This window comes from Molossus molossus, unplaced genomic scaffold (genome assembly GCF_014108415.1).
Source record: "Molossus molossus isolate mMolMol1 unplaced genomic scaffold, mMolMol1.p scaffold_m16_p_12, whole genome shotgun sequence".
Lineage (NCBI taxonomy): Eukaryota > Metazoa > Chordata > Mammalia > Chiroptera > Molossidae > Molossus > Molossus molossus.
In genome coordinates this window covers 15,952,354-16,024,442 of record NW_023425347.1, presented here as the reverse complement: position 1 = coordinate 16,024,442, position 72,089 = coordinate 15,952,354, and the positions used below count along the sequence as shown (strand labels likewise).

The 72,089-nt window shown below is 38.0% G+C and overlaps 1 protein-coding gene across 3 annotated transcripts; it reads right to left on the bottom strand.

Annotated features, from left to right (window-relative positions):
* Positions 1 to 16,994: 16,994 nt before the first annotated feature.
* Positions 16,995 to 65,696, bottom strand: BLOC1S5 (biogenesis of lysosomal organelles complex 1 subunit 5). Of its 3 annotated transcripts, XM_036256618.1 has the most exons (5): positions 65,568 to 65,696; positions 59,060 to 59,142; positions 39,746 to 39,875; positions 29,602 to 29,660; positions 16,995 to 17,428 (listed from the first exon to the last, which is right to left on the bottom strand). In XM_036256618.1, exons 1-5 carry the CDS (start codon positions 65,680 to 65,682, stop codon positions 17,249 to 17,251), a joined length of 567 nt encoding a protein of 188 aa, XP_036112511.1. In that variant the 5' UTR covers positions 65,683 to 65,696; the 3' UTR covers positions 16,995 to 17,248. The 3 variants fall into 3 exon arrangements, with proteins under 3 accessions (XP_036112511.1, XP_036112513.1, XP_036112512.1); XM_036256620.1 differs by lacking the exons at positions 59,060 to 59,142; positions 65,568 to 65,696 and adding an exon at positions 57,864 to 57,972; XM_036256619.1 differs by lacking the exons at positions 59,060 to 59,142; positions 65,568 to 65,696 and adding an exon at positions 53,008 to 53,110.
* Positions 65,697 to 72,089: the final 6,393 nt, after the last annotated feature.

The following is a 72,089-nucleotide window of genomic DNA, read 5'->3' as shown; positions in this document are numbered from 1 at the left end:
TCCAGTCCCAGGGCAAGCCTGGAGGCAGCAACCTCACAGCCAACTTAGTCACCTCACACAACGTCCCACACGCAGAGAACCAAGGACAAATGTTATGGAACCACTGCATTGGGGTACCTTTATCCAGTGATGGGTTTAAAGAACTATCATTGTCACCTAAGTACATGTAAAAACGTGTCTCTGTGTGATGGTGGTGGGGAGGGGTGCTCCTTTCTCTCATCTACTTCTTATTCTTTTTTTTTTTTATGCTCACTCAAGGACATTTTTTTGGTTTTTGTTCAGATAGAGTGGGAGGGAGAGAAAGGAGGAGAGAAAGAGAGAAACATCGACGTGAAAGGGACACATTGAGTGGTTGCCATCCACACGACCCAACCAGGGCTGCGGACAAACTGCAACCGAGGTACATGCCCTTAGCGGGAACCGAACCGGGGTCTCTCTGGACTGCAGGCTGACGCTCTAACCACTGAGCAACCAGCCAGGGCTCTACTCCTTATTCTTAACAAATCATATTTAAAACTTGAAAATCTCTTCAACACCAGATAAGAGAGAAACAGTGAAACTTCATTTGGAAGTGAGATGAGAACTTTGCTTTGAGACAACAGAAAGGTGACAATAGAAAGGAAGTAGACTGGGGACAGAGGATTTGACCTAAACTGTAGACGCCTCCCTTCAGAACTAAGCAATTTTGTTTCCTGTTCTACCTGGCATCGTGACTACCAGAGCTTCGGCAAGAAGGGCATGTTCCAGGTCCCACAAGTTAAAACTATTGGTACATGTCTCAAAAAAATCATTATGCCCTGGCTAGTTTGGCTCAGCAGGTAGAGCATTAGCTGGTGGACCAAAGGGTCATGGGTTTGATCCCCAGTCAAGGGCACGTGTCTGGGTTGCAGGTTCAATCTCTGGCCCTGGTCAGGTCATGTGAGAGGCAACCAATCAATGTGTCTCTCTCCCTACAACTGGTACTATAATACTTTGAGAAGGACAGTCTTTGTGGGCTACGAGTCTGATCACTATGTTCAACACTTTTTCCATCTGGAAATTCATTGCAAGTTCTAAACAGATAACTTACTTTTTCTAAAGAAAAAATTAGGAATAATTGTTTTTTTCAAAGGGATAAGATTTCAAGTTTCTACTTTCACCATATATAGTTTACCTTAAAAGCTTTCCCGAGACAACTAGCAAATATCATAAACTAGGTGATGATGGACAAGAAACCTGATGATGTAGACTACAAATAATGAAACATTCATCTAGTATTTACCTTCGTATTCAATCACTGTAAAACAAATGTAAACAGCAAGGACAATTCAATCAATTTGATTGATTCCTCAATCAAACTCAGGATGAGCCCTATAATAGGGAGAGAACTTTCCTTTTCAGATACATAGCACGTGTTCTGAGCATGGGGCATAAAACATGCTCCTTGTTCCTGAACAATTCAGTCTTCTGGGAAAGGAAAATCCATAAAACCCCACTGTATTTCCTCTCTAATTATATAAAAGCAAAACATTTATCTAGACAAAGATATCTTTTTCAATTTTCCTAATTTATAGTGATTAGTGTTCTCGAAAGAAAAAATCAGTCACTTGGGGCAACAGTATATCCACACATATACATACACATAAGAGAGCCTATTGGCTACATCTGCGGCGGTGCCAGTAGTTGTCATATGCAATGTAAACAGTACACAGACATATCTATATATGGATGTTAAAAATTCCCACTCTCTTAAATTCCAAACTAAGAGCTTCATTTCTATCCCTGCTCTGTCTAGACTAGGACTTGCTATTTTCAGCTACATTCTCAAAAATCCATGTGCAGGGTAGTAATTTCCTCTATCAATCATATATCTGAATCTATAGAGGAACCTTCCTGTAACATTTCATCATACCACTCACTCTAATAGTCTCACTACAAAAAAAGCACAAATTATTGAAGTTGGAAATGCTGTGAAAATTGCCCAAGTGATGTGTTTAAGTTCCTGCACAAATTTGGTGACAGAAGCATGACTGAAACCTATCTTTTGACTCTCAAACCAGTGCACTCGATAATTTCCAGTCTTATCTACTACTGTTTTCAACATCAAAGAAGTCTATTCATTATCATTTGAGTTTGCCAGTATTTCCACCTGTGTTTTGGATAAACAGGGCAGAAAGTAAGCTTTATTTAATTTTTTAGTATTCCTAGTATCTGTCCAGGAATATAAAGTGGGTGGAATACAGGTGCTCCATAAATGCTTATTGAACTACACTGAAGCTTTGGCCAGGTATCTCCATTGTTTAGCGTGTTGCCCCGATACACCAAGGTTGAGGGTTCAATTCCCGGTCAAGGCATATACAACAATCAACCAATGATTGCATGGATGGGTGGAACAACAACAAAATCAGTGCTTCTCTATCTCCCTTTCTCCCTCTCTCTAAAATCAGTAAGTAAAATTTTTAAAAAATGCTTATTGAACTAAACTGAATCAGGTATTTTGCCATCCTTTATCAGTCTCTAAATCCTACTCAGTTAAAGTTTTGTTTTTATTATAAAAAATTCTTGGATCATAACTCAAAGATAGTTCCTACTGGAATTCACTTAATCATAGTATGCCTGCTTTATATATGATGGCTTTTAATATCTTTTTTTTTTCTTTTTAATCCTCACCCGAGGACATTTTTTGCATTTATCTTCAGATAGAGCAGCAGGCAGAGAGGGAGGAAGAGAGAAAAACATCGACGTGAGAGAGACACATTGAGTGGTTGCCACGCACAGAACCGCAACGGGGGCCAAGGACAAACTGCAACCGAGGTACGTGCCCTTAGCGGGAACTGAAAAGGGGTCTCTCCAGTCCACAGGCTGATGCTCTAACTGCTGGGCCAAACTGGCCATGGCTAATATCTTATTTAATATCATGGTCTTGGGTTTTTTATTTTATTATTAAATGTGCACAACTCGATTATAAATTCCTTTAAGATGGAGTGCTGCTATTGACTATGTTTCTCTCAGAATAGAATTCAGACACAGCACAATGTCCCAATGAATACATTTATTAAGTTCTACTTTGGCTTCCATACTAAGTGGGAAAAAATACCGACAACTAGCTCTTTAATTTCTATTATTTTCTTCTACCAATGACCATTGGTAGAACATCATATTTTTGTCTCTAAAGATTAATTTAGTAATTATAACTCTACCTTAATTTGGAGGAAAGGATAAAAAGCTTTTCAAAATCCATTTAAACTTTTACTGGGAATGCTGTTTCTTTATTTAATTTTGGTTACACAAGTTGTAACCCAGTGAATTGTACACTATTCTCTACTTCAATATAAAGTCTGAAACATCACCAGGGGGTTTTACTGTTAACAAAACCTTGAGATGTGAAAAAAGTTAGAAAAAATTACAATCCTCCTAACCCTACAGGTACACTATTTATGCTTTCCTACATTTTGCTATTTTTGTTCAGTGATTCAACTTAAATTCATTGCCTCTTACACACCTTTGTTCAAAGATGCTACGTAGCCATCTACACAGACTGCTTAGAGAGGAAAAAAAAAAAAAAAAAATCTGTTATCACAGTGACACCTGCTGGTTTTTAACTAAAGATTTTAGAATCTAAGTAAAGAACAGATTCTTTGGTGTCAATATTTTTCTTAGTAAAATTAAATATTTATGCTTTCCATTTTAAAAAAAATTATTTATTTGATGTATAATTAATTTTTAAATAAATGTAATACACAACTGACCAGATTAAAAATTTTTGGTGACAATGATTTCATTGTAATTTTATTATTTTCTTTAAAAAGATATATTTCTTAAAAAGCTGCTTAAGCATTTCAGCACATTTTTTATCTTTTAAAAAATTGGTTTATCTTGTGACTTTACAAATTCTACTTTAAGGGAATGCATTATATTAAATTTTAAAAACATTTGCAGAAAGAAGTGTAATTTTAGCAATAACGGCAATTCCTTATGTCATAATTAGATCTATGTACTAACAGAGAAACGTTTAAACATAATCTCGGTGATCCCATACATTGACACTTTTCTCTCCCCATTTCACTGAGATATAACTGACATAAATATTGTGTTAGTTTAAGGTGTACATGATGGTTTGATATATATATTGTGAAATTATCAGACAGTAAGTTAATATCCATCACCTCACAGTTACAATTTTTTCTTGTGATGAGGACTTTTAAGATCTACTGTCTTAACATTCAAATATACAATACAGCATTCTTAACTAGAATCACCAGGATGGACATTACATCCCTAGAATTTATTGATCTTTACATCTGGAAGTTTGTGCCTTTTGACTCCTTCACTCATTTTGCCCTGGCAACCATCAATCTGCTTGCTGTTTCTATGAGTTCAGTGTTGCTGTTGAGATTCTACATATGAGATCGTGCAGTATTTTTTTCTCTGACTTATTTCACTTAGCATAATGCCTTCAATATCCATCCATGTTGTCACAAATGGTAGGGTTTCCTTTTCTATAGCTGAATAATGTTCCATTGTATATATACCACATTTTCTTTTTCTTTTTCTTTATTAAATGTATTGCAGTGACACTGGTTAATATTACATATGTTTCAAGTGTACATTTCTTTGTTGTCTATATGTTATTACATTGTGTGCTCACCACCCAAAGTCTAGTCTGCCTCCCTCACTACATATTTGACCCCCTTTACCATCTTCTTCCTCCTTTCCCACCTCCCTTCTCCCCGGTAACCATCCTCCTGTTGTCTGCATCTATAAATGTTTTTATTTGTTTGTTCATTTTGTTGCTGTTTTATATCCCACATATGGTGAAATCATATGGTTCTTGTCCTTTTCCATATGACTAATTTTGCTTAGCATGATACTCTCAAGATCCATCCATATTGTCATAAATGGCAGTATTTCATCTTTTCTTATGGTTGAGTGGTATTCCACTATATATATGTACATCTTCTTTATCCAATCATCCATCAAGGACACTCAGGTTGTTTTGGCCAGCATGTATAATGAATGTACAATGCTGCAAAGAAAACAGGGATATATATATGTTTATCTTTACAAATAAATGCTAATTTTTCAAGTAGATACCCAGAAGAGGGATTGCTGGGTCGTATAGTAGCTCTATTCTTATTTTTTTGAGGAACCTCCATACTGTTTTCCATGGTGCTATAATAAATTTACATTCCCACCAGCAGTGTATGGGGGTTCTTTTTCTCCACATCCTTTCCAACACTGATTTCTTGTCTTATTAATAATGGCCATTCTAACAGGTGTGGTTTTGATTTGCTATTCTATTATAGCTAGTTAAGTTGAGCATCTTTTCATATATCTATTGGTCATTTGTATAGCTTCTCGGGAAAAGTGTCAGGTCCTCTGTCCATTTTTTAATTGGATGGTTTTGTTGTTTGGTTGTATGAGTTGTTTATATGTTTGGAAATGAGCCCCTTATCACAGGTATTGTTGCAAATATCTTCTCCCATTTGGTTGGTTGTCTTTTTATTTGTTGATGGTTTCTTTTGCTGTGCAGAAGCTTTTTAGTTTGATGGAGTCTCAGTCATTTACTTTGGCTTTTACTTCCCTTGCCTTTGGGGTTAAGTTCATAAAATCCTCTGGGACCAAGGTCCATAAGTTTAATGTTTTTGTCTATGTATTTTATTGTTTCAGGTCTTATATTTAAGACTCTAATACATTTTGAGTTAATTTTTCTGTATGGTGTAAAACAGCAGTCTAATTTTACTCTTCTGTATGTGTGTTTCTAATTCTCCCAGCACTATTTTTTTTTTTTTTTTTTTTAATCCTCACCCGAGGACATTTTTCCATTTTTTTTTTTGTTCAGATAGAGAGGGAGGGAGAGAGAGGAAGGGAGAGAGAGAGAGAAACATCGATGTGAAAGGGACACATCGAGTGGCTGCCACCCGCACGACCAACCAGGGCCGGGGACAAACTGCAACCAAGGTACGCGCCCTTAGCGGGAACTGAACCCGGGTCTCTCTGGACCGCAGGCCGACGCTCCAACCGCTGAGCCAAACCGGCCAGGGCTCTCCCAGCACTATTTATTGAAGAGGCTTTTCTTCTCCATTGTCTGTTTTTGGATCCTTTGTCAAAAATTAGTTGCCCATATACATGTGGGTTTATTTCTGGGCTCTCAATCCTGTTCCATCAGTCTGTGTTTTTTTCTGCCAGTGCCATACTGTTATGATTATTATAGCTTTGTAGTATAATATGAAGTCAGGGTGTGTGATACCTCTAGCTTTGTTCTTCCTCAGAATTGCTTTGGCTATTCAAGATCTTTGTGATTCTATACAAATTTGATATTTTTTTCTATTTCTTTGAAAAAGGCCACTGGGATTTTTATGAGAATTGCATTACATCTTTATATGGCTTTAGGTAATATGGTCATTTTAACTGAGGATTCTTTCCATCAATGAACACAGAATATCTTTCCACTTTTTTGTGTCTTCTTCAATTTCAAGTATGTCTTGTAGTTTTCAGTGTACAGGTCCTTTACATCTTTTGTTAAGTTTATTCCTACATACCACATACCAGTTTTCCTTTATCCATTCATCCATCCATGGTCATTTAGGTTGTTTCCATGTCCTGGCTACTGTGAATAACACTGCAATGAACATAGTATAGACTACTCTTCCAGATAGTGAATTTGTTTCCTTTGGATATATACCCAGAAATGAAGTTGCTGGATCATATGATAGGTCTCCTTAAATTTTTTGAGAAATCTCTGTATTGTTTTCCATAGTGGTTGCACAAATGTATATTCCCATCAACAGTACACAAGGGTTCCTTTTTCTCCACACCCTTGCCAACATTTCTCTTTTTTGATAACAGCCATTCTAATAAGTGTAAAGAGATATCATTGTGATATTGATTTGTCATCATTCCCTGATGATTAGTGATGTTGAACACCTGTTAGTCATTTTGTATGCCTTCTTTGGAAAAATGTCTCTTCAGTTCCTTTACCCATTTTTTAATCTTTATTGTTGAGAGTATTACAATGCCCCCCCACCCCACCCCACCCAATGCCCCTCTCCACCACGGTTCCCATTCTGCCCCAGGCCTTCACCACCTTATTGTCTGTGTCCTTGGGCAATGCATAGATGCATATAAATTCTTTAGTTAATCTCTTCCCATCCCCATTCTCCCGTTCCCTCTGAGGTTTGTCTGTTCTGTTTCCATGCCTCTGCTTCTATTTTATACATCAGTTTATTATGTTCATTAGATTCCACATATAAGTGAGATCATGTGATATTTGTCTTTCTCTGACTGGCTTATTTCACTTAGCATAACAAATATTCCAAAATTTTATATGGAACCAAAAAGGACCCCAAATAGCCACAGCAATCTTGAGACAGAAGAACCAAGATGGAGAGATCACAATACCAGATCCATCAAGTTATACTACAAAGCCACTGTAATCAAAACAGCCTGGTGCTGGCACAAGAACAGGCATATAGATCAATGGAACAGACCAAAGCAGAAATCGATGCAAGCCATTGTGCTCAATTAATATTTGACAAAGGAGGCAAGAGCATACAACGAAGTAAAGACAATCTCTCTTCAATAAATGGTGTTGGGAAAACTGGAGAGGTACTTGCAAAAAAATGAAACTAGACCACCTACTTACACTATTAACAAGAATAAACTCAAAATGGATAAAACACTTAAATGTTAAGTTGTGAAACCATACAAATCCTAGAAGAAAACATAGGGAGCAAAATCTCAGACATCTCACATAGCAGAATTTTCATCGATACATCACCTAAAGCAGGGGTTCTCAACCTTCCTAATGCCACAACCCTTTAATACAGTTCCTCATGTTGTGGTGACCCCCAACCATAAAATTATTTTCATTGCTATTTCATAACTGTAATTTTGCTACTGTTATGAATCGCCATCAGAAATATGTGTTTTCCAATGGTCTTAGGTGACCCCTGTGAAAGGGTCATTCGACCCCCAAAGGGGTCACAACCCACAGGTTGAGAACCGCTGACCTAGGGCAGGAGAAACAAAGAAAAAAATAAACAAATGAGACTCCATCAAACTAAAAATATCTGTATAGCAAAAGAAACCAGCATCAAAATGAAAAGGGAACCCATTGTATTGGAGAACATATTGCCACTGATACATCTGATAAGGAGTTAACTTCTAAAATATATAAAGTACTCATACAACTCAACAAAAGATGATCCAATCACATTGTTTTTTCTTCTTTTTTTTTTTACTATTGTTATACAAGTTCTTTATATTTTTGGATACTAACACTTTCTTAGATATATGATTTGCAAATATTTTCTCATTCTGTAGATTGCCTTTTCACTTTTGTTGGTTTCCTTTGCTATGCAAAAACTTTTTTGTTTGATGTAGTCCCACTTATTTTTTTGCTTTTGTTATCATTGTCAAGACCGATGTCAAGAAGCTTACCTGCTAAGTTTTCTTCTAGGTATTTTATGATTTCAAGTCTTACATTCATTTTGAGTTAGCTTTGTATATGGTGTAAGATAGAGATCCAGAGTCAATCTTTTCTGTGTTGGCTGTCCAGTTTTCCCAAACCATTTATTAAAAAAACCATCCTTTCTCCATTGTATTTTCTTTGTACTTTTGTAGTAAATTAATTGATCATATATGGGTGGATTTATTTCTGGACTCTGTTCAATTGGTCTGTGTCTATTTTTATGCCAGCTTTGGTGTTTTGATTACTATAGCTTTGTAATTTTGCTTGAAATTAAGAAGTGTGATGCTTCCAATTTTGTTCTTTTTTCTCAAGAATGTTTTAGCTATTCAGGGTCCTTTGTGGTTCTGTACAAATTTCAGGATTGTTCTAAAATGCCACTGGAATCCTCATAGGGATTGACTTGAATCTGTTGATACTTTGGGTATTATGGACATTTTAACAAAATTAATTCTTTTAATCCATGGGCATAAAATATCTTCTATTTATTTGTTTCTTCTTCAATTCTTTCATCAGTGTCTTGTAGTTCTCATGTACAAGTCTTTCGCCTCATTGGTTACATCAATTCCTAGGTATTTTATTCTTTTTGATGCAATTGTAAGTGGAATTGTTAACTTCTCTTTCTCATAGTTTATTGTTAGTGTATCAAAACCCAATATATTTTTGTATATTGATTTTGTATTCTGCAACTTTACTGAATTTATTAGTTCTAACAGTCTTTTGGTAAAGTCTATATAGAAGTAAAACTGTCTTTATTTGCAGATGACATCAATTTCTCTTATAATCAAATTTTCCACTCAAAAATAGTGATAATGTTTCTATGGAGGCTAACTTGTCTATGCCCACCTGGTCTCAACCAACTCGATACCAGATATCTGTATTCAATTCAATTTTTTAAAAGTACAGTACTGCCTGGGTTGGCTGTGGAATAGATTCACAGGCCATAGGGGCCTGATGCATCGGAAGAGGATGGATCTTCTTCACTCTCTCCCGCTTACTTTAAGAAAATGCTGGACCAGTTCAATCTGGTGAGGGTTGACTGTTCTCAGTGACCTGGAACCACACACTGGTCTCTCCTTGGGTGGAACTCATATTCTATCCTGTTGCACAGCCTTACCACCTAGTAAATTGTGAAACAGTAGTAAATGCCTTTAATAATTCAGGATATTTAAGAAGACTGAAATTTCACACATTGACTTAATGTTTGGAGTACCTGAAGCATTCTTATAAAAAACTATGTAATTGTAAAGAAAAATTTGGGAATGCATCTATATTATGGATTTTCATGATATCATTGATGGAATTTTTTAAATCATAAAAGTATCATTTATTCCATTTATCTGATGTGTTGTTGCTGGCCCAACATTAAGTAAGCAAAACACTGAAGTCCCTGTATTCCTACCACTGTACTCTTTCTTTAAAAGAATAAAATGAGTACATCTTGGTTTTAAGGATAAGATAAGATTAAATTACATATAGGGCTCTTTATTTTTTTTGTTAATGTTCACCTGAGGATACTTTTTCCATTGATTTTTAGAGAGAGTGGAAGAAAGGGAAAAAGGGAGAAAGGCGGGGGGGGGGGGGAGAAACACTGATGTGAGAGAGACACATCAATTGGTTGCCTCCTGAATGCACCCCAATCGGGGCCGGAGATCGAACCTGCAACCCAGGTCAGTGCCCTTGACTGGGAATTGAACTCGTGATCCTTCAGGGTGTAGGCCAATGCTCTAACCACTGAGCAATACCAACCAGGGCTAAATTACATGCAAGACTCTTTTTTTTTTTTTTACCCTCACCCGAGGGCATTTTTCCATTTCTTGTTCAGGTAGAGTGGGAGGGAGAGAGAGGAACAGAGAGAGAGAGAGAGAAACATCGATGTGAAGGGACACATCGAGTGGTTGCCACCCGCACAACCGACCAGGGCCGGGGACAAACTGCAACCGAGGTACGTGCCCTTAGCGGGAACCGAACCCGGGTCTCTCAGGACCGCAGGCCAACACTCTAACCGCTGAGCCAAACCGGCCAGGGCACATGCAAGACTCTTAAATGTATACTGTAAACTGCAAGCAGTAAGCTGTGTTATGCAAATGGAAGTATTGTGTTTATTTATTTTAAATGGATTTTGACTATTTCTTCAGAGGTGACTGAATTTTTGTGAGGATCAAATATTAGTATATTTATTAACGTCTTGGTTGTGGAGTGCATCATATTTGAAAATCTAAGTTACTTTTCTCTTGTTTATAAAACATAAATATGAAAATATCAGAGAAAATACGGCTTTGCTAATATTGGCAGACAAGCCACAAAAAAACCAGTTTTCTGCAGTTAAGATTAAAAATTAGAATAACAAGAGCCAAGTGTAAGTAATATGACTGATTTCGATCTTCTTTTCACTGTATGACCATAAGTTTCACTAAATCAATATAATATTAAGATTCACATTTTATTAGAGTTAAAATTAATGAAATAATGATAACACCTTTGGGAAGAATGAAGAATAACCTACTAGAAATGTTTCCTATAGTGGTAGTTTCAAATATTTTGACTAATTTAATGTTTAAAATATTTTTCTGGTATTTTTCATCCTGAGATAAAGACATATAGTTCCAAATGGCAAAAAAGAGCCCCCTGGGTACAGTTTCTGAAAAAGCAGCCATTATGCTAATTCCAAAGCAATAAATCCCTCCGCCTTTTAGTTTGCAATGACAATCAGAGTCCAATACATCAAAAAACATGCACAGGGTGTGGAGAAAGTACTCTTATGAAGAACAATGCAAAAATTATAATACAAAAGTAAACTATTTCGCATACTCACATCTGTAAACCCACTTTGCCCACCCTGCATACGAGAAAACAGTTTAGAAAGTCAATGGACATATTCAAGCAGAAAGCCTACAGTTACAGGAGCAAAGAAGAGAGAATTCATGATGTGCTGGGAGGTGTTTGGGATTCTTCCAGATGTGCATGTACCACAGATCTAGTACCTCTTTTACCTACACATCCATAATGAAGACCTGGCATTTTCAGAAACCACAACAGTATTCTAAAAAGGTCAAAAAGGAAACCAAAACAAAATATTCAGATGAGTTACAGAGTTATACAGGTTTAGAGCAAGACTACAGAGATCTTATTTGCTTTCATTAGCTTACAAGTAGTAAAAAGAAGGAATCCATAGAAATAATAGAAACAATCAAATTAATTCACAGATAGTAATAAGAAACAATCAACCCCGGTCGGTTTGGCTCAGCAGTTAGAGCGTTGGCCTGCGGTCCAGAGAGACCTGGGTTCAGTTCTCGATAAGGGCAGGTACTTCGGTTGCAGTTTGTCCCCAGCCCTGGTTGGGTCGTGCGGATAAGGGCAGGTACTTTGGTTGCCGTTTGTCCCCAGCCCTGGTTGGGTCGTGCGGATAAGGGCAGGTACTTTGGTTGCAGTTTGTCCCCAGCCCTGGTTGGGTCGTGCGGGTGGCAACCACTCGATGTGTCTGTCCCTTTCATGTCGATGTTTTTCTCTCTCTCTCTCCCCCTCGCACTCTATCTGAACAAAATATCGAAAAACGTCCTCGGGTGAGGATAAAAAAAAAAAGAAAAGAAAAGAAACAATCAAATAGAAACTATCTGACACAATATTTGAAAGAAAAGGTATAATCTTTTATAATAGAATATGGACATATTCTTTGGGGGACATTTTAATAAAATCAACATATACTTGTCTAACATGCCATTTCTATACAGAGAAATGTCACTAGCTACTGAACACCAAAAAGCTAGGATAAAAATTAAAACCAAATAAAGACAGACCAGGAAAAAAGTGAAATTCTATAGGGTAATTTAACTCTGGAACATGTAATTGTTCTAAAGACCCCTCTCCCTCCCTGCAGCCAGAAGGACCCCAGTTTTAAGGAGCCATGCCTATAGGGGAGAAGAATCATGGTCTGAGGCTGTATTAGTCTGCTCTGGCTATCATAGTAAAATACCACAGATGGCAGTGCATAAACAAAAAATATTTATTTTGTCACAGTTCTGGAAGGAAGAAGTCCCAAGATCAAGGTGTCAAAAAAGTCCATTTCTAGTGAGGCTTCTTTTCTTGGCCACCTTTTTGCTGTGCCATGTGACCTTTTCCCTGAGTGTATGTACAGTGTGCTCCGTTGTCTCTTCCTTGTCTTATAAGAACACTAGTGCTATCAGATCAGGGCCCCAGACCTCATTTAACCTTAATTACCTCCTTACAGGCCCTATATCCAAATGTAGGCACACTGGGGTTAGGGCTTTGACATGTAAATTTTGAGGGACACAATTCAGTTCCCCATTGGACACCACTTTCAGTGAGTGAACTAGGAAAACACCTCAAGTTTCTCTTCTTGAAGTAGAGCTGTGAAGGGGAAAACAGTCTCTTCTAGGAATGCACACTCACATACATTAAGGGTGAAATTCACACTACTTGTGAGTGTGAGCATGCATGTACTCAAGAACAGGGCAGGGAGAGGCAGGAAACCCGAGCTGAACACCGACTTTGAAGGGGTCCAGGGTTAGCAGTGCCACAAGAAACCACCAGTGGTGCTAGAAAAAGAAATCTCTGTAGAAACATACTTTGAACAAAAATTCCCCCAAAATCAAGTTAAGAGGAATATCAACTCACAATCAAAATCACTGATCACATCAGAAAACAAACATGACCTCATTTCAGAAAAAAACAGCGAACAACAAACTATAGAGTCAGAGCCACAAAAAAAGTACATTTAATACGTTTAAAGAAAAGAATAAGAGGGAATAATGGAACTATCCCAAATGACCAGGAGAGTTTGAGAGAGAACCAAACAATAATTCTGGAAATAAAAAAAATATATAACCGTAATTAAAAATTTGATAGGTTAAATAGGTTAGAGACAGAATTAGTGAACTAAACAATTTACATAGATGGTCAGAATTGCACACACAGACAAAGAGAGAAAATATGAATCAGAGATCTGGAGAACAGAGTGAGGCGGTAAAACATACATCTAATTTGATTCCCTAAAGGAGAGAGTAGATAGAATGGGGGAAGTACACTATTCAAAGAGATAAAAATTGAGAATTTTTGGAATTTATGAAAGATACTAATTCTCAGATTCAAGAAGCTCAATGAATCTGAACAGGATTATAAATAGAATCCATAGCTGGACACACGGTAGTATAATGACATTTGATTGTAGACCACTGGAGATAAAAATCTTAAACATAACCTGAGAGAAAAGACAGATAAGCTACAAAGGAGTACCTTCTCTGATCACACTGACAATTGTCATTTCAGAAGCAACAATGGCAGCAATCTGACAGTGGGAAAATCGTACATACTGGAGAAAAACAAGAAACTGTCAATCCACCCAGTTAACTCTCAAGGCTAATAAAATGGTAAACTTGTAGGTAAATCTAAACAAGTACTGACTTCATAATTATTTCTGGAGTTAAACTAAGAGAAAATAAATTCTAGACACTAATTTATAAGTTGAGGGGGAAATCAGATTTTGTTCAAAAGTCTCTTTTTTAGAAAGAGAGTGAAGTTTTTATGCTAACTATGTAAATTAAATTTTGCTAAGCACTAAAAGATAAAAATTGAGTTTTTTACCTTCTAAACTAGTAGGAAAAAAGCAAAAGAAAAAACAATACACAACTTAATCAATCTTAAAGAAGGCAAAAAAAACACAACTTACAAGGGCAGTAAGGTAACAGAAAAAGTGGGACAAAAATCACAATAAGATGGGACACATAAACCCTAATATATTAGTAAGTTCAATAAATGTAGATTAATGAAACTCTCAGTAAAAGATAATCCGATGGAAAGAAAAGAAAACTACAGTTTTTAAGAGGCGCATCTAAAACATAACAGAAAGGTCCAACAGAAGGATAAAGAAACATTTACCATATAAATCTAACCAGCTGGTATGGCCTATATATATTTGAAAGCATCGCTTTTAAAGCAATGTAAAATGAAATAAAAACATTATTAGAAATAGAGGTCATGACTATAAATATAAGACAATTCTAAACTTGGAAGATAATTCTAAGCTTCAAAATATACAAAACAAACATAGACAGAATTATAGGGAGAAATTAAAAAATAAAAAATTACAACACATCTTAGAATCTGAGAGATTAAGTAGAAGGAAAAACAAGAGTAAAATGGAGCCAATTTGAACAACACAATTAATAATTAGTATCTCTATGAGATGGACACACTGGAAAATATGCAGACTTTCAAGCACAAAAGGAACATTTACAAAACTATTATTTTAGGTGATAAGAAAAATCTCAATGAATTTCACCATATAATTTCTTATGGACCTATTCTCTGAGCACAATCCAATTAAAACAGCAATCAGTAATGAGAACAGAATTTAAAAATCTACATGTTAGGAAATGAAACAAAAACCACATGTATGTAAGTCAAAAAAGAATCATGAAAAATAGAAAACACTTAGAACTTAAAAATAAATACTTCTATAGCACTTAAACATTATTCAAACAAGATAATCTTGTGAGCTACACAGAGCCCAAGAGCAAAAATGTAAATTATGGAATTACTATATAAAAAGTTTACATATATATGTGTGTATACACACACACATATACAAAACATATCGAAAGTGATTTGGAAACTGGGAAATATAGGTGAAAGTGTTCACTACTAAAAGATTAAAAGGAAGGCAAACCAGTCATTTCTTTTAGAAGTTATACTGAATAGCTAAAGAAAGAAATTAGTATCTTAAATGTTTAAGGGTCAAAAGGCCCAATAATTCTTTTTGGTTTAAGAAGTCCCTGAGATCCTTACATAATACATACAAGCTCATGTGGTAAAGTATTTAGTATTCCTATGAGATGGACAAATAATATCAGAATCCTTGTTGCCCCAGTCGAACAGCCACAGTCAAGAGCACATTCCTGCTCACACACAGTCCCGATTTCTTGGTTACAGCATCTGTTCAATGGTGTGCTGGCAATTAACAGCAGTCCAAAAACTGCCTACAGCACAAAGGGAATTTTCATTTAAGGCTCCCCTCACTTTTCATGTGTGGGATATTTTTGGAAGTATGTGTTTTTTTTCCACCCACTGAAAGAGAATTAAGAAAATTCCAACATGCCTTAGTGTCAGCAAGTGCTCTTTTTAGTCCAGGTACCAGAGGATGATTGATGAACCTGTCAAGCCTACAGTAGCGGACAGAGAAAGTTGGCAGAAGTTCAGTGTTATTGAAAGAAATCTCAAATACTTATTTCATCTCCTCTATTAACTTTAATCACATTTTCAACATGCAGCCAAGAATGCAGCTTTGACAGTAAGCCATAAATTTACACAAGCAAGCATTGTCACTTTCTGTACTAGCAAGGCTGAGATACATGAGAGTTGGGTATTTTCTTTCTTGTGCCTTTCTTTATTGAAGAGCAATAAAAAATATTTGAAAGATTTATCCATACCTCAAATTAATTTGCCATAAATCTCTTGAGATATTGCATTTAATTTTGCTTCATTTATGGCAAATAAAAAAATCAACTTTGTTCCTCAATTATTAGACCGCCAAATGCAGATTTTTAAAGATCACAGTGATGACAGAGTTGGTACATATTTCATCCTAATACACCTGCTTATGAGAACAGACGTTAAACATTAAAAAGGATTTACATTTAACATGGATTATTTGCCATGTGGGCAAATACACTTCTGATATATTCAGAACCAGAATCTTTATATGGTCCCAGAGGGACTCTGCAGATTTTGCTGATTACTCATTAAATAGTTGAAACATATATGAACATTACTTATCTTACAAAGCTCACCCACAGCAAAACAGGCACAAAAATGAGGTAAATACTATGGGCAAGATTATGGTTCTTGAAAAGGCTAAAAGTCAACTATATTTTTGGTAAGCTTTTCCTTCTAAGCATGTTTTAAAAGCTGAAAATATTAAGTGCTGGAAGGCGACAAAACTTAACAAGTGTATCTTGTCATCAGCAAAACATGGCATTATGCTGCCCTGCAAAATCTGTAACCTTTCACGCAGTTCAAAGACCAACATGGCCATCTTTGTCATAGTAGAGACTGTTATACTCCCATCTCTTTGAAGTGTGCTCTCTGTTCCAAGAACGGCTGTTTCTGTCTACATTACTTATGGAATAATACTTTACACATTCTTCCAATAGCCAAGGAGGCTAAAAGAGGCAGCTATTATATCTGCTTTGAAAGCCACAATAATAAACTAATATTATCCCTGTATAAGAATGTATTAAATTATTTTTCTAAGAAGTATATACTTATATTCCCTGAGATAATCAATAAAAAGGAAAACCAATTCTGATGAACAAAAAGTAAATTTATCCCATTTTACCGCCTACTCTTGCCCATTCAAATAATCATATATAGGTACTTAAACTGGAAAGATATAGCACTCTTCTTCTACTAAACATTTCAGTAAGACTCCAGTCACCCAGCCAGTGTGGCTCAGTGTTGTCCCATACACCAAGAGGTCACTGGTTCCATTCCTGGTCAGGGCATGTGCCCAGGGTGCAGGCTCGATCCCCAGTAAAGGGCGTGTAGGAGGCAGCGGATCAATATTTCTCTCTCTCTCTCTCCCTTGTCCCTTCCTCTCTCTCTAAAAAAAGAAAAAAATATTAATAAAAAAGACTCCAGCAGAAGTTTCTTTCTTCTGATATTAGTGCCACTGAATATATTGCTAAGCTTGAAGCAGAGGCTAAATGGTTTGGTGGGAATAGTTAATTCTTTGGGTGAAGTCAATTTTTTCTCATTAGTTTGTCATTGTTGTGGTTCAAGTTCTTAAAAGGTTGAAAATTTTGCTAGGTCCTTCTCCATCTCAGCATATTGTTCTTTAAGCCTCTCCACAGCTTTTCTGTGCTCTTCGTCCACTTCAGCCTGTTTGTTGTGTTGTTCTTTCATGAACTCTTCCCACTGGATTGTATGCTGGTTTTCACTAGCTATTAAATGGTCATTATACATCTGAGAAAAGAAAATTAGAAAGTCATGTGACATTTTCCCGACAATTACTTTTCTATGCAGAAGAAACAAACAACTTAAACACTTGATATTTAGTTACTGTAGCAATCAGCTTGCAAATCACAATGATAAAATTACATTATAGTTTTAATGTTCAATAAAAACATGACATATTAGAAACATCTTAGGCTAAGGTTCTGCTTACTATGACTGAACTTGGGTATTCACATTTCTAAAATTTCAAAAATGTCTAGTATTGTTAAATGACAAAATCAAACACAATTCAAGTAAATTTTCATACCTCTATTTCTCCTCAAATTCCATTTAACTGAATATAATTTTAAAATCATTTAAAGAATATATGCCAAAAGTGATTATTATAAGAAATTAAAATGCATATCTTACATAAAGTATTTTTTAGATGCATTAAAAAGAATCATACATTATTAGTCACTGGAAGAGAACTCAAGAAATCTCTTCTGGTTCAGTTCCATTTCTTAAAGCAAACAGACACCAAAAGCGTCTATTGTCAAATATCTACGTTCTTCTGGAGATGCTCCTTAATATTTCTATTATGAAGATAAAAAATTGTTTTCTTTTGAGTACCACAACAATAAAAATGAAACAATGTATAAGTAAAATAGACATGAGTTTAGTATAATTTCAATTATCTTTAAATATGTACAACAATGAGCTAAAGAGAAAAAGAGTGTATGAAAAATAACTTTGTATCTCTGACTCACATATTCTACAATCATCTTTAGAAGTTTTGATACAAGTTATGTCATATTCAACAAACAAGCAAAATGTGCTAGATGTAAACCATAAAAACCTACAAAGTACCAATGTTATTACTAATTCCAGCACTCTAATGTAAACAAGACACCTGGTGTACTTACATATTGCTGGAAGATAGTTACTAGGAAAAAGATAAAACTGGGTTTCCATGTGGCCCGTATGTCCTTGCTACTCTATTTTCTCTCCTATCTGGGACAGGATGAGAAGCAGGAAGAACAGCTGGATGAGCCATCATGCTCTAAGTATTTATAAAATGCATATTTCTGCTAGTTGTTTTGTGTCTCTATCTACTTCTAAAAAACCTTCTAATAAGATTATAGTATTCTCATTTTACAGATGAAGAAATAAAGGCTTAAGGACATTTAATTTACTTCTCCATGGTCGCTCAGCTATAAAGTTGTACAGAGTTCACTAAAACTTAAGTCTCTCTAACACCTATGCCTTTTCTATCACAAAGTGCAAATCTGATCTTTCCAGAGGAAGTTTTACATAAGCACCTAAAGTCTCTTTCACTACACCAAATGAAAATGGCTATTTATTGCAAGAGCTTTTTCTGCCAATCCTATGTGAAGCTCCTTGGTACAGAGGCTTTTCAAGTGAAAAGAGGTTGAGGGCCTGAAGTCTGAGTTACAGTAAAATATCCCCCTAAAATATGTCCCACAGATCTTTGGAATCTAAATAGGCATTACAGTGGTGAGAAGAGAGGGTAAGGAGGGTTTTGCAGACCCAATAAATTTGGGAAGCAGGTTAAGCAAAATTTAAAACATTTCTTTTTAACTTTTTAGCCTCATGGACTGTCATTCTCCAAAAGATGAATAAAATATGAAGAGTTCACTAAACTTTTTTCATGGAACTTTTGCACAAACTCTTATATTCTAAAAGAAAAGCTATCAGATTAAAAAAAGAAAAATGCAAATAAACTTCCTCAAATGGTATCTTGCTTTAGCTGTAAATGAATATTTAATAAATACATCCAAGCTCAGAGGTTGTTTAAAAGATTATTATTTTCTTTCTAATCAAAACACCATCATGGACTTGGCTGACCCCGTGATTCGGACCACAAGCTTGGTTCCACTTCCTACCAGGCAGCACATTATCCAGTGCAGCTCAGTGGAGAAAAATGAAGACTTGGGAGGCATATAAATCTTGCTTCAAATTCTGGTTCACTGTATGATCCTGAACAAGTTAAAGTTTCTTTAACTTTAAAATGAGGTAAACAATACTTTATATTCAAAAATAGTATTTGTGAAAACCAGAGGTAATACATGTCAAGTTTCTAGCTCAGTGCCTGTGGTGCTTAATAAAAAGTCAATATTATTATACAAAATCATAAGCAAAGAATCTGGAAGGCATCACACTACTTTTTGTCCTCTCCAATTTAAGTTTTTTATTCTTTAACTTTAGTTATTTAATTTTATCAATACATTCTTGTAATAATTCAAACAACAGAAGTAACTCAAATAACAGTTATAGCTTCCTGCTCCCATTTCCATAGTCAATTCAATGCCCTTTGATGATTCCACTATGTACTATTTTGATGTAAGATGTTGCCATAGTTATCTTCAAACATATTCATACAAGTCTAACAGAAAGTGACAGTACCCCTCCCCACACACATACACACCAAATCCTTTCTAAGTACAATCTTTTTTTCCTAGTATTATTTATAGTCTGACGGGTACCCATAGACTTTTTCCGATGTTTATACAAACATTATTTCTTTAATAACAACAAAATGAAAGCCACATTACACATGACGGTCTGCAGCTTTCTTTTTCAATAATATACTTGGTGCTAGTGGCATTCCAACAGCAGGAGGATGGGAGAGCTCTTCCCTGGGTGCAAGCAATCAGGGGGTACACTCTCTGTATAGAATTTGAATCAATGACACAAACAGCTGAAAGACTTTTTATTACCACTAGGCATTGGCAATACTGCAATGTCAGTGATAAAATACTGCAAAACCAAAAATCTTTCTTTGGTGTAAGTTCTAAACAATTGCTGAGGTTACTGTTGAATTTTAACAATATATGTTACAAATTAACATATTGTCATTCTTTAATCTTTAATAAACTTTGTATTCTACACTGGAGTTAATTCGGAGGACTCCCAGTTACATAGCCAGTCCTGGTCAAAGGTGAAATCAGCCACACACGCTCATTTCAAAAGTAAATTCCCAGTAGCTCAGAATCATTTCAGCTTTCTTTGGATGCTCAGCCCCTCCAACCTCTGTCTGGGTAACTAAATATTCTTGCATTTAAACAGAAGTAGCAGAGAGACTGCTGAAATAAAACCTGAATTAGTTCAAATCTATCATTCTACATTACCATTTTTTTTGTACTTAAATTTGTATATGTTTGTGTTTGTATTTATTTTTTTATACAGTGGAGATATTGGCAGCCACTAGAATAGTTTTCAAAGAAACAAAGACAGTATTGCAATTTCTGGACTTTATTGTAAAATGTGATTTTTTTATGAATCTCTTCTAGACTTCATGTGAAAAAATTTTTCCAAATTTATAATAAGTATTTTCATCAACTATGAGTCAAGATAGATTGATAAATCCGATATACTATTACAAATTTTTTTTTCTTTATTGATTTTGAGAGAGAGAGGAAGGGAGAGGGAGAGATAAAAACATTGATTAGAGAGAACACTGACTAGCCGCCCCCTGCATTACCCCCACACTGGGGATCTGGCCCACAACCTGGGGATGTGCTCTGACTGGGAATCCAACTGGTGACCTCTTGGTACATGGGTCCGCGCTCACCTACTGAGCCACACTGGCCGGGCCCAGTATACTATTTTAAGTTGAATGTGCAAAGGTCAAATATGATGAAGTCATTAGTAAATATGCTTAGGTTAAGAATCAAACGCAAACTATAATGTTATCATTACTTAACAGACCCAGTATGTAGGTAGATAATGTTTTTTACCCTCCTTTTTTTCAAAAACTATATTAATGTACCTAAAATTATTATTGTCTTACTTTTTCCTTTTGGTGTTATAGTATTTATAAATTTTTTTTTCCTGGTATGATTATGTACATTAAGTTAAAAAACACTATCTGCATTTTTTCTCATCATCATTATTTTTTAAAATAATTTTTTCTTTATTGATTTTAGAGAGCGAGGAAGGGAAAGGGAGAGAGATACAAATGTCGGAGAGAGAGAGAACATTGATTGGTGACCTCCAGCATGCCCCCACTGGGGATTGGGTCGACAACCTGGGCATTTGCCCTGACCAAGAATCCAACCAGCGACCTCTTGGTGCATGGGTCAACACTCAACCACTGACCCATACTGGCCAGGCATCATTATTCAACATCAGGATTATTATTATACATAATCTTGTCTCGGGGGCGGGGGGTTTAAAAATAATCTATTCTAGGTGTCAAATATGATAGCTACATTGGCCCTATGGACTTCTTTCCAGGGTCACACAGTGAGAAAGGGGAAGAATGAAGAGCAACAATATAACTTTCTGCTCTTTTTTGCTATATAATATTGTTTAAATTAAACACTATGAGTTTCAAAGGATTGGCAATATTTTTTAAATGGCAAAACCTAGTATTTCATATTCCAATTTCAAAAGCAATTAAGAGTTTTTAAAAAAGCACAATGTGAACCACTTAGAGATTTATATGTGGGATTTTAAAAACAAAAGTACAACTAACTTTGGTCTTTTTTCTTTGCTTCCTCTAGCAAGCTATCATATAAAATCATGTGGTATTAAAAATTAAGTCACATAAGGACCAGTTAACTTTATTGGTAAATTCTACCAAACATTTAAAGAAGAATTAACACTAATACTTTTCAAACTATTCTAAAAACAATTAAAGAAGATGAAAGACTTAACTCATTGTATGAGGCTAGCCCTGTGCTAATACCAACTGATACAAAAAAATACCTCAACAAAAACTAGCAAACTGAATTCAACAGCATATTAAAAGGATCACAGGCCATAATCAAGTAGGATTTGTTCCTGGAATGCAAGGATGGTTCAACACATGAGACTCAATCAATAAAATACACCATACATCAAGAGAATGAAGAAAAACACCTAATCATCTCAATTGACGCTGAAAACACATCTGACAAAATTCAACACCCTGACATGATAAAAACAACCCACAAACTAGTAATAGTAAGAAACTAGCTTAACAAAATAAAGCTAGTTAACATCATCTGATGGTAAAAAACTGAAAGCTTCTCTCTAATGACAGGAACAAGACAAGAATTCTGCTTTTTCAACTTCTATTCAACATAGTATTGGGAGTCCTAGCCAGAGCTATTAGGTAGGAAAATAAAAGGCATCCAAAATGGAAAGGAAGAATTAAAATTATCTGTACTCATAGACAACATGATCTATATGTTAAAAATCTTAAGATTCCACAAAAAACTGCTAGAAATACTAAACAAATTGGGCAAATTTGCAGGATATAAAACCAACTGCAATTCTATACCCTAACACAGAACATGCCAAAAATAAAAAAAAAATTAAAAAACAATTCCATTTATAGTAACAGTTAAAGAGAATAAAATGCTTAGGAATAAATTTAACCAAGGAAGCAAAAGATTTGTACACTGAAAACATTGTTGAAAGAAACTAAAGACACACTTTAATGGAAAGACAACTCATGTTGACTGGAAGATTTAATTTTGTTAAGAGGTCAACACTATCCAGTGATTTACAGATTTGATGAAATCCTTATTAAAATCCCAATTATGTTATTTGCAGAAACAGAAGAATCCATCCAAAAATCTATGTGAAATTTCACGTGATATAGTCAAAACAAAAACAATTCTTGAAAAAGAACAAAGTTGGATGTCTCATACTATGTTAACCATGTGTTCTTATATCTGGGGCCTTGCTGACCCTGGAGAGAATGCCCCTCCCAGATCTAGCCTATTCCTAGAAATAGTAAACAACTCTCCTGTGAGCATACCTTTTATATGTAAGCCAAACAATCCAAAGCCCATGCCCTAACTACCTTCTTTATTGGACTTGTACATTCTGGGCCATTATCTACCTGCCCTAATCACCCTGGACAAGGTATCAAACAACTATGGGCAGCCCCTATGCCCCAGACCTTGATGAAATAATTCAAACTAGACAATCCTAAGTCTGATTACCCTGCTTCAAGTGTTACTTCCTGTGGAAACAATAATAAAAACTCTTGCCATGTTTTTTCCTTTCACTCTGCCTGACAAACCCATGCGCTTTCCTACATGGTCCAGTGTGCATGGCATGCCCTCTCCTCTTGGGAACTATGAATAACAAATCATCTTTCCATGGACATCATCCCCAATCTGTTGGTCTCGCCATATTTAAATAATAGTAAAACCTACATTTAAAAAACACGTTTCCTAATTTTAAAACAAAGCACAATGCTACTGTAATCAAAACAGAGTGTGATACTGGCATAAAGATAGCTATTTAGATCAATGGAAAAGAACAGAAAGTTCAGAAATAAACCCTTGTATACGTGGTCAAATGATTTTTGATAAGGTGCCAAGACTACTCAATAGGGAAAGGACAATCTTTTCAATAAATGGTACTGGGAAAACTGGATATCAACATGCAAGAAAATAAAACTAGATCCTTGCCTTGCATCATGTACAAAAATTATCTCAAATTGAGTCAAAGACCTAAATGTAAGATCTAAAACTATAACATTCTTAGAAGAAAACAGGGAAACTTCACGACTTTGGATTTCACAATGATTTCTTGGCTATGAAATCAAAAGCGCAGGCAACTAGAGTAAAAATAAAAATTTTTTACTTCATTAAAATTAAAATTTTTTTGTGCATCAAATGACATTATCAACAGAGTGAAAAGACAATCCACAGAATAGGAGAAAATATGTGAAAATCATATATCTAATAAGGAATTAATATTCAAAATACATGAAGAACTCCTACAGCTCAACAATAATAAAACAAAACTGATTTAAAAATGGGCAAAGGACTTGAATGGACGTTTCTGCAAAGAAGATATATAAGTGTCCAAAAAGTGCAAGAAAAGATGCTCAGTATCACTAACCATTTCCCTAATGCAAATCAAAACCACAATGGGATATCCATTAGAATAGCTACTATGAAAAACAAACAAACAGAAAATAACAAGCATTAGCAAGGATGTGGAGAAAATGGAACCCACTGCTAGTGGGGAGATATTAATATTCAAAATACATGAAGAACTCCTACAGCTCAACAATAATAAAACAAAACTGATTTAAAAATGGGCAAAGGACTTGAATGGACGTTTCTGCAAAGAAGATATATAAGTGTCCAAAAAGTGCAAGAAAAGATGCTCAGTATCACTAACCATTTCCCTAATGCAAATCAAAACCACAATGGGATATCCATTAGAATAGCTACTATGAAAAACAAACAAACAGAAAATAACAAGCATTAGCAAGGATGTGGAGAAAATGGAACCCACTGCTAGTGGGGAGATAAAATGGTGCAACTGCTGTAGTTCCTCAAAAAATTAAAAATAGAATTACCATATGATTCAGTAAGTCCACTTCTGAGTATATACCCAAAAGAATGGAAAGGAGAAATTTGAACAAATATTTGTTCACCCAAGTTAATAGCAGTATTATTCACAATAGTCAAAAGGTGGAAAGAACCTAAGTATCCATGGATAGGTGAATGGATACACAAAATATATTCATCTTTAAAAATGAATGAAATTCTGATACATGCTTCAACACAGATGAACCTTGAGACACTATATAAAAGAAGCCAGCCACAAAAAGATAAATATTATATGATTCCACTTAGAAGGAAACCTAGAGTAGTCAAATTTTGGACAGAAAGTAGAATGGTGGTTACCAGGGGTGAGTGGAGGGGAGAATAGGGAGTTAGTGTTTAATGGGTACAGAGTCTCACCTGGGAAAGATGAAAAGTTCTGGAGATGGATGGTGGTGATGGATGCAGAACAATATGAATGTACGTAATGCTACAGAACTACGTACTTAAAAATGCTTAAGCTGGTAGATTTTGTGTTAGGTATATTTTAATACACAAAAGATTCCAATCAGATTTCAGAGGGTTCGTCATAAATAAAATCACATTCCTTATAAAGTGGATACAATTTAAGATAAAATTAGACAATGCCAACTTTAAAAGAAAATGAAGAGAAAGTCTGTTAATGAGCTACGACTGTGTACCAGGAGTAATTAGCTGTAATGGTTTTGTCTCTTTCTACAAGAAAGAAAAAAATAGTAATAATAAACTGGCTTACATATATCCCATTAGAGATAAAATCAAAGAGAAGCCAATCTTGAAGCAAAACCATGTCTAAGACCAGATTTATAAATGAACTCTGGAATACATGATAAAAACACATCTGCATGCTTTAGTCTAAGTCAGTGATTCGCATCCGGGGAGTGGATTTTGATGCTCCTGTCTCACAGATTTTTGGTTATCCACAGCACAGGTTGGGGGAGGTACTCCTGGCATATAATGGGTAGAGGCCAAGGATGCTACAAAGCATAGGCCAGCCTCCACAACAAAGAATTATCTGGTCCAAAATGTCAGTAAGTGCAGAGGTTGAGAAACCCTGGTCTGAGAGAAACCCTGGTCTGAGAATAACCCAACTAAGGTCTAAAAGGCCCTTTGGCACATCTGTCAGTAATACACATGCAATTGGTTTTACATTTGCCTTACACAAACAAATGAAAAAGTATTAACTTTGGTAAGAAGTGTCAGAATAACAAATGTCAGTAATGACTTTAAATAGATTACCTATTGATCTATTACTCTGCATTTCCACATTCTATCAAGAACAATGTATAATTTATGGCTATCTCACTCAACTCATAAAAATCATACAGGGGTACAACTAAATCTAACAAGTATTTGTGGACAAGATGACTCAAAGGATTCATGTTTACTTTATTACTATCTCTAGTTTGGTTGGATATGGCTTCAAAAGTTGACGCTGTGTATGGATGTAAGTTTAAACTATTAATACATATTAACAAGCTCATATCCCTTGATGGCAAATTTTTAAGAGTCAGTGAATTTTATAAGCTAATTATATTTTCACTGCATTGCTCTTATTGCTAGCACCCAAAATGCAACTTTGGATTAATGGATCGTTTTCAAGACATATGTCAAATAAATGGGGAATGTGCATTTATTGTTCTTCTGAATGTACTTTTAGATATCAATTGTGGGAAATGTGATTTGGATGAATGACGTTTATCATAATTTACTTCCCACAGAATTCCACAAATTGTCTTGACATAAAAGAATTAATGATTAATGGCAAGAGTCTATTTTATTCCATTACTACTCCCATCTTTCTTTGTTCTGAGAGCCATTCAAATACACAAAATGTAGCCAACAGTAGAACTAAGGGCAACAATTAACATTAGATTGCAAAATGCAGCTAGAGTTCACTTTTACTTTGTACACGTTTGCCAGATGAGAAATTAAACTTTAACTCTATGTCTTTTATATATATGTGGTCTGAAATCTCAGCCGCATCAAAGTTTTGACAAAAGCCAGATATGACAGAAAAAAAAGTTCTTAAAGGTCTATATTTCAAATGTTTTGTTAATTATATAAACATTGAAAAATAAATAAAAACTAAAGGTTCATTGCCTTAGAAGAATATAAAGAATTTTTACTTTTCTCTGGGCTCTGTCTGAAAAACACATCTTTGTGTGACTTTCAGCTGTTTAATTTTTAAAAATTATCGTGAGGGGGGAAAAAATACTCAGTGTGGCTGATTATGTATGTAGGTTTCACAAACTCCATCCCAGTTCTTAGGAAAACACATTTCAGTATGTTCTAAAATAGTAACTTTAATGTGTACGCCATAAAAAGATAGTTCAGTAACTTTCTCTGACATAATACCTATAAGAAATATATTTAAGACTAAAATATTCTAAGGGTTTTATTATTTCTTGAGGCCACTTTTTTTTTTTTTTTAAACCATGGGACAGTAATTTTTTAAATTCAGAATATCATGAATGGGCAGGATTTTCAAGGGCTTCACCAACTCTAACAGACCACAGCACGGCTCTTATCCAAAAAGTGATTGCCTGCATCATAAATGACCAAGCTGGCAGGGGAAAGTGCCACCTTACTTGTGGAGAGTGATATACAATTTGCAAAACCATTTCACATAAACTATATAATACAATATATCAGGTAAGCAGGATGTCAACCCATCAGGTTAAGAAGAACAGGTATTTATTTTGCAGATGAGGAACTTGAAGCCCAGGGCATTGTCCAAGAACATACAGCTAGCTAATAAAGGAAACAGCCAGAAATAGAAGACACCAGCATTTTTTACCTAATCTGGTCATTTTCTTACTTATATATGGTTAATACACCAAACATGAAAAAAGTTCAAAGTGCCAACAGGAACCATTTCAATCATAATCTAATTTTAGTTTAGTTCTGCTCAAGGATGAAAAGAACCGCCATTTTATTAAAATTGTAACCACTCTGATGATGTCTTAAAAAGACCGATAATGCATGAGAGCATATTCACATGAATCTGCTTAAATCATGCAGCAACATATTAGAGAGGCAACATCCTGCACAGGACACCCTTTCTTAATTTTCATTCTGAAAGCGAACAGAATTGCATATGTAACAGCCAGTACAGCCAGTGTTCTTTAAGAAAAAGTGTTTCTGCTTCTCAAATACAGAAACGCTCCTGATGCCTTCAGTAACAAATTATTTAATATAGCAATCAACGTTCTCCACAATCATCTTCAGATAGATCCCTTTCAGCAGTTCTAAACCTGTGGGTCACGACCCCTTTGGGGGTCAAACGACCCTTTCACAGGGGTCACCTAAAACATAACACTGGCAAAATTACAGTTATGAAGTAGCAACAAAAATAATTTTATGGTTGGGGGGTCACCACAACATGAGGAACTGTATTAAGGGGTTGCGGCATTAGGAAGGTTGAGAACCACTGCTTTAGATAGTACACATCGCAGCTCCAGAGACTATTGACTCCTCACATCTTCTGTCTTTACTTACACATCTTCCCATCTTCTATCAAATGAATTCCAACTCACTGATCAAGGTTGTGCTTGCATGCCACCATCTTTCTAATAAATGACTCGTTTTGCCAAGATCCTACAAAGTTCTTTGCAAGTTGACCACAGCTCTTATTTTATCCTACATTATATTAGTGCTAATGGCTTGGGACCCCTAGAGTATACAAACTGCCTTAAACTTAACAAACTAAAATCTTCACCCTCAGTGCCAACTAGCAAAGTAGAGGACTAAAAAAAAAAATCTGTCCAGCCAGGAAAGGCCCACTGAGGCCCCCGTGACTGCCTTTACAGTCCTCTCTAGGCACTGTGCAAACACTCTCCCCAACACAGACTTTCCTGCGTGTGACTGGGCCTTGCCCTTTTATCACGGTGCCCAGCAATGGCCCTGCTTCCTGACCTGGTCTGCTGGAAACAATCTTACTCTTCTTGGGCAGCCTTCCCACCTGGCTTAAATGTCAAGTCCTTTCAGTAGGCTTGATTCATCAAATTGTTCAATGTTTAAACTTTATATCAATATTTAAAGTTGAGCAGAGGTTGCAGAAATTTAACTGTGGCAAGGTTCATTCCATTATATTTTTATACAGTGTCAAATCTCAACCATTATTGTGAATTAACCACAACACATTCCACAGAAGTAAAGAGAGTAATACTTGTTGATACACACACGCAAAAAGGTGTGTATTTCAGAATGACTTAGTATTTTCAACATTTCTTAATACCTGTATCTTTATTAGTTTAAAGCAATAAATAAGTTATATAAATACTTCATGAAAATTATATGTGAAAACACCAAATTATCACAGGAACTTAAATTCTTGTGCTGTTTTTCCACATCTGAATTTAGTTAAGATATAACTCAAATAAGCAAAGAACTACCCAGCAAGTGATTCACACGCTCTTATGACTATTCATTAAATAACCCATCCATAGGCATGAATGCTTCATTTTCTAGAACTATACATACTATACTCAATGCTTCAGGCGCAAAGGAAAGATTTATATTTCCAATCTGGTGGGTATTTTTTGTTCCATGTAAAAGTCCTATTCTCTCTCCTCCATAAGACAAATACCACTTTCAAGGAAAAGATGGAAATGTTGAAAAGGTAAAAAAAAACAAAGGTCTGTAAATTGAATTATGAAAGTATGGATGGTGCACTCATGTGCCCATACCTCTTCAAAACATCTTGAACGAATTAGCCATTTAAAAAATCTTTTAAAATCCTGCATAAAAAAACAAATTCAGAGAATTTCTTTTTTATCAAAAGCAACTGCTAATAATACGATGATAATAAAACATGCTGGAGTTATAGGCTCCAATATCCAAACGACCTACATTTACCTTTTTTCGTTCCTGCTCCCTCTGTTGGAGTTTACAGACTGAATCAGTAGCTGCTTGCACTGAAATAAAAGAGAGAACGGGTTTTCAATCAGCAGCCCTTGCTCAAGGAAAGAATTACCTGAAAAAAAACTCAGATTGTTTTAGATATCAAAAAACTATGCAAAAAAAAAAAAACCCTGATATTATTTTGGTTGTGGTGTGGTGGCAAGAAAAAAAAGAGAAGTTCTGCCAGTATATTCAGTATGTCACAATTAGAACTAACATCATTCTTGAGCTTTGAGTTGCAAGCCAAAGGTATTTAAGTACTAATTTCAATGACAAACTGTCAACAATAACCTCAGAATTCTCTAATAGGATATAAAACACCTGATAAACTTACCATTACATTCTGATTGATTATGCAGTGTCTTTCTGATTTGTCAGCCCCCCCCCGCCCCCCTTTGTCTCATTCATACGACTGCTCTCTTGTGGGCAGTACTTGATATCTAGAATGTTTCAACAATTTTCTATTCTTCTTGCCTCTGCTCTCTTGTCTTCTAATTCATCCTGGCTGCCACTGCCAGATTCAAATTTCTCGTGGATGTTTTCATTGATTCATTTCCCTTTCCAATGGACTAAAAACTGTTAGTAATAATTATTACAGTTATTTATTATTACTATGTGCCAAGACCTGTCCTAAGTACTTCCCATGTATTACTCCTCTTAATCCCACTTTCCTATTTAGAAGAGGATCACTGTCACATTTTTCAGAGTTTTGGCACCTATGAAATACAGGTAAAGAGATGAGTGTCACTCGAGGAGGTAATATGACTTATAATAAGTACAAAAAGCAGGATTTTAAATCAGATCTCTGACTCTAAAGACTTCACTCTCATCCTCAACACACTACTCCTCTTACGATTTCATCAATGAAGCTGGTTTTAATCCTTCAGTTATTCAAACCTCTTCATTTACTGGATCCATTTGATTTATGTAGACAAACATTTTCACTTTACTGTTCAGTGTGAAAGCTAAGAATCAGACTTAATTAAATCTAGAGCTGAGCACTTAGTTGTACAACGGATTTTGGGCATGTTTGTTTACTTTTTCATTCATTTGCCAAATATTGATTAAGCATTTGCTATGTGCCAGGTGCTGTTATTGTTATTGCTGCTAATTTTGCAGCACTTTAGTTCCCCATTTGTAAAATAAACATAATAACTGATAAGAGGACTTCAGAATTGACACAAGAATCAAATGAGATAACACAACAGATATTATGCTTAAAATATTTAAATAAAAAAAGTCACTTAGAGAGTTTTTTACACAGTTAGCAGAGTAATAGATTAGTACAGAATATGCTATTTAAAATTACTACTGACAGCTGTTATCCTGACATTTCTTATGAAAGTAAATACTTTTTCATCTGTCTGTATGTAGAATTAATGGCATGTGTAATATGACAGATTAAGCAATCAAGAAATGTTATTGCTCTATTACCAGAACTATTATTCTATTTACTGTACTATCCCTATTGAAAGTGCTTTCCTTATTCCTTTCCTATAATTAAAATGTTTTACTTGTTTCAAAAGCTCAGTTCAGGTTTACTGGCTTCATAAAATTCTCCCAGATTAATCCTTTCCCCATAAGAATTTCCTCTTATTTGGTATACTGTATATTACCCTACCACTTTAGCTTGCATTTGATGAAACACAGGTTTACCTAGTTGTTTTACAATTATGTCTTCCTATCCCACCTCAATCTGGCCCTAACTAGGTCACAAGTTCCATAACAGGGCAGGCACTGTGATTCCCTTTCAGAAGAATGTTAGGGCCCGCCCTGAAAATATGGTAAAAAGGAGGATTCTGCTTTTAAAAGTCATGTTTTTATCAATAACCATTCACTTTACTTATATCAAAGAGAGTATTTTAGTACTGAAAATTAGGTTCCCAATTGTTGTTTGTTCTAACAGAAAATAAAACAAAATAGCAGCTGATTAGATCTATCTTTTTTTTTGTGGTATATTAATATTACATCATCATTCCTAAACAGTGGTTTTCATCATTTCCTGGTTGTTGTTTATTTCTTTGGGGGGGGGGGGGCTTAAAAAATATTCATTTTGTGGTCTTTCCAAGTCTTTCTTGGCTTAATCTAACAAGTTATAGGACTATTTATTTGGTCATTTGTTTTTGTTTGTTGTTTTTTATTTTATTGTTGACAGTATGACCAATGCTCTCCAATTTCCCCTCCTCCTTCCAGCCCCTGTCCCACCCCAGGCCTTCACCATACTATCATTGTCTGTGTCTATTGGTTCTGCATACATGTATGTAACTTCTTTGGTCAATCTCTTCCCATCTCCCCCCTTCCCTATTTTGTCATTTGTTATATCCTTTAAAAATTTAATTAAAACACATATGACAAAGTCACACCTTTGTTCTTTATCAGGATTGTCTTGGTGCTTAGACAAAATATGCACTTTTAGAAAATTCAGTTCCTTTGAACTAATTTACTTTTTAATTCTTTAGCCACACAATAAAAAAGGGTTTACTTCCTGAATTGAATAAAATCTGCTTTTCTAAAGTCTAGGAAAATCACCTGACTACAGCAAACATTCCCTTTCTTCACAACTAGAAACTCGAAGAGGAAAAGGTCCTTTATCCAAACCTTCCTATCACTTCCACAGGACTTACTGGTCAATAAGAAGTAGTTTCCCCTGTTGTCTCAGTGTTTTAAGAGACTATACTGACTTTAGCCCTGGTCGGTTTAGCCCAGCGGTTGGAGCGTCGGCCTGCGGTACAGAGAGACCCGGGTTCGGTTCCCGCTAAGGGCACGTACCTCAGTTGCAGTTTGTCCCCGGCCCTGGTTGGTCGTGCGGGTGGCAGCCACTCGATGTGTCCCTTCACATCGATGTTTCTCTCTCTCTCTCTTCCTCTCTCTCCCTCCCGCTCTATCTGAACAAAAAATGGAAAAATGTCCTCGGGTGAGGATAAAAAAAAAAAAAAAAGAGACCATACTGACTTAAAAAAGTCAAGGATTTTCCCGGCAGGTGTGGCTCAGTGGCTGAGCATTGACCCATGCACCAAGAGGCTGCTGGCTGGATTTCTGGTCAGGGCACATGCCCTGGTTGTGGGTGCAATCCCCAATGGGGGATGCAGGAGGCAGCCAATCAATGTTCTCTCTCATAGACGTTTCTCTCTCTCTCCCTCTCCCTTCCTCTCACTAAAATTAATAAAGAAAAAATAAAAAGTCAAGGATTTATCAAGTTATTTTCTCTCAACTGAAAGATTCCTCAGAGATTAGCATCACATACAGCGATTGTGCCACATACAGTAGCTAACAGCGTCCCGACTCTCCACATAAAAGAAACAAATTCATCCTGTCATGGTGTGTACATGTAAATTTCAAATACAATCTTTAAGAAAATAATTCTGGTTTGGTATTAGGAGATGATGTTGGCTGAATTCTCATTCATTCATTTCAATAAACAGATAATTAGTGGTTACAATATGCCAGCCACTACTGTTCTAGGTGCCAGGGATACTGCAGACAACAGAGTCCTTGGGCTCATAAAATTTATTTTAGTTGGGGAGACAGACAGCATATAAATAAATATTTAGCATGTCAGCCTGGCCGGTGTGGCTCAGCAGTTGAGTATCCACTCATGCACTAAGAGGTCACAAGTTCGATTCCCGGTCAGAGCCTATGCCCAGGTTGTGGGCCAAATCCCCACTGGGAGGCGTGCTCTCTCTCATCAATGTTTCTATCTCTCTTCCTCTCCCTTTCTCTCTCTAAAAATCAATAAAGAAAAATTAAAAAAAAATAAAGCATGTCAGGAGGTAATGGAGAAAAACAGCAAGGTAGGGAGGCCAGGGAGGCCAGAGAACACCAGAGTGAGGGGAGATGAATGTTACAGTGGCTGAGTTAGGTCTCATTGTTGACATCTGAGCAGAGACAAACAGGAAATGAAAATGTACAGAAATCTGAGAAAAGAGTATTCCAGAGGGAGTAGCAAGTACAGCAGCCCTGAGGTGGGAGTGTGCTTGGCACATTAGAGGAAGAAGAAGGAAGCCAGAGTAGCTAGAATAAAATGAGGGGGGAAAATGGTAGAAAATAAAAGTCACTGAGCCAGAAGGATTTGTTAGTAAAATACATGTGAGGGGAGGAAGAGGGAAAGAATGAAAAAGGGGAGGAAGAAAAGAATGAGGGGAAGAAAGGAGGGGAGATAGAGAGGGAGGAGAAGGGAGGGGAGAAGGGAAGCATAAAAGAGGGAAGGAGGGCAGTGAAGGAGATGAAGTGGGGGAGAAAGAGCACTCCACAGAATGAGAGATGGGGGCTAGGGGAAAGGAGAGAGATGGAGTTCAGGTTTTTCAGCCTGAGCAGCGAGGGAATGGTGCTATCATTTCTGAAATGGGATAAAATGAGGTAAAAGCAGAACTGAGGAAAGAATTCAAGTTCAGTTAGTTTTGGATATGTTATACTGAGATGCTTACCAGACATCTGAGTAGACAAGCAGTTGGATGTAAAAGCCTAGCATTCTGAGAGGGCTGTAGAGTGAAAATATAAATGTAGAATTAATGACTGGCACACAGATAACATGTAAAGCTGTGATTCTATATGAGACCGCCAAGCCAGGTAGTATAGACAGAAAAGATATCCCAGAATCAAGCCTCAGGCACACTAATGTTAAAAGTCAGGAAAAGATGTGGGAGCTAACAAAGTAGAATGAGGAGAAGTCTGTGTTGTAGGAGAAAACCTAAGAGAAAGTGATGCCTCAGAAGAAAAGGTAGACTTTTCTTATTACATTCTCAAAGATGCCCAGAAGCAATATTCTGAAGTTGAAGGAAATTGAGCTGTGGAGCAGCAGAACTAGGTTTGCATGATAGTTCCTACAATTATTATTGGAGAACCATGGATGTTAAACCACTATAAATTTCAGTTTCTATAGTGTGTGAGGGGGAAATAAATATTTATTTTATAGCGTTATGATAGTCAATGAAGAAAATACAGGTAAAAATTCTAACTAATAAAGTGCTACAAAAATATTTTAAATCACGAGTTCTTAAAGATTTCTAGGTAAAGAGGCAGAGCGTAGCAAAAATAGACAAACTTAAATCTTAAAAACCTCACAAAATATATTAACAAACAAACAAACAAACAAACCCTCCATCCTTTACTGAATAAGGAGGTTATTTTAATTGCATATTATAAACTTTGAAAAGTGGTGGCTAAGACTAGGAACACAGATTATAAAATAAAGAACTGAGACTCCTAACCCCACCATAACTACTTCATTCCCAAAAGTTAGAGAAAGAAAATGGGTTGACCAAATTCTTAGAACTCTAATATGTTTTCATTTATAGGGTAGAAGAGGGGAAAGGAACATAATATGCGAGAGGCAGATCAGACAGACAAAGCATCCATTCTGAAAGGAAACTTAACACAGTTCATCACGGGTACTTTGTAATACAAAAAGAAACCCAAAAACCTTCTCAATTAAAATTTATTAAAAGAGATCAAACATACAGCATGAAGTGAAAATGTGATTGTAAAGCTAAGGAAACAAACTGAGAACTATAACATCATCATTACAGATATCATAAATAAACCAGAAAAAAAAAGCAGTAGTGTACAACTAAATAAATAATTAGTAGCATTATGACTGAAGAACAAAAAGCAAATACTATAAACCCTGCCAAAGCTAAAATTCACAAGTGACTAGGGAAGAGATGTAAGAGAAAAAAGAGAAAAGGTATAAAAGTTCTAACCCCGCCATCTCTCACGGCATTAATTAATTCAGAAAACAATAACGATGCTAATTTCAGAATGTCTTTTGGTACTTCTCTTTGACTGATCTTTTAGTAACTACTAACTTTTATAGTAAAGAAATATGTATTCTAAGGTATTTCAGCTTTATTTAAGTTTTTTTTTTATTTAAGTGTATTACTTTGTTCTGTTAAATTCAAATACAATTTCAAATTAATACTTTAACTTAAAAAAACAATAGCGTAGTGAGGGCCGAGGGGGTGGGGGCTGGGTGTAGATGGGCAAAGGGGGTAAAAATGGGGGGACATCTGCAATAGTGTAAACAATAAAAAATTTAAATTAAAAACTATTATATGATCCCATTCTTATCAGAAGTTCTCTCTCGCACTCCTACTTGCCCATCTGTTCATTCAGCTATCATCCCGCTATCCAACCTTCCATTTGGATATACACAAAGATGTTCTCCAAAGTTAAAAAGCAATGGTTATCTGTAGATAGTTATTAAAGTGATTTATTGCTTTCTCTTTTTTCTATTTTCTTCTTTTTTTATTGCTTAACATTTATATTTTGTTTAAATAATACAAAAATAGTCACTTCTCTTAAAGAGAGAGGGAAGCAGGGAGAAAAAATGTATTTTACTATAGCTATATTAGTTAAATTGAATCAGGAATAACCTAGAGGCTTTCTGTCCTTCTTACTCTCTAAAATCAAGAATAAGATCTCTGGATAACAAACTTAGTGAAGTGTATTACATAATTAATGAGTAGAACACAGACAATACTAGTGTGTTCAGGATGAGAAAAAAGTCTGTGTCTTTTTTTTTTTATTTTTTTTTATTTTATTTTATTTTTTTATTTTTTTATTTTTTTATCCTCATCCGAGGACATTTTTCCATTTTTTGTACAGAGTGGGAGGGAGAGAGAGGAAGAGAGAGAGAGGGAAACATCGATGTGAAAGGGCCACATTGAGTGGCTGCCACCCGCACGACCAACCAGGGCCGGGGACAAACTGCAACCGAGGTACATGCCCTTAGCGGGAACCGAACCCGGGTCTCTCCGGACCGCAGGCGGACGCTCTAACCGCTGAGCCAAACCGGCCAGGGTAAAAAGTCTGTGTCTTAATGACAAGTTAGTTTATGGGTTGCTTTTATGTATCTTCTTACAGCAGCGATTTTCAAACAGTGTGCCACAAGAATTTTTAAAATATGCAATACCTGACTATTTAGTCAGGTAGTGACCTCTTTTCCCTTAAAGTGTCAAATAAAAAATGACGATAGTTGTCCAGTATGAATGAATAAAAATTATACCTATTTCCTTTGTCAAACATCAACTTTTTCTGGTGTGCCGCAGAATTTTAGTAATTAATTTATGTGTGCCATGAGATGAAAAAGGCTAAAAATCGCTGTCCTAGAGCTCTTGTTTACTTTTTTGTGGTATTAAGGAACCACAGGAGAGTTTTAGTTGTAAGGCCTCTGCTCACACAAAGACATTTTGCAAGGTAGGTGGCACCACAAAGACAAAAGCAGAAACAGTTCTCAGCTGTAGAGTCTGTAATAAGTCTCCATTCAAATAATTCGCGATGTCCCCACTTCACTGTTCAGTTAGGTTTGTGCACCATGTTAGACCACGATCCACACCAGCTGAGTTCTGAGATGCAGCTGATGGCACTGCCAGCGCAGCTCTCAAATGTGCACAGAAGAGATAAACGTGGCAGTTCTAACAGGCACAGAACGAGACTCACTCATCACTATCTATCTTGTAAAGTACTGCTTAGATCAGAATACATTCCGTATATAAATTTGCTTGCATGATCTTGCACAACTCCCTGATCATTTAGTAGGAAAAATAAACAAGCCAATACTATGACTTAAAATGTCAAATTTTTAAACATGGAATTCCCCAAGAACAACAGCTGGGCCCAGGTGACTTTTGGAACTACATCAGCTTTAAAAGCAAGTAATTATCTCCATTATACCTGTGCTGGTCAGGATAATTGCTACAAGGAAATACTTACACCGGATCCTACTGAGGAAGCCTTTCCTGGCTTCTAGCAGGAAGCACCTCCAGAGCCACTGCTTAGTTTCTACAGCTAACAATAAGACCCAAAGCAGTCACGTATGTTAAAACCTTAATTATTAATGTTGTATTTTATGTGTTTTAATTCTTCCTTTCAGGAGAATACATTTAAATTTTGGATTCTGTATTACCTGTAATACTTTTCTAATGCATTGTGAGACTCTACTTTTATTTTATTTATTTTTTTACAATTTTATTTTATTTAAATTTTTTCATTATTTAAATTTTTAAAAAATTTAATTTAATTCTTGTAGTATTATTTATTTATTAATTGTTGTATTATTTTTTATTATTAATCTACTTTGCCAACCCCTGTATACATATTACATATGTACATACATAAAATTCTTAAAATTGGGCACATTTTTATATTCTTTTATTTTTAGGGTTTTTTTTTTTTTTTATTTTTATTGTTGACAGTATTATAGATGTCCCCCAATTCCCCTCCCTCATTACCTCCTTCCTCCTAGCCCCTGCCCCACCCCAGGCCTTCACCACACTATTGTCTGTGTCCACTGGTTATGCATATATGTATATAAGTTCTTTGGTTTATCTCTTCCTGTATCGCCCCCTCCCCTCTGACATATGTCAGTCTGTTCCATGCCTCCTCTGGACCTATTTTGTTCATTAGTTTATTATGTTTATTAGATTCCACTTATAAGTGAGATCATATGATATTGGTCTTTCTCTGACTGGCTTATTTCACTCAGCATAATACTCTCCACTCTCCAGGTCCATCCATGCTGTCATGAAGGGTGATAGATCCTTCTTTCTTACAGCTGCATAGTATTCCATTGTGTAAATGTACCACAGGTTTTTTCTTTTTAATCACACATAAGCATTCTTATTAATAATAATTTGAGTTTTATATTTAGCACAATATCTAGAATGTTTGTCAAGGTCAAGGAAGTGACAGTATGAACTGTCAAGGGCAAGTCTGTAGTAAAATGCAAAAGCCTAAGGCAAATTTTAGACTTTTTGTGACCACTCAAAGAAACCAAATGTGACCTTAGGGGATTTACCCTCTCCAATCTCCTTTTAGCATTAGAGTACACAAGACTAACTTGGACTTGTACACAAAGACTTAACTCAATTATTAGCCAAGTTCTCTCAGCTGTTTCCTTCACCAGCCAGTTGTTCCCCCTACCCCCAAAATATTCTTTTATTTTGCACTTTAGTAATCCATCATTATTTATCAGCATTATCCTTGTACAAGCTGAATAGTGTCAATATAGATGCATGGAGCTTTACATTTGTGATATACTTCTAATTTTAAAATCAGTTACTAATAAAACTCCTTTTATGTGATGATTGGGCATGTTTCATAAATATTCTTTTTGATCAATTATATCTTCAAATTAAAATATTTTTCTTAATGAAAATGTGTGATAAATACTAATATCATGACAGGATTATTTTTTTTATTTTTTTTTTATTTTTTTAAATTTTTTTTTTTATCCTCACCCGAGGACATTTTTGCAATTTTTGTACAGATAGAGTCGGGGGGGAGAGAGAGAGAGAGAGAGAAACATCGACGTGAAAGGGACACATCGAGTGGCTGCCACCCACACGACCGACCAGGGCCGGGGACAAACTGCAACCGAAGTACGTGCCCTTAGCAGGAACCGAACCCGGGTCTCTCCAGACCGCAGGCCAACGCTCTAACCGCTGAGCCAAACCGGACAGGGCATGACAGGATTATTTTTGAAAAAAGTTTAAAAAAACACTCTAGTTTCTTATTTGAAAAAGTTTTATTTCAGATCCTAATTCTTGGTTATCATCTTTTTCTAATGGATGAATTTTTTTTTATCCTCACCCGAGGACATGTTCGTATTTACCTTCAGACAGAGCAGGAGGAGAAAGGGAGGAAGAAAGAGAGAGAGAGAAACATCGACATGATAAAGAGACATCGAATGGTTGCCACTCACACTACCCCAACTGGGCAGGGGACAAACTTGCAACCAAGGTATGTGCCCTTAACGGGAACTGAACCTGGGGCTCTCTGGTGTGCAGGCCAATGCTCTAATTGCTGTGCCAAACTGGCCAGGGCTGGATAAATCTTTTAAGGTAAAAAATGTTTCAATTTTCTCATATCCCAAAAGGATAACCTTGTGCACTGCAGATGCACACATCTTACTTTGGAGATTAAGGATCACAACATCAATGGAAATGCACGTTCACCACTGGATAACCACTTACTCTGTAACAGGGTGTCTGTCTTCTATGTTCTAGTTAAGAATTCTCTCTACCTCCCACCAAAATACACAAGGAGATACATTTTGGCATGGCACTCGTTTGAAATAAAGCAACATAAATAGCTGGCTTACATTTCTGGAGAACTTGGTTTAAGTTGTCTTGCATTGTCTCTCTACATTTGGGAAGAGTATGTTCATTTGTTTCATGGATCATATTCTTCAAATTCTCAAGAACTCTCATTTCTCGAAGACCACGTTTTTCCTATTAAAAGAAAATAAATGACTAGTACATACTGTGTCTTAAATCTTTGTAATTACTTTCTGGGATTTCCACCCAGGTTTTGGTTATGTTATTACTTATTACTGAAATGTACACAGTCTTCTTCTAATTATTTGGCAATAAATGATGTCACAATCTGGAGGCATTTTTTCATTATGAAATGTTTCAAAAGTTGAAAAGTTGCAATATGAGTAATATTTTTACAGCAATAATTTAAAATGGGCATGAGAAATACTAAAAGAACAAAAATGAGGCCTAGATTATCAAATATTTAATTCTGTACAGCAAAGAAAGATATTAGATGCCCTGGATTTGATTTTAAATTTCACTTTTTTATTCTCACCATATTATTTATACTCCATATTTTTTATCTGATTCCATTTTTCTCAAGTAAAAAAATATGAAGTAAAGGTAATATGTAAATACTTCCCTATGCAGAAAAGAGTTAACACTGAAGGCTTACAATTACTATCCTTAGAAAGGCCTTTTTGTAAGATTGGTCTTTGGCTGTGGGCTGGGAACATGATAAGTAAAAAATTCCTTACACTGGTATAAAACTTCCCATAAATGATTAGATACCTCTTTCTTTCTGGGTCTGGAATTTGGATACATGCTACACAGACATTGCCTACCTGACCAATCCCCAATGAAAGCCCTGGACTCCTAGGCTGAGGCAAGCTTTCCTGACATATGACATTTCACATGTGCTGTCACAGCTCACTGCAGAGGGAATGAAGCGCATTCTGTGTGACTCCACTGGGAGAGGACCCTTGGAAGCTTGCTTCTGCCTAGTTTCACCCAGACTCCTTCCCATGCACTTGTTTCCTTTGATGATTTTGCTCTGTATTCTTTTGCCATAACAACACTTAGCCACCAGAACAACTATATGCTAAGTCCTTGTGTTCTTCTAGTGAATCACTGCACCTGGGGGTAGTCTTAGTATTGCACCCCTCTCCCCGCATTGAGGGTGGGCTAGACTTAGCAGCTTGCTTCCACAGAGCAGGGAAAGGGAAAAATTTTAATTTGACAGTGGAAACAATGAAGGTTGACATAATCGGTGACATCATGGTGATAGCATCCCCTGATGTAATGTGATGTGAAGGGCAATTTACCTCTGTGGTACTCTTCCCAAATTCACAACCCCAGTCTGATCTTTAAAAAAAAAAATCAGACAAACCTAAATTTGGGGACATTTTACAGGATACTGGCCAGTACTCAAGATGTCAATATTATGAAAAATAAGGATAGACTAAGAAACTGTCACAGACCAAAGAGGACTACAGAGACATGACATTGGTACATTACTATTAATGAAACACCAGACCACCAGACATTATTTGGATTTCACTAGTTTTTCCATTACAGTCCTCTTTTTGTCCAGGATCTAATCCAGGATACCACATCTCTAAAAAGATTTAGGAATCTTTATTAATCTATAGATTTGCCCCCCATCACTTTTCCCACCTCGCAATTTGTTGAAAAAAAGTGAGTCACTTGTTCTTCAGTTTCCCAAAGTCTGTTTTCTTGCTGAATGTGTGGGTTGTGTACTCTCGGCTAGATATCACTAACGTTCTGTCTTAATTTATCAGCAGGAATACCTTCATAAAGAGAAACTTCCCCTCATTAACTATTTGATCATTCTGAGGATTGCTCATATATGAAAGGCAAACTAAAACACTTGATTATTTCCCTAAAACAATGATTTAGTTCCCTAGTATTCTCTAAAGGTTTCTGTTTGTTTTTACATATTTCTGTAACTCACAGATTTACAAAGATCTGAAGTTTTTCATCTATCACAGTATTTCTCCTTATTGGTGCTTAAACTGTCCTGTCTTTGTCCAGTGGGAGCCTATTCAAGTTGGCTCTGGAATGCTTTAGACAAAACTCTAGTGTTCTTTAGTAGTTTCCTTGCTTTCTAGTATGACCTGATGCTCCGGGCTCATCTTGTACATTTCCTGGCCCAGACTTAAGATCAGTAGATCTCTAAATACCACTAGTATTTAAAATTAGTATTTAGAGATTGTGCATTAGGGGTGTTCACTGCTACTGGGTTGGTCATTATTTATTTATTTATTTATTTATTTTCAAACAACTTTTTTTTCTCATTATTGATTTTTAAAGAGAGAGAGGAAGGGTGAGGGGAGAGAGATAGAAACATTGATGAGAGAGAACATCGATTGGCCACCTCCTGCATGCCCCCTTCTGGGGACTGGGCCCACAACCTGGGCATATGCCCTGACTGGGAATAAAACCAGCGACCTCTTGGTTCATGGGTGGACACTCAACCACTGAGCCACACCGGCTGGGCGAGTTGGTCATTATTTCTAGGCCTTTCAGTGGACAAGGCTAGGAAATGGGTGTTTTTTTGTTTGTTTGTTTAAAGATACATTTTAAGTTCACTCTCATAGTCAAACTTAAATTCAGGACTATCAGGTTTTTAATTACACTCCTCTGTCTCATCTCTTTCCAGTTCTCAAATCACCAACATAATTACTCATAGGCTTTATCACCAATTCAATCAAATAATACTAATACTAATACTAGCATCAACAAAATGATTGCTGAAAACAGTTTATTTTTTTGTTTTTTTGAGATTTTTGCTCTGAAAGGATATGTACAGTAAAATTATTGTGTTTTAAAGTTACTTGGAATAATTTCTCTCTGCATGGCAATGCTAATGTCTATAAACATACGTTTTCTTTTTTACTTGATTTAGAAGAAATTGCTCATTAAAATTTAATTTTAATTATGTAAAATATTTACATGGCTATAAAATTATATCTCTAAATATATATATTCAAAGAAGTCTAACTTCTACTCCTCTCCTTTGCATCCTATTCCATCACTCTTTAGGTAATTATGAAAATTTTTTTATTCCACCATTGTTTTAAGGATATACATCCACACACATCCATCCACATATATATGTGCATGTACACACACATATGTACATAAAATGTATATAAACATATATAAGTATACATATATTTTTTTTAATTCTTTCCTTCTTAAACAGAAACATAATAGACTTTTCTTATCTCACTTTATGAGTCATCCGTAAACACACACATAATATATGTAATCTTCATGTGGTCATGTTGTCTATTTGTTCTAGTGTTTAGAAAAGTTGGCATTTTTGCTCTCATGTTTATACTACTTTATGGTCTCCACTTTTTTGGCTATTCTCTACTAGTTGCCTACAATAAGCAACTACAATAGGTGACTATCTGTTCTTTCACTAGGCTTTCTTTCTCCCTCAGGACCCAATTTGAAATAGTATCCTTTGCCCTGGCCAGTTTTGCTCAGTGGTTAGAGTGTAGGCCCGTGGACCAATGAAATAGTATCCTTTACTCCCAGTTAATATTTATAAGGCAACAAGTGAGGATATTCTACTTCTCATCTACCATCCTCTCTCCTTCCATTTTTTGATAGACTGTATCTATACTGTCAGAACACAGAGCTATGACATGTTGTACTGTCTCCCCTATAATCATGGTTTAGTCTTAGTTTTATAGGTAAATCTATATTTAATATGTACCGATTGTCATTAGGTAAAATTCTCTCCAATTACTTTGTCTAAAACTCATTCTGTTGATTATATAATAGATTCCTCAGGAAAGGCTCATGTGAACAATATTCCAGAATCCTTGCATGACCCTAACAGTGTATTTGTGATTCCTATACCTGGGGGTCAGTTTGGCTAGATATAAAACCCCTGGCTGTTACTCCACTGTCTTCTGGCATAAGACAAGTAAATCTGTTAATAATCAGAATTTCTTCCACTATTAAAGGACTTAGCCATTTTGTTGGGTTGCCCAAATAATTTTTTTTCTATTAATTCCAACAGATTTATTTTAAAAATGCCTCAGTGTTGGTTGTTCTGGGTAAAATTTCCTTGAATGCAGTGTACCCTTTAATAAAATTTCATTAATATTTTTATTTCAGGAAAGTTATCTTGAATTCTAGTTTTTACATTTGTTTTATTACATTGCTTTACTTTCTTCTCTAGGGGCTCATTATCATGCATAAACTGGACTTTCTGTATCATCATTACTCTTGAATTCTTTTTATATCTCTAGTCATGTCTTTTACATTTTAAACCTTTCTATTATCAATTTCACTTAATCCATTGTGTTTAGACACCCTTGTGTTCCTTCTAGTTTAGTTTTCATTTCTAAATCACTTTTTAAAGTTTCTTTTTCCTGATATTTTTCACTTTATCTTTTATTTTCTCTATTTCTATTTTATCCAATCATTTATGAGTTTTTGTTTTTTTTAATTCTGACATACCCTTCTTTCCTTGCTTCTATAATTTCCTTACAATTCCTAAGCTCATTTAAAAACATTAAGTTATAGTTTTTATTTTATTTTTTTGTCATCCTATCTTTCTTACTTTCATTGCTTTAAAGAATATTTTTCTGCTCTTCATCCTCTAATAAATTTGTATGGGATTTGACTCCTGCTTAAAAAGTGGAATTTAGTTTTCCTCTATCTTGAGAAGGGAGGAGTGGTCAGCACAACTTTTCCAACTTTGCTCTTTCCCAACCTTGTTCTGGAAAGGGGCAGACTGCCTGCTTCAGCTCCATGAGACTTGCCTGTGGTTTGCTAGCATTCATAAACTGGAGCCTGTGAAGTCCCTTCCCAGTTTCTGCAGATGTTCTCAGACTGGAGCATCAAGCTTTTTACAGATACCTAATGGAGATTTTGAGGTTTCCTAGCACTCAAGGCTTCACAAGACCCTCTGCCTTTTCTCCTCTTCCTCTTGCAGTTTCTTATGACACAAAAGCCTTTCAGCTGTTGATCTGGTCATTTTGTATTTTGAGGATAACTTTCCCCCTGGTTTTATAGATGTTGCTTGGTTTTGCTATCCTAATTGTTCTGTTTTTACAAACAGATTTGAGGAGAAAAAATAAAATTATACTACAGCTGCTGCCATCTTCTCCAGATGTCATTGTAATTTGGAAGAATACAGATGAGAAATTGTTTTATCCATTATAGTAGATTAATTTATTAGGATGCAAAAAGAATGGTATCTCAATTCAAGTAGAAAGACAAGAAAGATCAGAGAGGGGAGCTGTACAGCTTCATTCAGAGTACAGCTCTAACTCTGGGGTCCATGGATGGGCTTTGGGGTTCCAGAATCCCCTTGAAATTGCACTCAAATTGAATATATATGTCCTCTCTATATTTTTCTGGGGGGAAATAATTCTCCAAGAAGTCCATGACCTCCTAAAATTAAGAACCACTTTACTTAAAGAGTTATTTCTTGTAGTAGGCAAATTGGTAGTCACACACAGTATAAGTGAATTTGTAGCCTCATCTAAGAGCCTATTAAAGACAATAATTAATTTAAACAACAAATAAGCAAAATAAGATGTCAGAAACAGTCTCCGCCCTTAAACGTAGCATCTGGTATGTTCTTATTTTTATACTGACATACACACACACACACACGTGCGCGCGTGCGCACACACACACGTGTGTGTGTGTGTGTATATATATTTTTAAAATATTTTTTCTTTATTGACTTTGGAGAGAGAGAAAAGAAGAGGGAGAGAGAGAAAAACACTGATGAGAAAGACCATCGATTGGCCACCTCCTGTATGCCCCTCACTGGGGATCAGGCCCATAACCTGGGCATGTGCCCTGACTGGGAATTGAACCAGTGACCTCTTGGTGCATGGGTCGATGCTCAACTACTGAGCCACACTGGCTAGGCCATATTGATATTTTTGACTAAGGCATACTACTGACACCTATTACGAAAGAAAAACTATAACATCTTTTTATCTGTATATTTACGTTATTTCTGGGGTGAAAATTCTCAGAACAAAGGTCAGCACTAATAAACTTGGTTTTCAATGTGAAATACTGAAATTTCATATACAGTTAATTTTTCTTAGGTTGAAAGTAATAACAAATGCTCACATAATGTGCTTTGAACAGTGTCTGGCAACTAAGCACTTAAAACTATTGGCAATTATTAGTAATATTAGTTCAATTACTATAATATTGACATTAAATATTTAACTTGACAGTATTAGAGAGAAAATGAGAAACCAATAATTTTAAATTTTCTTTCAATTACAAAAATGATCAATCTTCAAGATTTAAAACCATACTGTATATAAATATTTATTACATGCTATATGGGATAGACTTTATACTAATATTTAATATTCTGACAGTTACTCTAATAATCTAACTAAAAATGAGGTCAGGATGTCAAGTGAAATTTTAGTTTTTCCTGCCTTTTAAGGGATTTTTCTCTTGATCAATTCAACCCACATTCAAACTCATCAACACAATCCCTCCCAACTCTACAATTACTATACTTATTTGAACACTTTTTTTTGCCTCTAATTTTACTCATCCAGCCCCCATCCCCCAATCTGAATAACATCTGTTTTTCTTTCTCAGGTCAAAGCAAATATCACTCCCTTTACAACAATTTTCCTCTCAGCTCTCTTGGGAGTTGTTTCTTCCTTGGTTATCTTGTGCTTATTTTATCATAACTGCACCATTAAAATGCTTTGTTTATATGTCTTTCTTCTCCCTTGATTGTAAACTTCTGCAGGTAGAGACTGTTTCTACTTATTTTTACATATCCAGTGTGACAGATAGTTCTAGATCCATTCTTCTCTCCTTTCTTCCTAGCAACATCTGAATCTTATGTGCAGTGGTAAATGTGCCTATAACAGAGACTGCTAGATGTTTCCCATCTGCCTTCCTTTTTGCTACATGAAATGCAGATGTCAAGTTTGGAGCTCCAAAGCCACCTTATAAAAATAAGGATAAGAGTAACACCCCAGGGAGGTATAAGAAAAAGAAATAAAAAAAAAAAGCTGACATTACAGAGCCACCATACCAGCCCTAGGCTCTGGGTACTGTGAGAGAAAAATAACCACTTGTTAAAGCTACTATTTTTTCAGGTATTTGTTCCTAGTAACGGAACACATCCCTGCTGACATAACTAGGTACTCAATAACTATCCAATAGAGCATTCAAAGAACAAAGTTTGCTAAAAATAAAATAAGAAACTTGGAGGATCGGAAAAATGGCGGCGGAGTAAATGGAGCTACCCAGACCATCTCCCAGGACCAAACTGGATTTACAACAAAAATAAAGGCAAATCGTCAGGAAGGGGCAACCGAAAGACACCTTGGAGGACCATATAACCAGGGACACCGACTCAATCCTGGTAGGCTTGCGATAACGCGAGAGGGGGCCGGGAGCCCACCGTCCGCAGCAGCCTGGGCTGGGACCAGGGGACTCGGTGGGAAGCTGCTGCTGCTGCCGCCTGGGCTGCCACCCCGCATGAGTCCTGCGAACTCTGCTGCCTGGTAAGCCCTGGGCTGGTGCCGCACGGACTGGCATGGACTGGCTGCGACCAGGGAACTCGGCAGGATGCTGCTGCCGCCTCGGCTACGACCCCGGTTGAGTCCTGCGAACTCTGCGTGCTAAGCCCTCAAGCTGGGTGCGCCGCACGGACTCTCTGGGACCAGGGGACTCTGCTGGAAGCTGCTGCCACCTCTGCAGTGTCCCGCTACCGCAGCTTAGTCCTGGGGCTTCTGCTGAGTGCAACGCCTTCGGCTGGTGCCACAGCTGCGGCCGCCCTTGGCTGGAAGCAGCGCCCTCGGGTTAAAAGTCCCAGGAGGCTCCACAGCGCGGAGCCCGGACAGAGGCTAAATTGGCAGCAGCCACTCACCTTGGGCTCCGGCAGAGGGAAGGCAGACCAGACTGGAACTGTGTGGGGACACTCGGGTTGTGGAAGGTGCTAAGAGCTTTCGCTGATTGCAGCCAGGCAGGACTGTGGACATTTTACTCCTTCCCAGGGCCCTGGGGAGAGGTGGAGGCCCCTCCCTCAGAGATTCAATCCCACCTGGTGGCCATTGAAATGCTAATTGAGGCCCATTAACAACCAGCAGCTGCCCAACCCTCAGGAAATCCTCTTACACTGAGCACCTGAGGGAGTTTTCCAGGCAACTCAGAAACCAGGGGTCTTCAGGTGACCTCTACTAATAGCCTCCAGGCAAAAAAAGCTAGAGGATAACTACCATTCCCTGGGCTAGCAACTCTAACCAGGAAAGCTAAAACTTGACAGTGGTGTTTAAAGTGGGTCCTCCCTGGCTCATCCAAACCCAGGAGAGGGAGCCACAAACAGCAGAACATCAACACCCACAGGGAAAATTTGGCAGACTCCAAAGCCCACTGTGATAGCCAAAATGGTGAAACAAAGACACAAAAACCAAATGAAAGAACAACAGGCCTCTACCGGAGATAAATGAGGTGCAGTTAAGCAAGTTAACAGAACTAGAATTTAGAGCCATGATGCTGAGGAAGCTCAAGAGCATGTGTAAGGATATGAGCACCATGAGTAAAGACATAAATATGTTGAAAATCAACCAGTTGGAAATTAAAAACCAACAAGAAGAAATGAAGAATGACAGCTCAGAAATAAAAAACACATTGGAAGGTCTAAAAAGCAGAGTAGGGGAAGCTGAGGACCAGATCAGTGAATTAGAAGACAAGGTAGAAAAAATCAACCAATCAGAAAACCAAAAGGAAAAAACGATTGAAAAACAGGAAGACAGCTTAAGAGAACTGTGGGACAACTGGAAACGGAATAATATTCGCATCATAGGAGTCCCTGAAGAAGAAGAAAATGAGCAAGGATTAGAGAATATATTCAAAGAAATAGTGACAGAAAACTTCCCTAATTTGGTGAAGGAAGAAGGCATTCAAGTTCAAGAAGCACAGAGAGCCCCAAGTAAGAAGAATCCAAACAGGCCCACACCAAGACACATAGTAATCAAACTGCCAAAAATTAAAGACAAAGAGAGAATCCTAAAAGCAGCAAGAGATAAGCAACAGGTTACCTACAAAGGAAAGCCCATAAGGCTCTCAGCTGACTCCTCACAAGAAACACTACAGGCCAGAAGGGAATGGCATGAAGTAATCAAGGTCATGAAAAACAAGGATCTGAAGCCAAGACTACTCTACCCAGCAAAGCTATCATTCAAAATAGAAGGTCAAATAAAGAGCTTCCCAGACAAAAAAAGGCGAAGGGAATACATTAGCACCAAACCAGCACTGCAAGAAATGTTAAAAGGACTGCTCTAATTACCAGGAGAAATGGAAAGAAAAATAAAACTACACTAAACAAAAATGGCAATAAATAAGTACATATCAATAATCACCTTAAATGTAAATGGATTGAATGCTCCCAGAAAAGGACACAGATTAGCTGATTGGATAAGAAAGCATGACTCATCTATATGTTGTTCACAACAAAAGACACACATAGACTGAAAGTAAAGGGATGGAAAAAAATCTTCCAAGCAAACGGAAAAGAAAAAAAAGCTGGGGTAGCAATACTCATATCTGATAAAATAGATTTCAGAATGAAGGCCATAACTAGAGACAAAGAAGGCCACTAAATAATCTTGAAAGGATCTATACAACAGGAAGATATAACCTTGATAAACATATATGCACCCAATATAAGAGCACCAAAATATACTAAAAAACTTCTGGAGGACTTCAAAGGGGAAATCGATAGCAATACAATCATAGCAGGGGACTTCAACACCCTGCTGACATCACTGGATACATCCTCTAAACAAAAAATTAGCAAGGAAACAGAGACTCTAAATGAAGCACTAGACCAAATGGATTTAATAGATTATCTACAGAGAATTACATCCTAAAACTACAGAATTCACATTCTTCTCAAGTGCACATGGGACATTCTCAAAGATAGACAACATGTTAGGGCACAAACTAAATCTCTACAAGTTCAAGAAGATTGAAATCATATCAAGCATCTTCTCAGATCACAATGGCATGAAACTAGAAATCAATTGCAAGAAGAACATACAAAGACATTTGAACACAGGGAAGCTAAATAGCATGTTATTAAACAATGAATGGGTCACCGAGGAGATCAAGGAAGAAATCAAAAACTTCCTGGAAACGAATGAAAATGAAGACACAACAACACAAAATCTATGGGATGCAGCGAAAGCAGTTCTGAGAGGGAAGTTCAAAGTACTACAGGCCTACCTCAAAAAAGAAGAAAAATCTCTAATAGATTATCTAACCTCACAACTTAAAGAACTAGAGAGCAAACAAAAAGAAAACCCCAGAGCAAGTAGAAGGAAGGAAATAGTCAGAAATGAAAGAGGAGAGGCAACAACTGACACCACAGAAATACAAAAGATCATTAACAACTACTATGAACAATTATACGGCAACAAATTCAACAATCTAAGCGAAATGGACAAATTTCTAGAAACACATAGTCTCCCAAAACTGGATCAGGAAGAGATAGAAAATTTGAACAGACCAATAACAACAGAAGAAATTGAAGATGTAATCAAGACTCTCCCAGCAAACAAAAGCCCAGGTCTGGATGACTTCACGGGGTAGTTTTACCGAACATTCAAAGAAGAACTAACACCATTTCTCCTCAAACTATTTCAAAAAATTCAAGAAGAAGGAAGACTTCCAAACTCGTTTTATGAAGCCAGCATAATTCTAATTCCAAAACCAGAAAAAGACACAACCAAGAAAGAAAACTACAGGCCAATATCCCTGATGAACACAGATGTCAAATCCTGAACAAAATACTAGCAAATCGGATGCAGCAATACACCAAAAAAATTATTTACCAGGACCAAGTGGGATTCATCCCAGGGATGCAAGGCTGGTACAATATTGCAAATCAATAAATATGATATACCCCATAAATAAAACCAAGAATAAAAACCACATGATTATATCAATAGATGCGGATAAAGCCTTCGACAAAATCCGGCATCCATTTCTGATAAAAACGCTCAGCAGTGTGGGAATAGAGGGATCATATCTAGACATAATAAAGGCCATATGTGAAAGACCTACAGCCAACATCATACTCAATGGGCAAAAACTAAAAGCATTTCCCTTAAGAACAGGAACAAGGCAAGGATGCCCACTTTCGCCACTCCTATTTAACATAGTACTGGAAGTCTTAGCCACAGCAATCAGACAGGAACAAAAAATAAAAGGGATCCAAATTGGAAAGGAGGATGTGCACTTGTCATTATTTGCAGATGACATGATACTATACATAGAAAACCCCTGCCCTGGCCCGTTTGGCTCAGGGGTTAGAGCGTCAGCCTGCGGTCCACAGAGACCTGGGTTCGGTTCCCGCTAAGGGCATGTACCTTGGCTGCAGTTTGTCCCCGGCCCTGGTTGGGTCGTATGGGCGGCGGCCACTCGATGTGTCCCTTTCACATCGATGTTTCTCTCTCTTCCTCTCTCTCCTTCCCACTCTATCTGAGTAAAAAATGGAAAAATGTCCTCGGGTGAGGATATAAAAAAAAAGAAAACCCCAAAGACTCCATCAACAGTTTACTAGACTTAATAAATGAATTTGGCAAAGTAGCAGGATACAAAATTAACGTCAAGAAATCGATGGCATTCTTATACACCAATGATGAACTCACAGAAAGAGAAACTAAGAAAACAATCCCATTTACCATTGCGGCAAAAAAATTAAGATACCTAGGAATAAACTTAATCAAAGAAATATAGGACCTATTCGCAGAACACTACAGGTCATTGAAAAAAGAAATAGAGGAAGATATAAAAAAGTGGAAGCACATACCCTGTTCATATATTGGGAGAATTACATCATTAAAATGTCCATATTACCCAAAGCAATCTATAGATTCAATGCAATCCCCATCAAAATACCAACGGCATACTTCACAGAATTAGAACAATTATTTCAAAAGTTCATATGGAACCAAAAAAGGCCTTGAATAGCCACAGCAATCTTGAAAAGGAAGAACAAAGTTGGAGGGATCACAATACCAGATTTCAGGTTATACTACAAAGCCACTGTAATCAAAACAGCCTGGTACTGGCACAAGAACAGGCATATAGACTAGTGGAATAGAACAGAGAACCCAGAAATGGACCCAAGGCAATATGCTCAATTAATATTTGACAAAGGTGGCAAGAGCATACAGTGGAGTAAGGACCGCCTCTTTAATAAATGGTGCTGGGAAAATTGGACAGCTACTTGCAGAAAAATGAAACTAGACCATCAACTTACACCCTACACGAGAATAAACTCAAAATGGATAAAAGACTTAAATGTAACTCATGAATCCATAAAAATTCTAGAAGAGACTATAGGCAACAAAATTTTAGACATCATACGCAGCAGAATTTTTACTGACACATCACCTAAGGCAATAGAAACAAAGGAGAAAATGAACACATGGGACTACATCAAACTCAAAAGCTTCTGCACAGCAAAAGATACAATCACCAAAACAAAAAGGCTACCCACTGTATGGGAGAGCATAATTGCCAATGATATATCAGATAAGAGGTTAATTTCCAATACATATAGAGTGCTCATACAACTCCACAAAAGGAAGACAAAGAATCCAAGTAAAAAATGGGCAGAGGAACTAAATAGACACCTCTCCAAACAGGACATACAAATGGCTAAGAAACATATGAAGAAATGCTCAACATCACTAATCATCAGAGAGATGCAAATTAAAACAACAATGAGGTATCACCTCACACCTGTCAGAATGGCCGCCATCAACAAATCATCAAACAACAAGTGTTAGCGAGGTTGTGAAGAAAAGGGGACTCTAGTGCACTGCTGGTGGGAATGCAGACTGGTGCAGCCACTATGAAAAACAGTAAGAACGAAAGATCTCTTATCCTTTGACACTACATGGAGGGACCTGGAAAGTATCATCCTAAGTGAAACAAGCCAAACAGAGAAAGACAAGTTTCATATGATCTCACTTATTTGTGGAATATAATGAACATAACAGTCTGAGGAATAGAGTAGTCCCAGAGACGTGGAAGTGGGGTACAGACTGACAATCCCCTAAAGAAGGGGGTGGTGGGGGAGAGATAAACCACAGAACTTATATGCATGTATGCATGAACAGTGGACATGGACAACAAACTGGGGAAAGGGCAGGGAGGGAGAGGGAGGGGGGAATCAGTGGGGGAAAAAGGAGAAACATCTGTAACAAAAAGTAATTAATAAAAAAAAAAAAGAAACTTGTACAGAACCATATACCCCAAGCACCTCATAAATGCTGACTAACATGGGTCTCCTCTGTTCATGAGCGAGGCTGTGACATCTCCTGTGGCTAGAAAGACAGTGGTGCAGAAGACAAGGCTTCTACCTGCAGACACTACCAAATTGATGCTCACTGAAAGGGCCCACTGGGATCTCTGTTCACAATGTTCACTGCAATCAAGGGAAGAAAAGATCTGTATAAATTTGCGAGAAAGAGAGTGAACCGTCCAGAAATACTAGCAAACATAAAGAGAAAGCTCAAAACATTGTAACAGAACTTCAATAATTTGAGTAATGCTGCCACCATGTGGCACTTATTCCCTTCTTTTAGAAATAGAATTTTATAAAGAAAAAGACGATTGTTGCCATCTGCGCTGATTTAGAAATATATATATATAAACTATAAACAACTTCAGTTTTAAATACTAGCCAGTTTGTTTTTTTTTTTTTTTTATCCTCACCCGAGGATATTTTTCCATTTTTTGTACAGATAGAGTGGGAGGGAGAGAGAGGAAGGGAGAGAGAGAGAGAGAAACATCGATGTGAAGAGACACATCAAGTGGCTGCCACCCGCACGACCAACCAGGGCCGGGGACAAACTGCAACCGAAGTACGTGCCCTTAGCGGGAACCGAACCCGGGTCTCTCCGGACCGCAGGCCGACGCTCTAACCGCTGAGCCAAACCGGCCAGGGCATAGCCAGTTTTTCTTAAAGTGAATTACATTCAAATGGTAAAAAGCAGATGAAACTTCTGGGAAGTACTGACAGCTCTGCTTCCCCAATCCCCCCTGTCTAACTATGCAATTCTGAGTGAAGACTGCATAGACTAATTACAGGATGTTATTGTTTGGACCAAGAGAGAAAAGAACTGTAAACAATGCAGATATGCTTTGAACTCTAAAGTCTTTAAAATGCTTTCAGCTTTTCTCTTCTAATTTGAGGGAAATGTTAGAATATAATATACAGAAAAGGTGGCTGAGCCTCGATATGTAGAAAAGTTTCTATGCTACACTAAATCTCCAGAAAGACCAACTGGAAACTGGGGAGGTCACTATGTGAAAATACTGAATCAAGTACATTTCAAGAAAAGGAAATACATTTAGTTGAAGATAAAGGTTCAAATTTAGTGGACAAAATATTTTTAAGCCCTCTAGAGATCATTCTTCAATGACAATATTAAGAATGCGTTGAGCCCTGACCAGAAGGTTGCCAGTTTGATTCCATTTCAGGGCAGATGCCTGGGCCCTGGTGTAGGGGACGTGCAGGAGACAGCTGATCGATGTTTAGCTCTCATATCAATGTTTCTCTCTCTCTCTCTCTCACACCGTTCCTCTTTCTTTAAAAATCAATAGAAATGTTTTTTAAAAAAAGAATGCCTTGCTTCATGAAGGATGCATCTGTGTCTATTTTATTCACCAATACAGCATTAGTTTCTGACATTCAGTCTCACACAAAACAGGTGCTTAAGACATTTATATAGCCTTGTTATCCATCATACTCAGGGTGAAAATTTTATTCTTTTTTTTTTTTTTTAATCCTCACCCGAGGATATTTTTCCATTTTTTGTACAGATAGAGTGGGAGGGAGAGAGAGAGAGAGACAACGACGTGAAGGGACACATCGAGTGGCTGCCACCCGCACGACCAACCAGGGCCGGGGACAAACTGCAACCGAAGTACGTGCCCTTAGCGGGAACCGAACCCGGGCCTCTCCGGACCGCAGGCCGACACTCTAACCGCTGAGCCAAACTGGCCAGGGCAAAAATTTTATTCTTTAGTAAACATATTCCTCAGGTAATGCTTACGCCACTTGCGTAGCAAATCTCTATTTTCCCCAAGACATTAAAAATCAAACAGAAATTCATGAAAAAAAATGAAAATTTTGAATTTTTATTTTACTGTACTTGCCACCATTTTATCTTAAGTTATCAACATGTGTCTAATACCTATATATCAGGGATTTTAAAAAATGGTTTCATTTAATCCTCACAAAACCTCTGCAGTATATATTATTGTTCCCATTTTTAAAATAAGAAACTAAACCTCAATAAAGCAAGTAATCATAACTAGTAAGAAGAGTGCCAGGACTTGAACTCAGATATGTGAACCTCCAAGACCCATGTTTTTTGTACTCTTCAACACAGATTCCTCTCCAAAAAGTCTTAGGGAGCTTAACAATGCAGAAACAGTTGTTTCTTAGTGTCATGGAGGACTGGTTCCAGGACCTCCCACATACCAAAATCTAAGGACACTCAAGTCCCTTACATGAAATAGTATAGTGTTTGCATATAACCTAAGCACATCCTCCAGTATAATTTATGTCATCTCTAGATTACTTATAATAAATACTAACACAATATAAGTGCATTATAGTTTTTATACTATATTGTTTGGGAATAATGACAAAAGAATGTCTGCACATGTTCAATAGACACAACCATCGTAGGCCTAACTATATAACATATACCACCACCAACAAAACTTTTTTTCCTGAATATTTTCAATCTGCAGATGCAGAATCCACGGATACAGAGGGCTGACTGTAATTCCTCTCTTTTCTGACATGCTCCTGGCAACTATTTTCCATCCTAGTTAAAAGAGGTATTGGCTTCAATAGGAAGTGAGCTCTTGAATATAACATATTCAGTAGCATAAATGTAACAGTTCCTTCATCTTCCTTTCAAGACTCAGTTTCACAGAAAACATTTACATTATTTAAAGAACACTGATATAAGACACCTGTATTCTTGGGATAGCACAGCCACTAATTAAGATGCATGACTTCACAGACTATTTTCCATCTCTGGGCTCAGTTTCTATGAAGTGAGGGAAGTGAATTAGAGAATCTAACATTATTCCAAAATTCTATGCTTCTTTTAATATAATGTAGATTGCCCTAGCCAGGTAGCTCAGTCAAAGTGTTGTCCCAATAGGCTAAGGTTGTGGTTTCAATCCCTGGTCAAGATACACACTTGAAGCAACCAATGAATGCATAAAAAAGTAGAACAGCAGCCCGGCCAGTGTGGCTCAGTGGTTGAGCATCAACCCATGCATCAAGAGGTCATTGGTTCAATTCCCAGTCAGGGCACATGCCCAGGTTGTGGGTCCAATCCCCAGTGGGGGGCATGCAGGAGGCAGCCAATCGATGTTCTCGCTCATTGATGTTTTTCTCTCTCTCTCCCTCTCCCTGCCTTTCTTACTAAAATCAATAAAGGAAAAAAATTTTTTTAAAAAGTGGAACAACAAATTGATGTCTCTCTCCCTTTCCTCTTTCTAAAATTAATAAAGTTAAAAATATATATACAAGGTAGATCTTTTTTTATATATACTACTTCTTTTTTATTATTATTGATTTTTTTTAGAGAGGAAGGGAGAGGGAGAGAGAAACATCAATGTGAGATCAGCTGCCTCCTGCACGCCTTATACTGGGGATCGAGCCCACAATCTGGGCATTGAACCAGCAACCCAGGCATGTGCCCTGACTGGGAATCGAACCAGCAACTTTTTAGTGCACAGGACGATTCCCAGACAACTGAGCCACACTGGCCAGGGCTATAAGGTAGACTTTTAAAGGTATATTTAAATTTTTAAAAAAATAATAACTATTCAGTATTTCAAATTAACCATACTGGCAAAAAAAGATGACATGAAAAAGATGATTTATGACATCACTGAATGTCGAAAACCCAAGTTTTTGTCCCAGCTCTGCTACTTGTCCTTTGAATCAAATTAAGCACCTACAATGTAGCAGACATTGTTGTAGGCATTTTGAATACAATAGAAAATAAAAAAGATAAGTCTCTATTTTCATGGTGCCTATATTCTAATGAAGAGAGGTAATTAACAAGTAGATAATAAGAAACTACCAGGTAGTTATAAGAGCTTATGGTAGGTAGAATTCTAAGATGGCCCCTGAGACCGCTCCCTTACTATACACAACCTTCTCTCAATTATTCAATCAAACCCTAGTCTAGGTGCTGCTGTGAAGATACTCTGCAGATATATTTCAGGTCCCAATTCAGTTGACTTTAAAAAAGGGAGACTGCTCTCAGTGGGCCTGGCTTAATCAGCTGAGTCTTTAGGAGGGGCTGGGCTCTTCTTGGCAAGCCCAAGAGGGATTCTATGTGACGGAGACTCCAACGATGGCTCTGAAAATGGAGGGCGCCAAGTGGTAAGGATTGTGAGTGTCCTCTAGCAGCTAAAAGGGGCCCCTGGCTGACAGAAAGCAAGGAAACTCCGTTCTACCACAGCAAAGAAGTGAGTCCTGCCACAGTTATGTGAATTAGGAAGAGAACTCAAAGCCTGAAATAAGAACAAAGACTGGCCAACACCTTGATCTTAGCTTTGAGAGACTGAACACAGAACACAGCCACACTTTATTCTCACTACTTTATTCTACTTTAATCTCACTAAGAAGTTGGTAATATAATCTTTATATAGTATGATAAGAAAATAGTCTGTGGATAATTTTCTGAGTGTCTCACATTCTTGTTATCCCATGACAGTAATGATGAAGATAGCTAACAACTATTTCTAGGTACCAGATAATATTCTAAAATACACACATACAGACGTGTGTGTGCACACAGACACACACTTTTAAACTTCACAACAACTCTTTGAGGTCGATATTATACAGATTTTGATTAACAGAGTCTGTTGAACTCAGAAATGGTATCTAATGCTGCAGCTCTGTCTCTCCATCCTTACTGCTCTGTACCACACGCTTTTTGTAGTTTTAAATGGTTTATGAAAAGGCTCTCCTTTTGGCAGGTTTAGACTTCCTGCTTGGTTGGAGTCTCATCTGAATGCAGAACCCCAACTTACACAGAATCACAAAATTGTTTGTGTAACACCATTTACCATCTATCCAAAAGTAGCTTGAAACAGGACAGCAGGTTGGTGCATCAGTATTGCTGGAACATAGCATAGAAGATAGGCTGGCAGACGGTTAAGCCAGAAAGGTAGAAAACAGGTCACAGAATGATGCTTCGACTTTATCCTGCAGATGGCAAATATTATCAAAGGGTTTTATTTTTTAATCCTTACCCGAGGACATTTTTGCATTTATCTTCAGATAGAGCAGGAGAGAGGGAAGAAGAGAGAGAAACATCGACATGAGAGAGACACATTGAGTGGTTGCCACCCACTCGACTCCAACTAGGGACAAACTGCAACCGAGGTACATGCCCTTAGTGGGAACCGAACCCAGGACTCTCTGGTCCGCGGGCCAACGCTCTAACCGCTGAGCCAAACCAGCCAGGGCTCAAAGGGTTTTAAAAAGTGAAATAATGTCAGAGCACTGTGGCAATGGGATAAAGATTGGATGTGACTGGGTTGATACAGCAGGCACACAAGTCAGAAGGGATAGATTTATGAGGTAACATCCAGAAGACTTGGTCATAGAATATGGGCCCTAAAGGTGAGAGAATAGCTAAGGATAATTCTCATAGTTTTTGTTTTTTTGGGTTTTTTTCTGTGTCTTTACTGATTTGAGTGAGAGAAAGTAAGAGAGAGAGAGAGAAACATTGATGAGAGAGAACATCAATTGGCTGCCTCCTGTGCGTCCTCCACTGGGGATTGGGTCCACAACTTGGGTGTGTGCCCTGACCGGGAATCGAACCAGTGACCACTTGGTGCATGGGTTGATGCTAAACCACTGAGCCACACTGACTGGGCAAGGATAATTTTCATGTTTTAACTTGAGTACTTTGGGTGGGTGCTGATGTCCCAACTAAGAAAAAAATGTGTCTGGAAAATCTAGACCAGTCTTTAAAAAATTTTTTTTCACTGTATCTCATTGTATGGATGAAAAAAAAACCCCTGAAATCAACAGACATTAAATATGCCTGAGTAGGTCACAGAACTTGAGTCCAAGTCACCTGCTGCCTAGTCTTGTGCTTCTTCCATTAATAGTAATAACTCTTAATGAGTTTTACTTTGTAGATTTTAGGAACACAAGAACAAAAACCATAAGTTTTACAACTAGAGAATGTCCCTTCCATATACGAACACACTAATAATTAGGACAGTATTTTTACAAAGTTTTAAATACTCACTTCAAATTCTTTCACAAAATAACGGGTTTCACCTTGAATAACTGGTCTGTGATCTAACAGCCTTGAATGAATTTCTCCAAGATCTATAAAGACAAGATAAAACTCAAGGTTAATCCACGTGTAGTGGTACAATCTCTAGCTTGCTTTACTCTTCCTACTCCCCATAAATACATGAAGGCTAAAATCTAGCTTAGACAATGGATTAAAAGGAAATTTTATCCACTGCCAGAGAATTGATACGAGTACTTCTGAAAGCAATTTAGCAATATCTAATAAAGCTGAAGACATGTATACCTAGCAGTTTCATGCCTACCCATGTGCTCTAGAAAAACTCTTACCCAAATGAGACACTTATGAGTGTAATCTCAAAAGAAAAAAGGGAACAATAAAAACATATTCATATGATAAAATACTATAAATGAGCAAATAAAATGAATAAAGTTACATTTATTAACATGGATAAATTCTACAAATATGTTGTACACAAAAGAGGTTTCAATAGGATAAAGCTATACATATGAACTTTAAAAATATGCAAAATGTTACTTCCTTTTGGGATACATACAGAAGCAATAAAACTATAAAGAAAGGTATCATTACAATAAATACTAAATTCAAGACAGTGATTACCTTTTTGATAGCTCTGAAAAAGTCACGATTAAAGAAACATGTTCTGAATTTTAACTGTTTTGAGTGAGTCATTCTATTCATTCTACTTAGTACAACTATATAGTTTAAGAGATAAACCTCAAAATTCCTGGAGGGGCTAAATCTCCAAATAAGAACATATACCATTCATGTTCACATGTAATGAGGCAAACTTCTTTCTTTTTTAAAAAATTTATCTTTATTGTTGAAAGTATTACAGTACAGATGTCCCTCCTATTGAGCTCCTCTACCCCATGACTATTCTGTAACAACCAATTTGTACTTCTTAATCCCTTCACCTTTTTCAGCCATCCCTCCAACCCCCTTCCCACCTGCAACCAACAAGAAGTTCTCTGTATCTATGAGTCTATTTCTGTGCTGCTTGTTTATTTTGTTCGAAGATTCAACTGTTGATAGAGATGTGTTCACTGCCATTTTATTGTTCACATTTTTTATCTTCTTCTTCAAGAAGACCCTTTAACGTTTCACATAATACTGGTTATGTGGTGATGAACTCTTTTAGCTTTTTCTTGTCTTGGAAGCTCTTTATATGTACATCAATTCTTAATGACAGCTTTGCTGGGTAGAGTAATCTTGGTTTTAGGTCCTTACTTTTCATCACTTTGAATACTTCTTGCCACACCCTTCTGGCCTGAAAAGTTTCTTTTGAGAAATCAGCTGACAGTCTTATGGGAGCTCCCTCGTAGGTAACTAACCGCTTCTCTCTAGCTTTTTAAGATTTTCTCTTTGTCTTTAACATTTTGCATTTTAATTACGTGTCTTGGTGTGGGCCTCTGGGTTCATCTTTTTGGGACTCTGCACTTCCTGGACTTGCATGTCTGTTTCCTTCACCAAGTTAGGGAAGCTTTCTATCATTATTTTTTCAAACAGATTTTCAATTTCTTGCTCTCCCTCTTCTCCTTCCAGCACCCTCAAGATGCAAACGTTGGTACACGTGAAGTTGTCCCAGAGGCTCCTTATACTACCTTCATTTTTTAAAATTCTTTTTGCTTTTTCTGATCTGATTGGGCATATTTTGCTTCCTTATATTCCAAGTCGATGGTTTGATTCTCAGCTTCACCTACTCTGTCTCTGGTGTCTGTAAATTATTCTTTATTTCAGTTAGTGCATCCTTCATTTTTGACTGGTTCTTTTTTTATGCTCTTGAAGTCCTCCCTAAGTTCCTTGAGCATCCTTATAAACAAATGTTTTGAACTCTGCATCTAGTAGATTGCTTGCTTGTCTGCATTTTATTTGGTTCTTTTCTGGAGTTCTGTTCTGTTCTTTCATTTGGGACATGTTTCTTATCTCCTCGTTTTGGCTGCCTCCCTGTTTCTTTCTATGTATTAAGTAAAGCTGCTATGTCTCCTAGGCATGGTAGGGTAGCCTATTGTAGTAGGTGTCCCGGAGGGTTCAGTGGCACAGCCTCCCTAATCACTCCAGCTGGGCACTCAAGGTGCACCCCCTGTGTGGACTGTATACCCTTCTGAATTGAGTCCTGATTGCTGTTGGCACATCAATGGGAGGGATTTATCCAGGGTAAGCAGGGGTAAGGACTGGCTGACCACTGACCACCTTGGAGGATCAGCTATGTAGGGGTTCACCACACAGAGCAATACTAACTTTAGCAGGGCTCTGGTACCCACTAAGTTCACCCCTTGAGTGTGTCGCTTGTGAAGGTGGTAGGGTAGTGGTGCCTTGATGTGGTCTGAAGCTGTCCACTGGGTTAGCTGGGTGTGCTGGCTCTGGGGCGGAGACGCAGGCCAAGGAAAGCCACTACCTACCTGTGTTCTCCCTGGGGCTACTAGGCATAAGTTACAAAGTGATCTGCAAATGGCTGCTTATTGTGCTGGGCTTGGAAGTGCCCAGGCAAGGCCAAGCTGTGAATCAAGGCTGCTGCTGCTAGCGCTCGGCTTGGAGCCAGTTAGCTAGAGGTATGGGGTTTGCTGTGAACAGATGCTGATTTTTTTAGAGCTTGTAGGAAAATCTGAAGCATGAGACAAGACAAGCAATTCCTATGATAAAGCCACTGGAAACAACTTGGGGGGCCCGTAAGTTGGGTGGGGCAAGGTCTCAGGGAATCACCAGGGTGGGGCAAACAGTGTGAGCCAGGTTGATGGAGTCTGCCGTGGCGCCATCTGCTCTGTGGGGGAAGGGTGCATCAAAGGAACAATGACCTCTGCCAGTGCTTCTGTCTGGGAAAAAGCTGCCCCTCCACCACTTGCCCTGATACCAAAAATTCAGTTCCTCCCTGTATGTCCCTGGTCCTTTCAAGCTATCGCCCGTATGCTGGAGCTCAGAGGGAGTCTGAGTAAGTCTGTGCATGGGCCCTTTAAGAGGAGCTGCCTGAGGCTCCCTCAGCCTCAGCCTCCCTCAGCCTCAATCCACAGTGGTTTTTAAAGCCAGAAGTTGAGGGGACTTCTCTTTTTGGCATTGGAACCCTGAGCTGGGAGGCCTGGTGTGGGACGGGGACCCTTTGCTTTTTAGGGAGGACCTTCACTCCCTAGGTATCCCTCCTAATTTGAATCTGCCACAAGTGGGTGTGGGACCAGCCCATCCATGCCTCTGCCCCTCCTACCAGTCTCGACGTGGCTTCTTCTTTATTTCATAGTTGTAGGACTTCCATTCAGCTCGATTTCAGACTATTCTGAATGACGGTTGTTCTGTAGTTTAGTTGCAATTTTGATAGAGTTGTGGGAGGAGGTGAGTACTGTGTTTGCCTATGCAGCCATCTTGACTGGAAGTCCACCATGGGGCAAATTTCAATTCTCTATTTTAATGAGTTTTATTGGGACACATTGTGGGAAGTATGTTAAGTAAAAATACATAAATAAAAGTACTATTTTGCTTAAATCCTTCAATGGTTCATTACCTAGAACAACTCTCTGAGAAGATACTAGGAATTCATTTTTTAAAAAATTCTACTTAGTTAAGTTTGGGAAACAGATACAATCAAGTTAGATTCCATTACCTCTGATCTTCTAAGAGTCTATAGCATATATACATGAATTATGAATGCCCAAGTGAGGACTGTGCTTTGCAAAAATTTATGGACCTTATTTGACAAGAGATCTTATTTACAAAGAATACCTATTCACATCTCAATAAAACATCAGTATCTGGCTAAGAGGCTAAAGTCCAAGCGTACTTAGAAGCCACATAAGGAACTCCATGGTCTGGCTCCAGCCTCATCTCCCCACATGTCAGCAACACCAACACTGACTTTGGAGTTATGAATTTATCTCAGCAAATAGGCAAATTCACAAATACGTAATCCGTGAGATGAGGACCAACTACTATCTGCCTGAATGGTCTACTTAAAATGCAAATCTAGCCACATGATTCTCATACTTATTACTGGAAAGTTTACTGCCATTAAAAAAATCTTCTATGGTCTAATTTCCACCAAACTCCACCTCTCCCAGAGTCACACTGTAGCAATACGTGCAGTATCCCAGGCATGGTATTGTTCAGGCCTCCATGCCTTTCTTTGCACATGCTGTTTCAAATCAAGTCCAAAACACCCTGGCCCTTTTTTCTTAACTACTAATAACTTTATTCCTCCAGACTCAGATCAGACTCCATCCTCCAGGAAGTCCCTCTTGTCTCCCAGTCCCCACCTCTAACACCCGCCCATGGGCCAGAAACCCTCAAAGACCCAGGGCACAAGTACTGAAATCATTTATTTACTTGTTTCTCTTTCCTAGACCCTGGCAACAAAATTAAACAAATAAATATCTGTTCACAATTGACAGTCTGCAAATAAGATGAACTAAAAATAGATTTTTTCACAATGAAAAGAATGAATGGTTCCACTGAGAAAGCCAAGGACATTTTAGACATATTTTCAATTACAACTCAATTTTGTATTAATATAAAAAACTTCCTTTGAATTATCTTTCTTTAAAACAGTAAATTAGGCCCTGGCCAGTTTGGCTTAGCGGTTGGAGCATTGGCCTGCGGACCAGAGAGTCCCGGGTTCGGTTCCTACTATGGGCATGTACCAAAAAAAAAAAAAAAAAAGGTAAATTAAATTAAAAACTTCTGTACATCAAAGGATACAAACAGAGTGAAAAGGCAACCCATGGAATGGGAGAAAATATATGCAAATCATGTATCTGAAAACATATAAAGAACTCCTACAACTCAAAAAAAACAAAAACCCACATTATTTGACTTAAAGATGGGCAAAGGACTTGAATAGACATTTCTCCAAAGAAGCTATACAAATAGCCAATAAGCATATAAAAAGATGCTGAACATCACTACTCATTAGGGAAATGAAAACCAGAACTACAAGACTCATTACGAGGGACTAGAAAGAAAACACAAAATAACAAGTCTTGGTGAGGATGTGGAGAAACTGGAACACTTGTACACTGTTAGTGAAAATGTAGTATCATACAGCCTCTATGGAAAACAATATGGTGATTGCTCAAAAAATTGAAAAAGCAAAATTATCCTTGATCCAGCAATTCTAGTTTTGAGTATATACTTAAAAAAATTGAAAGCAGGGACTAAAACAGATAATTTGCATACCCATGTTCACAGAAGCATTATCACAATAACCAAAAGGTGGAAGCAATAGGAGTGTTCATCCACAGGTAAATGGATACACAAAATGTGGCCTATATATATGAATGAACATTACTTAGCTTAAAAAACAATTCTTACATATGCTACAACATGGATGAACCTTGAAGTCAAGCCAATCAAAAAATGACAAATACTACGTGATTAAACTTATATAAACCTGGGGTAGTCCCATTCAGAGACAGAATAGAATGGTGGCTGCCAGGGGCTCTGGGGAGTTAGTGTTGAATGGGTACAGACCCATTTTGGGAAGATGAAGTTATGGAGATGGATGGTGGTGACAGTTGCACACTGTGAATGTACTAATGCCACTGAACTGTACACTTAAAAATGGTTAAGATAAATTTTGTTACATGTATTTTACTACAACTTAAAAAAAATTAAGTAGTTCACTAAGACTACACATATAAACAATTATAATTTAGCCCTAACACCCAGGCACCACTGCCGCACTGCTAATTAGATCTGAGAGACAACCTGAAGTCTAGAAATAGCCACGGACAGCTGTGCTGGGGCTGCCTACAATCCTAACAGATAAGGTTAAAATGAAAAAGGCGACATCCCCCAGTTGCCCCTCCCTGGGTGGTGCTGAAGGGCTCAGGGATTCTTCAACATGGCAATGTGGTGGGGTGACAGAATAGGGATGGAGTTAAGAAAGGTCGGCGACGAGAAACTGGCCAAGATCTTGTTGCGGGAAACGGGTTGTTGTGCACTCTGGGAATCAAACTGAGTTCAGGTTCTGCGAGAATCCCGGCTGTAACCAGGCTGGAACCTCCCTGCTCAAAGCACAGGGCAAACGCACACCTGTACACGTGTATCGAGCTTCAGTGTGTGTTTCTCACTCCTGGGCTGGCCGCAGGGGCAGACAGGGCTAGAGAGCGGGAAAAGCGCTCGACCTCGCGTCACAGCTCCTCGGCGACGAGGCGCAGGCCCCGCCCACTCCGTCTCCGTGTTCCTGGCGTCACGGTGGGGCGCGAGGCCGCGTCCACACAGGCTCTGCGCCGGGGCATGACGGCGTGGGGAGGGGAGAGGAGACGGGCCCGACGCGGAGAGAGACTGGATTTGTTGTCACTAGGGGGCACCGGGCGCAGAGAAATAGTGGGGCGCGGCCACGACTCGGCTCCCCCCGCCACACACCCCCACCCCCAAACGCGAGGCTGCCGGGAGCCGGGGGGCGGCCTGGGGCACCGCCCCGGCTCGGAGGGCGCCGCCTAGGAGCTGAGGCTGCCCTGGAATCCACCAGGGCGCTATCCCTACCACTCCGTACCCTTGATAATGAGGTGCGCTGGCGAGCCCGCGGTCCCTAACGAGTCTCTCTTCTTGTTGCCGCCGCCCGAGGCGGCCTCACAACCCACAGTGGGGTCCGTCCCTCCGCCACTCATCCCGCCGGCTACGCCCACCGTGGCCGCACTGCGCCTGCGCAAACTTGCCCTGCCGGCTTTTCAGGCGCGGGGTTCGCCGTCATCACCGCGCGTCGGAAGCTGGGTCGACCGGCGGCTGGGCCCGGTGGGGCCCTCGTCGTGGAAGTCGGTTGTGAGCCTGAGGAAACCGACGCCGCCATGCCGGCTTGGGGCAGATGCTGCCCGGTAGGAAAGTGCCTGAAAGTTAGAGCTCAGCTCTGTTATTCCTCCCTCACCTGCTGGAATTTATTGTGATTTAGAGAGGCTCGGGGAGAGGGGATACAGTCGCCGAATGATCTTCATAATAGTCATATAAATATGTTATCTATATTATTACCTTCCACCAATATTTTATAAAGCACGTCGAGGAATGTGCGTTGCCCCATTTGGTCACTATAGCAATTGGGAGGAACAGTTTTATAATTTCTTTTCAACATATGAAGAAACTGGATTAGACATTAAGTAATTAAGTCACTTATCAGGCTCATTCGTGCCCATGTGTAGACAAAAAAAATAAATAATCTGTTCTTGCCTTTCATATTTACAAAAGTTCAACCAGTTGTTACATGGGCTAAGATAAAATGCATATAATTTTGTAAGGGACCGGTTTGCTAGGCTGCTTTTCACTGTTCTGGTCATGAAGAGCGTCTGTGGGGCTGCCACATACCAAGCCGCTACCGTTTGGTAAACTGTGGGGTTCATCTTGTGTTCTCACTAAGTCTTCGTGCCTGTTCAAAGTACCAGCGCGGCAACTGCGGTGGCTTTCACTCTGTGTTCCTCGAGTGGTTCTTTCTAAGACCCATCTCTTACTCTCTCCTTTTCTCCCTCCGCTTTTCCTACACAGCCCTTATCCGCAGGGTTCTCCTGTTTAATGCTGAAGAAGGAACATAAACCAACATTTACAACACAGGTCCTCTAAATGATAGGGCGGAGGAAGGTGCAGCACACATATGGGACACTTGGGGGTGGGAAAGGACTTCCCAGAGGAGGCACACGTTTGTCATTATACCCGAAATGAAGAGATGCTAGCCAAGTTGGGTGGGGTGAAGATGGAACTTGGGGTTTTGTAGCAGAGGAAATAACAAACCCAAAGGCAAAAAACAGATTAATAAGTAAATGTAAATTTGGTTAATTGTAAGTTGTTGGGTCTGGCTTCTAACTTTTCTAGTCTTATTTTCATTTCCCAGCTTTAGCATCAACCTCTAGAAAATGTAATTATTTTTAAAGACCTTCATCATTTTCCCCACTGCTAGGCACTTTTCTTCATTTTCTTCTGTACCTACAATCCTAAATTTCCTCTAAGCTGATCTTCTTAATGTCTTTGGACTACTGAAAAACCTTAGAAGGCTTACTATATACAGTGGGGTTGAATGCTTCTCCCACATTAATGTGGCTGTTAAAAATGCAGATTCTGGCCCTGGTCGGTTTGGCTCAGCGGTTGGAGCGTTGGCCTGCGGTCCAGAGAGACCCAGGTTTGGTTCCCGCTAAGGGCATGTACCTCGGTTGCAGTTTGTCCCCGGCCCTGGTTGGTCATGCGGGTGGCAGCCACTCGATGTGTCCCTTTCACATCGATGTTTCTCTCTCTCTCTCTTCCTCTCTCTCCCTCCCGCTCTATCTGAACAAAAAATGGAAAAATGTCCTCGGGCGAGGATAAAAAAAAAAAAAAAAAATGCAGATTCTGGGTTCTGCCTCCAAAAATTCTGTTTCAGTAGTTCTGGGGTAGCTGCTAACTCCCCTTACCCAGTTGCTGATTGATTCTGATACAAGTGATAAAGGAACTCTGGGTACAATAGTTGAAACTTTGGAACCAAACAGAATTGGGTTCAAATTGTGACTCTGCCACTCGCCCGCATTTCCTTTTTTGTAAAATGGCAATGAGATACCATCTTTTAAGGTTGTGGTGATTTAAAGAAGATAGTATCTGTAAAGCACTTAGTACTACAATGCCCAGCACATAGTAAATGCTCAGTAAATGTTATTAATACAGTAAGTGCCTCTATCTCCTTTTATAGTCCTGTATAATTTGCTCTCATTCTTCCAGTCTGCCTTTATCACCCACCAATATGTTGTTCTTGTTCAGCACTTTACAATTTATAAAATGCTGTCACATATCATATATCATGTCTCTTAATCTCATTAATCTAGTTGAAGTAGATAATTAAATAACCATTTTCAGAGGAGTAAACTGGGAGTCAGAGAATATGGTAGTCTCTGAAGATGGCTGCGATGATTCCTCCCATCCCTGTACACACATGCAGCATGCTGCTCCTCCCATCAAAATGTGGAATTTGTTTCCCCTCTCCTTGAATCTGGCCTGGCCTTGTGACTTGCTTTGGCCAGTAGAACATGTTGGAAAAAGTGCTGCACCTTAACATGACGGGCAGTTTCTGCTTTTGCTGTCGTCAGGAAGTCCAGGCTACCCTGCTGTAGGAGGCCATCGTGTGAAGAAGCGCTGGAAGATGAGACATCACCTGCAGAGAGAGTTTGTAGGTGAGAGCTGGGCACCCTAGCTGCCAGCACCAAGGCCCCCCATGTGTGAAGGAGGCTTTCTTGGAGCTTTCAGTCCACACATCAGTCAGCTGAATGCAGACACATGAATTGTAGTGAAGCCAGAAAACTGCCTAATCAACCCACAGTATTGTGAGAGATAACATATTTTTGTTTTAATCCACTAAGTTGTGTGTGTACTTATTTAAATTACATCGCCCTCTCATAAAAAGGATTTGATACTTAAAATGATCTCTATACTTCCACAAGATGGCACCATAGTTATCAAATAGTAGAACCATGGTCAAAGCCCTGATCTTTCGATTCAAAGCTGGTACATTCCAATATAGCAAAGCCCAATCAGCTATGGGGTCTTTCTTCTGTGCCATGACTGTGCCAGACTTATTTCTGCCTCTTTATTTTTAGACCACTCCCTCCCTGAAATGCCCCTTCTGCCTATTTAATTTACTAAACTGTCTTTGTTTTATAATAAAAAATTTGGCTGAACTTTGTCCTTGTTCCTGGGAGAGAACCCCTAAATCCTTGAAATTTCCCAAGTGTGGTGGTGGAGACTGAGTTTAATCACATGGCCAGTGATTCAGTCATCCAGGTCTGTGTAATGAAAGCCCAATAAAAACCTGGACACTGAAACTCCAGTGAGTTTCCTGGTTGGTAATCATGTATTGATATGCTAATATGTAAGGAGAATTGAGGACAAAGAAACTTTGTGTTTGGGGCCCTCCCAGACCTCACCCTATGTACCTATTCATTTGTCTGGTCCTGATGTAAATCCTTACTATAAACCTGTAATCCTAAATATATCACCTTCCTCAGTTCAATGAGTCAATCTAGTGACTTACTGAACCCAAAGGGGAGTGGAACCCCCCAAATTTGTAGATAGTATGCCAGTAGCATAGGTGGGCTGGGAAACCTGGAGCTTGTGGCTGGTGTTTAAAGTAAGGGCTGTCTAGTGGAGGATGGTGCCTTTCACCTGTGAGGTCTGAGCTAACTGCGAGGACCAGTGTCAGAATTCTGTGCAGTTGAACCAACACCGACATGGCACTTACAATACTGTTGTAAGTGCTGCACACACATTAGTTCATTTGACTCTCATGGCGGTCCTCTGAAGTAGGTATTATATTTATCCTCATTTCTCTGGTGAACAGGGCTGAGGCACAGACAAGGTAAATGTCTGCCCAACTTGTATGTAGCAGAAGCAGCCTTGGTCCCTGTGTAGGTGTTTAGGTGTAGATGGTGGGTTAGGAGAAAGGAAAGATTTGTAGGGAAGGAAAAGAGAAACCATAACTAACTCTAACAGGCTAAACGGGCTTTTCAGTTTTTCATCCAAATGCCGTGAACAAACATGTATTGAACACATTCTATGTGTCAAATGCAGCACTAGGAGCTGAGATTTAGCAGTGAGCGTGACTGCCCATCCTTCTCCTTCCTTCGTGGAGTGTACAGCCCACCACAGAGGATAACATGAAATTATATACAGTTATTTATCTGCAATTCTGTTGCTGATAGCCTGTAGATATGTGTTTTAGCTGTTTGATTGCAGGGCTCTGTGCACTATTGAGTTGTGCTGTTTTCCAGGATGGTCAGGTCCAGTGTGTGCCTCTATTTCTCCCTCTCCCTTTCCAGAAACCTTTAAACTGCAGCTCAGACAGCAAGGAGGGTCAGAGAAGGGCTACATTGGCAGCGCTATTCTGCCAGCAACTTTGGCTGGGGTTGGGGCAGTTCTGAGCGTGTCCTTGGCTTCTGAGTGATGGAATCCCAGAGTTTTGAGGCTAAAAAGGTCTTGTGTTATCTCTTGTTGTTTCTGAATAGATGAGACTTTTCTGTATTTTTTATTTAAAAAAAGATTTTTTTCTTTATTGATTTTAGAGAGAGAGGAAGGGAGAGGGAAAGAGAGATAGAACCATCGATAAGAAAGAACATGGATTGGCCACTTCCTGCATGCCCCCCACTGGGGATCAGGCCCACAATGTGGGCATGTGCCCTGACCGGGAATTGAACCAGCAACCTCTTGGTGCATGGGTCAACGCTCAACCACTGAGCCACACCGGCCAAGCTGTATTTTTTAAATAAAACTTTGATATCATTGTAGATTCTCACGCAGCTGTATGACATAACACAAAGAGATTCCATGTACACTTTGCCTAGTTTCCCTCCAATGGTAATATTTTGCAAATGTCAATATCATAACCAGAATATTGACTTTTTTTTTAATCCTCACCCGAGGATATTTTTCTGTTTATTATCAGATAGAGTGGGAGGGAGGGGGAGAGAGAGAGGAACATTGATGTGAGAGAGACACATCGACTAGTTGTCTCCCACACGACCCTGACCAGGGCCAGGGATGAACGGAAACCGAAGTACATGCCCTTGACAGGAATCGAACCCGCGACTCTTTGGTCCGTGGACTGACACTCTAACTGCTGAGCCAAACCTTCCAGGGCCAGGATATTGATACTGATACACTTCACTAATCTTATTCAGATTTCCCCAGTTTTACTTGTGTTCCTTGTGTATGTGTATTTAGTTCTATACAATTTAATCACACATGTAGGTTTATGTGGTCATCATCACAGTCAAGATATTGAACAGTTTCAAAACCATAAGAATCCCCCATGGTGCCTTTTTGTAACCATGCCTACCTTCCTCTCTGCCCATCCCCAACCCCTGACAACATATATTGATTGTGTCTTCCATTTCCAAAATTTTGTCATTTAAAAATATTACATAAATGGAATCACACACTAAGTGCTTCTCCTCTGGTTTTAATATTAGCTGTTCTCACCTTCCTAGCACTCTATACAAGATCATTTTTCAGAGATTCTCAATATCAGACACTTTAAAACCATGAAATTTTAAAGGGATTTTTTTCAATTGTACTTATGAGAGTTAAGACACCTAAATCATGGAAATAATGTGAATTCAATAGAAGTTCTGACCTCAGAGTAATTATTTGCTAATTCTCTATTTAATCTTATGAAAATTAGAAAATAAAAATAAAATCAGTATTCAATTACAAACATATTGAGAACAAAATCTGAAATTCATTATAGTATAAGCCCATCAAGGATAAGCATAATTGAGGGAGGGAACTCCTAAATTTATTTTATGTATTCATTTTATCAAATGCATTCCATGGGATTTGTTCTAGGACATTTTCTGTATTACTGTTTATCCTTTTTTGTCTAACCTATGTTTGAAGTGGGTTAAAAAATTAAAAATGGAAGAAACTGATGAAAGCAAAGGAAGAGCATGATTAGAGAGTCTCAGGGTAAGATAGTCAATAACACTGCATGTTAATCCCCTGGAGTTTTGGAAATGCACCTGGCACCCTAGGCCTGAGAGGTCATTTGATGTGAAGGGGAAGGCTGTGCATTGGAATCGGTGATCTCCTAGGTGGCAGCAACTTTAAAGTCCTGTACTAGATCTTCCTGGACTGAATTCTGCTGGTTCCCCCAAAGATGCTTCTGGTATAGCTACACCACTCAGAACGAGCAGCTTCACTGAGAGAGCTGCTAGGGAGGGAAACCATGCTCCACGACAGGCCAACCACCCAGAACACAGAGTGCTCCACCACATGGGCCACTCCTTCAGAAAATTTGACTCGGATGTGCAAAATGACAAAAACACGAGTTCTTTGATGAGTGTCACCAAAGATTCAGACAGATGTAGTGCGGTGGTTCCCATGGTGGGGTCTCTGCACCAGACCTCAAATCAGAAACTCAAACTGGGCCCAGCAATGAGTTGGAGAAGCCCCAGGTAACTACCATGCGTACTAAAGTCTGAGAAGCACTGCGTTCTTGAGTGCCATGTCTGCTACCTATTCCCCAAACTTCTGACAATGAGTTCTTTCCTTTAAGCAACAGGGCTTGAGTCAAATGCTG

Bases quoted from the DNA above. Each gene is read 5' to 3' on its own strand.
- BLOC1S5 (XM_036256618.1), bottom strand. From the start codon at position 65,682: ATGAGTGGCGGAGGGACGGACCCCACTGTGGGTTGTGAGGCCGCCTCG. The intron at 59,143-65,567 runs GTACGGAGTGGT...TTGTCTTTATAG, and splicing joins AGCGCACCTCATTATCAAGG to ATCTTGGAGAAATTCATTCA. The intron at 17,429-29,601 runs GTAAATGTAGGT...TTCTTTTCTCAG, and splicing joins GGGAGCAGGAACGAAAAAAG to ATGTATAATGACCATTTAAT.